The sequence below is a fragment of the Salvia splendens genome, chromosome 1, assembly GCF_004379255.2.
Source record: "Salvia splendens isolate huo1 chromosome 1, SspV2, whole genome shotgun sequence".
Taxonomy (NCBI): Eukaryota; Viridiplantae; Streptophyta; class Magnoliopsida; order Lamiales; family Lamiaceae; genus Salvia; species Salvia splendens.
In genome coordinates this window covers 35,454,309-35,526,397 of record NC_056032.1, presented here as the reverse complement: position 1 = coordinate 35,526,397, position 72,089 = coordinate 35,454,309, and the positions used below count along the sequence as shown (strand labels likewise).

Here is a 72,089-nt window from a genome sequence, read left to right as displayed (position 1 = left end):
TCTGAGTTGATAAAATGATACTTTTGACTGACTGATAAAATGATAAAATGATATATGTTAGGTTTATTGCATAGAATGATAGTTTTTCCGGATAGAATGATACTCTGAGTTGATAAAATGATACTTTTAGCTTATAAATGTTAGGTTTACTGCATAAAATGATAGTTTTGCCGGATAGAATGATACTTTCAGCTGATAGAATGATAGTTTTGTCGGGTAGAATGATACTCAGCCGATAGAATGATAGGTATTTTTGGTGTATAAAATGACATTTTTGTTTAATAAAATGATACTTTTACCTGATAAAATGATAATCTAAGCGGATAAAATGACAGTAACCTTATAAAAATGATACTCTGAGTTGATAAAATGATATATTTACTGCTTTGTAGGTTTGTATATTATGTATTGTGCCGATTATATTAGGTTTATTGCATAGAATGATAGTTTTGCCGGATAGAATGATACTCTGAGTTGATAAAATGATACTTTTGACTGACTGATAAAATGATAAAATGAGCGAATTTCAGAAATTAAATGAGCGAAATTTGGATACGTAAATTTTATCATGAGCGAAATGACATATTTACCCCCACGCTTTTTTTTATGAAGTAAATCTAAGTTTGAATCTAGACCACGTGATTTTAAAAATGTGTGGTCCAGATTTAGTTATAGGGTTATTAAGAAAATTGGGGTTATCATTATAATGCACCCCTATATATAGTTGTGATCATATGATAACCCCCAATTTATGTGATAACCCTATAACCAAATCTGGACCACACATATTTTCTAATCTTGTGACTGAGATTCAAACTTAGATTTACTTCATAAAAAAGGCGCAGAGGGTAAATATGTCATTTTGCCAGATAGAATGATACTCTGAGTTGATAAAATGATAGTTTTGGTCCGAAAATCGTAAACCATCGAGATTTACTTTGCAGCCATGGCGTGTAATGTATCAGTGTAATGTACAATATGTATCAGTACTATTTCTTATTTTCTTGTGAAAAATAGTCAGAACATAAACAATTAGGATTTCTACCTTTAATATGGTATATGATGTATCATGTATATGACATGTAAAAAATAATTAAATCAAATAAGCCATGACAAATACTCCTATAATATTATGTGCGCGTTTTAGATTTTTTATCAGAAAAAAGACTCATATACCCTTGCCCGCCTATTTTTTTGTCAAAAGCGGGTGACATGCTACGATTTTTAAAATGTGTGGTGGAGATTTAGTTATAGGGTTATCACACAAATTGGAGTTATCATTATAATGCACCCCTATATATATATATATATATATATATATATATATATATATATATATACACACACAGAGTGATCATATTTCTCTATGTTTTTGGGTTGGGAACCAACAGACAAAGTTAAAGTGTCGAAGGTATGCCAAGAAAAAGGCGTGGGACATCAATGGTGTTTACCCTATTGTTATTAAATATATTAGGATAATGGGGTTCGAAGGATTGTTGGATTGCAGAAGCCTCATGAATTAGATCATTCTCTTGCTACTGCATTGGTTGAGCGGTTGCGTCCAGAGACACATACCTTTCATCTCCAGTTGGTGAAGCTATTGTGACTCTAGAGGATGCACAAGTAATATGGGGTCTGAGAGCCGATGGTTGGCCTGTCATGGGCTCTATGATGAATATGGGAGGGTAAATATCGGAGGACAATCTGTTACCAATTACTGTGTATTGTCTCGGATGAGAGGAAGTTGAAGAATGACGGTCTACTTTAATCAGCATTGATAATGTTAGGTATAGATCAGCCGAATGCTTGATGTAATCCGGGTCTAGCTATTACAAATTCTGAGGAGATCAACCCTCAGATTACGAATCAGATACAAGAGATCTATATATCTGGCCCTCAAATATCCAGCCAACTCCGATTTGCACCAAGGGATAACACAGATCAACCGCAGTTAATCAAAAACAGTCACACTGGAACCCTAGATCCACCACCACACATCATACACTCAGCCAAACACTCGACAACTGCTACAACAACAACAACACTTAGGTCTCAGAGACCTTTCTCCAAACCAGAAACCAAACCACTAGCCCAAACCAACAAGACTAGAAACCAGAGTTTCCACAGCCTCACAACTTCGCACACCTCAAGCTCACACCAGAGAAGGAGAAAGAAAAGATATCTCTCAAGATTACACAGAGAGAAGGCATTGAAACTCAGGGAAGACCCTGGAATTAGAGAGGAAAAAAGCCGAGAGAGAAGAATATGTTGAGACCGAAAGGCTTCGGTGTGATTGACTCAACTTTATTTTACCCAATTAATATCAGCAAGTGTACGGGGTTATTGTAGCATTTAGCAAGCAAGAGTATATCGTATCCCACAGAGACAATTAAGTGTAAACCTAAGTACCATGAACAAATTTCAACTACTAACCAGACAATCAGGAAATTTTGTGTTTTGAAACTACCAACTACTAAAAGCATATAAATTCAGAGATTAAATTAAAACACTTAAACAAGAAAACAATTAAACAAGTTGTATAAGATGATGGAGAAATGTGCAGAATTCCGGGATCTGATGCGCAACTCATAGTCTAACCCAATTAAAATAGATTTACCATTTAAAGTCTCCAGAATTGTTGAATCAATCACGATTATAGATTAAACCCTCTCCCGAGGTGAGAAATCCGTAGATTAGGTGTAATAATTGAAGTCCCCTTCTAATTCTTAGACCTAACTCCTAACAGTTTGATTAGATTTAGGGCTGTCAAATCGGGTACCCGCGGGTACCCGATCCCGAAAAACCCAAAATTTGCTACCCCGATACCCGATCCGAAAATGATTTCGGGTACCCGGATACCCGATTCGGGTACCCGGTCCCGAAAAATCGAGTACCCGACCCCGATTAAAAAAATCTTTGTTTTTCATATTTTTCCAACTTGTCTAAGTTGTCGAGACGGAACCTATATGTGTAGTGTGTGTCACAGGTCTTACTTCTGTTAATCGTTGTGGTCAGGGACTCGGAGGGTAGAATCATGTATATTGGTGTTCATTATCGTAATCATGTTTAGCCGTGTATTGTAATCCTTCATTGTGGACACAACAGTCTCATAGTGATAGGCATGAATGTGGGGTGAGAGAGATTAATACCGAATCGAGTAAAATGTTGGAGGCCTTGAAGTCTCTGTAGATGACTTTTCTATCAGAAGCATGAAGGAATGCAAGGCCATGAGTTGCACCGATCAATATCTTGAGCCTTGTATCCCGCGGCAGTGGCTAAACAACAGCACCCCCTAAATTATCATCAATTTCCAATTAGTTTAAACTACAAATTACAGCAATTAAACAGAATTAATGAATATTGAAAACGAATCCCTTACTTCCGAAAAGATGGTTTTCTAGGCTGCCTTTCTTCATGAATTCATACACAAGCAGTAGTTCTGTATCATCCCAGCAGTAGCCCAACCGCTTAACCAGATTACGATGAGAGAGTTTCCCCAAAAAAATTTTGGATTTTCGGGTATTACCCGATCGGGTATCGGGTAACCCGATACCCAAAAATCCCAATAACCCAATACCCGATCCCGACCCGAAACCTGATTTTTCGGGTATCGGGTATCCAATTACCCGATTTTTTCAGGTTTGGGTATCGGGTATCCAATACCCGATATCCATTTTGACAGCCCTAATTAGATTAATGATCCCACTCAAAATCTCAACTCTCCCGAGTTCTATTGAATTAAGGCGTGAATTATTCCTCTTTCAAGATTAAATATTTCATCTCCTGATTACTCTAAGAAATCCTAACACTCCCAATTGGTGATCAAGCATTTGATAGGAAAAAACACAAGAATAATTCAAACAATTGCAAGAGCAAGATAAACCAAAGTCAATTGGATTAAAACTATGAATCAATGCATCTTCACCAAGAATTTTACATGAAAGGTGATTAGCTACTCATGTTCATGGTAGAAAACAAACCAAAACTAAGAAAAACAATGGAATTCATGATACGAATTACAGTTGGCGGAGGAATTGAAGCTTGAATCTTCAATCGTCTTCCAAGAGTTCTTCGGAGAGAGGGAGAATGTGTGTTTTGTGGCTAGTGTAGAATCATCTGAACCCTAGGCTTTTTCTCCTTTTAATCCCCATCAAAAATTGCGTTTTTGGCATAAAAATACGCCAAAACAACGTACCCGGCCGGGTGGAATTATAAAGGGTAAAAATCACCCGGCCGAGTGATGATTTTCGACCAATTTCTGATCTTCCAGCGCTCAATTTGCGACACCCAGCCGGGTGGAATTATAGGGTAACAATTCACCCGGCCGCGTGAGATTTTCTGGACAGCGCAGTGCTTGTAAAATGGCCATAACTTCTTCTACAGAGCTCCGATTGAGATGTTTAACACGCGAAGCACTTTCGAAGATGAAGAGAATGATATGCATTGGGGGTTGATTGGAATTCAAAATCTCCATTAAAATGTCTCAAACCAAGGCTGCTACACATCCACCTATTTTGCACTTTTTTCTACACATTCTTAACAAAATGGTCAACATACCAACATAATAGAGAAGTAGAAATAAACACATCTAATAATAGAAGATATATGATCAAATTCATACAAAACCACCCTCTAAAACCATGTAAAATCCAAGTATGTCAGTGATCAATTGGAAGATGCAAGACAAGTTTAGCCTTAATAACTATATTAATATATATATATATATATATATATATATATATATATATATATATATATATTTATGATGTCCTATAATAATATACAGGGGCTCCTTTTATAATGTTCCAGGAGTCACATAGGAAATGACACGACTCTTGACATAGACACCTATTGAAATGAAAAGACACCTATTCATGAAAGGACACCTCTTTTGACCAAGACACTATTAACATGAATAGACATGACTCTTCATTAAGTAAACTTCTGTGGAGGCCTTCTCTCTCTTGTGCTCCTATGGATTACTACACACTCATCATCATCCCCGCCTTCAAGAACCAACTTGCCCTCAAGTTGGAGTTGCGGAAATCGACTCTGAACTTCATCAACGATCTCCCACTTAGCATCATCTACATTCAAATGTTTCCACTTGATCAACACTTGTGCTTGTGGCTTACCTTTGACCAAAATAGAGCGTATAGCTAACACTTCCTCTGGTTCAATCACCAGAAGCCTTGATTCTGTCAATGGCGGCAAAGGAACAGATTCTACTTTATCTCCGATACGCCTTCGTAACAAAGAAACATAGAATACCGGATGTCCACGACTTGTTGGTGGTAGATCCTACTCGTATACGACTGACCCTATCCACCTTAATACCTGGAATAGCCCGTAGAATTTACTTGCAAGATTCTGATGTGTGCATCTAAAAACTGTCTGTTGTCGATAAGGACGTAGTTTTAGGTAGACCCAATCGCTAACAACAAACTCTTTCACCCTCTTCCCCTTATCAGCTTGAGCTTTTTGTTGTTGTCGTGCCAACTCCAAGTTAGCTTTTAATTCTCTTAACATTTCATCACGAGAACGCAGTGCCACATCAACTTCTTGTACGAGGGATGATCCTATCTCATAAGGCACCACTATGGGAAGTGCACGACCCTAGACTGCTTCAAATGATGTCATTTTAATGGCTCGGTGATAAGTAGTATTATACCAGAACTCTGCCCAAGACAAATAATTTTCCTATAATCTAGGTCGATCTGCAACGAAGCATTGAAGATATTGCTCCAAACTCCTATCGGTCATTTCCGTTTGCCCATCAGTTTCTGGGTGATAAGCGCTACTCATGCGTAACTTGGTCCCCATTTGGCAGAATAGTTCTTTCAAAAATAGACTCATGAATACTTTATCTCGATCAGAAACGATAGACTGGGAGACACCATGTAGCCTTACTATATTTCTAACGAATGTGGCAGCCACACTTTTTGCAGTAAAAGGATGTGAGATAGCTATGAAATGATTGTATTTCGACAATCGATCGACAACCACCATCACTACATCTTTTTCGGATGCCTTTGGTAATCCTTCTACAAAATCCATCGACATATCCGACCATATAGTCTTGGGGACATCAAGCGGCTCTAATAGCCCTCCCGGCTTGCGAGTGTCTCCCTTATTGCGTTGACAAACGTCACATTGTTGTACGTACTTTAGTACTGCTGCCTTCAAACCTTTTGAACAAAAATTGAGTGCAATTCGGCTGTAAGTACGCAGGATTCCCGAATGACCCCCAATGGTTGAATCATGGAACTCACTGATGATAGCTCGTCGAAGTTCATTGTTTGCTAGTACCACTACCTTACCATCCTTCAATAGGCATCCTTGGCTGATTGTGTAGCGACAATTAGTGTTACCTCCTCCTTTTTCCACATCATCAATCAATTTACGTACTTCATCATCCAAGGTAGAGTTTTTTCGTATTTCCGTCCATAAATTAGATTGTGGGACGGATATGGCATTCAACTCAACTAAATCTTCGCGCCGCGATAAGCTATCCGCAGCACTATTCTCTCGTCCTGGTCGATAGACTATGTCATAGTCAAAACCGAGGAGCTTGACGAGCCACTTTTGTTGCTCAGGAGTGGAGATCCTTTGTTCCAAGAGATATTTCAAACTTCGTTGATCTGTGACGATCCTGAATCGCCTCCCTAGAAGATATGGACACCAAATTCGAATAGCCTCTAAGATTGCTATCATTTCCTTCTCGTAAGTTGATCGCATCCTCTGCTTTTCACTTAATCCCTTACTCAAATAAGCGATTGGCCTTTTTCCTTGCATTAAGACAGCTCCTACTCCATAACCACAAGCATCAGTTTCAATGATAAAATCTTCTTCAAAGTTGGGTAATGCTAGTACCGGAGCGGTGGTCACGGCCTTTTCAATGCTTCAAATGCTTCACCTGCAGCCTTATCCCAAAAGAATGCCCCATTCTTAAGCAATTGTGTAAAAGGTCGTGCTATGCTCCCATAGTTACGGATGAACTTGCGATAATACCCAGTTAACCCAAGAAATCCACGAAGACTAGTGACTGTTTTAGGCAATGGCCATGATGTCATAGCTTATCTTCCGGCCATCCACTCGAATTCCCTGCTTCGATATATAATGGCCCAAATATTCTAGCTCACGTCGACCGAACTCGCATTTTGATGGTTTTAAATGAAAATTATGCTCACGAAGGATTTGGAATACATTATCCAAGTGTTGTAGATGATCCTCCCAATTTTTACTATAAATGAGTGTATCATCAAAAAACACTAGAACGAACTTTCCAAGGTACTTACGAAATATTTCATTCATGGCTGATTGGAAGGTTGATGGCGCATTACATAACCCAAAAGGAATGACCACAAACTCATAATGACCATTATGTACACGAAATGCCGTTTTCGAAATATCTACGGTATCCATCCTGATTTGGTGATACCCTGCCCTTAAGCCCAATTTACTAAAAAAACTTTGCACCGTTAAGTTCATCAAGCATATCTTCAACAGTGGGTATGGAGAAACGATCTTTCAAGGTGACGTCGTTGAGAGCCCGATAATCCATGCAAAAATGCCATGATCTATCTTTTTTCTTTACTAGCAACACCGGTGATGAGAATGGACTAACGCTTGGTCGAATTAATCCACTTTTCAACATTTCCTTCACTTGCCTTTTGATTTCATCTTTTTGATAATGCGCATGCCTATAGGGCGCTACTTTAACCACAGTATTTTCATCCTTAAAGGTGATTTTGTGATCGTAGGTTCTGGGTGGGGGTAGCCCCTTTGGCTCGATCATCACATCATCAAACTGGTTGAGTATTCTTTGTATGTCTGTGTGTACCTCCTCTAAGGCAGACTCTGTCTCAGAAGATTTCATAAGCACAAACATTGATGTCTCATTACTCGGCTCTTTGGTTAATTCATCCCACTCAATGGACCTAGCCTTCGGCGAAGGAGAAAATCCTCTAAGGATGTGCTCACATCCTCCTTGCTCAAAGTTCATTGTCATGGTTCGATAATCCGTCAACACTAGTCCAAGACTTTCCAACCAAGGCAATCCCAACACTACGTCGAGGTTACATACATTTAACCCATATAGTGTAGTTTGGAAAGTAATACCTTGAATCGTTATGTTCACGGCTTCGAATCGGAGACTACATGGCATCTTGTCTCCATTGGCTACTCGAACATATAATGAAGGAATATGAACCACACTTAGTCGAAGATCTTCTGCACGTTGCGGGTGAATAAAATTCAGGCTTGACCCACTGTCGACTAGCAACTGAATTGTTTCTTTCTTGATGTTGTCAATCATTCTCATTGACTTCCCACTACTTTCACCCATGAGTGCATTCAATGAGATTGTAGGTTCTCCATTCTCGGCCTCCTCATCATATATTGGGCTTGAATCTTCTTCTTTGTTTCCACTTTCAATAAGGAAAGTTTTTGCAAGTCTGCACTTGTGGCCTCCTAAAAAAGGCTCATCACAATTGAAGCACTCATTTTTTCTCGTTTTGCTTGCATCTCTGCCCATGTTAATCGCTTTGTTGGGACTGAATTTGCTACATTTGAGGGTCACCTTGTTGAACTCATATGAGCTGCTGGTGTGGAGTTTGTCATTTTCTGCTGAGTTTTGACAGGCAAGCCTCATGATCGTCGAGTCTTAGCTTGCTCGTCAGCATGCCTAGCTAATTCGATAGCTTCTTCTAACGTTTGGGGTGGAAAGAACCGTATTTCTTTAGCAAGGTCGTCTCGGACTCTAGCCATAAAGGCCCCCAGTAGCGCCTTGTCCTTCCAATGTGGTACACAATTGACCAATCGCTCAAATTCAATGAGATAAGAACGGAAACTACTAGTTTGTTTGAGCCTAACAATGGCTTCATCAGCTTATTCAAGTTCTGTTGTACAGAATCTTTGTAGCAAGCCTTTCTCGAACATGGACCAGGTAATATGAGTATGGCGTGCACTGAACCATTGTCACCACTGATTTGCCTCACCGTCGAGATGATAAGAGCCCACTGAACCCATTTCTTTGTAGGAGTATCTTGGGCACGGTAGTATTGACGCGCTCTGTTTAACCACACATGCGGGTCGTCAGTGCCATTGAAGTCCATGCGAATAGGATTCTTCCAATGTTGATCAGTGTGTTTACTGCTATGTGAACTTTCATCAGATTCAGAATTTTCATCCTCCCATTCGCTTTCTTCTTCTTCTTCTTCTTCATAATCTTCTCCTAAAGATGCAAACGGGTTTCGATTGTTTGCCTTTGTTTCTTTCTTCCTCTCCTTTTTTGTTTTCAAAATTGTCCACATTTCTTCCATTCCCTCGAACATTGTTTGAACCATCTCCCGTAATTCTGTCATGGATGCTTCAAGTGATTCAAATCTAGCACGCGTTGCTGCCATAGTTGAGACAGATAAGTTTAAATTTTGCCCAAGTTACTATCGTAACGAGGCTCTTGATACCAATTGTTGAGACCGAAAGGCTTCAGTGTGATCAATTGAAATATGCAAGACAAGTTTAGCCTTAATAGCTATATTCTTATATATATATATATATATATATATATATATATATATATATATATATATATATTTCTGATATCCTATAATAATATATAGGGGCTCCTTTTATAATGTTCCAGGAGTCACATATGAAATGACACGACTCTTGACATAGACACCTATTGAAATGAAAAGACACATCTTTATGAAAGGACACCTCTCTTGACTAAGACACTATTAACATGAATAGACATGACTCTTCATTAAGTAAACTTCCGTGGAGGCCTTCTCTCTCTTATGCTCCTACGGATTACTACAGACTCATCAGAATAGAGTGAGAGTCAAAAGTGAGGCGGTTGAGAGTAGAGAGAGTGTAGAAAGGTATAAACTTTGATATGTAATTCACAATGATAGAGTAAATCATATATAGGCTAAGTAAACGCTATACACGATAAGATATTCTTCATAATCTTCCTAATTAAATGCCGATAATCTTCTTCCAAATCTTCCCATGATTTTGCGTCATCTCATTGATTGCAGAATATTCTCGGCTTTATTCTTGATCTCTAACACTCCCCCTCAAGTTAGGTGACGGGATTTCCGAAGCTTAACTTGCTCAAAACTTCTTGAAAATTCTTTGCAGAGATGGCTTTGGTTAGGATGTCTGCTATCTGATCTTCAGATTTCACATATGGAATTTCAACTATCATTTCTTCAAGATTCTCTTTTATGAAGTGTCGATCAATCTCAACGTGTTTGGTTCGATCATGCTGTACGAGATTTTCTGAGATGTTAATCGCTGCCTTATTATCGCAAAGCAACTTGCAAGTCTTCTGTGACTCCAAGTTTAGTTCCTTCATCACTCTCCTTAGCCACAGTATTTCAGTCAGGCCACATTTGATGCCTCGGAATTCGGCTTCTGTGCTTGAGAGGGCCACTACTTTTTGTTTCTTACTTCTCCAAGTGATCAAGTTTCCACCCACGAAGGTAAAGTAACCACCTGTAGAACGCCTATCAACCGGGTTCCCTGCACAATCTGCATCAGTGTATCCATGAATGTCCAGATGTCCATTTTTTCGGAACAATACTCCATGCCCGGCGGTCCCTTTCAAGTATCGGACCACTCTAAGTGCTGCCTCCCAATGTTCGTCATGCGGGCTATGCATAAACTGGCTAAGTACTCCGACAGCGTATGCTATGTCGGGTCTGGTGTGGGACAGATAAATGAGTTTTCCAACAAGTCTTTGGTATGTTCCTCGATCAGTTGAAGCTGCCCCTTTAATGATCTGAAGTCCATGGTTCTGAACCATCGGAGTGTCTGCCGGCTAGCAATCTAGCATTCCAATTTCTGTTAGGAGGTCGAGAACATACTTTCGCTGGCTAATAAAGATCCCTTTCCCGGATCTGAGCACCTCGATTCTAAGGAAATACTTGAGATCCCCAAGATTCTTCATCTCAAACTCTTTATCCAGGTGACCCTTGAGGTCCTTTATTTCCTCTATTTCATCTCCTGTAATAATCATGTCATCTACATAAATTATTAAGCAGGTGATCTTTTCTCCCCTTCGTTTGATGAATAAGGTGTGATCTGAATTGCTCTGCCGATAGCCGTATCTTTTCATTACCTCTGTGAACCTACCGAACCAGGCTCTCGGGGATTGCTTCAGCCCATATACTGTTTTCTTCAGCTTACACACTTTGTACTGTCCGAATTCCTCTGTGAAACCCGGTGGAGCTTCCATGTAGATAGGATCTTTTAATTCTCCATGAAGGAATGCATTGGTAATGTCATACTGATGAAGTGGCCAGTCTTTGTTTGCAGCAATTGAGTGTAGAACTCTAACGGTGTTCATCTTTGCAACGGGAGAGAAGGTTTCTGAGTAGTCAACTCCCTGAGTCTGTGTGTATTCTTTTGCCACTAGTCGAGCTTTGTACCGTTCAATGCTTCCATCTGGTCTCCGTTTAATTGTAAAGACCCATCTGCAACCTACTGCTCGTTTCCCATCGGGCAATGGGCTGATCTCCCAAGTCCCGTTCCGTATCAAGGCTTTCATTTCTACTAACATTGCCTCTTTCCAGTGCTTGATTTTAAGGGCTTCTTCAAATGTTCTTGGTATCTCTTCTTCACATATCGCCGTGTGGAATGCCTTAGCCATCTTCGATATATTGGCCTCAACAAAATTAGCCACTGAGTATCTGCTCTTCTTCCCTATTCTTTCGGGAGAGTATCTTTTGGGGGGAACTCCTCTCGTACTTCGTGGGGGAAGCACATATTTCCCTGTGTCCTGATCATTGATAGTTTCTTCTTCTCATTCTGTACTAATAGGGTCAAAAATAATATCTGAACTGTCAGGATTTGGGCTAGGTATTACCTCGGATTCCGTTACGGTTGGATCAGAGGAGCACGGCGGAAGCATCGTTTAGCTCGATTCTGTAGATGGGATCGGCTCATGGATAGTACCAGCTTGCTTTGTTGGTTCCGAATCAAAGTTACTTGGCCCATACCACCAAAGGGAGTCACTTTCTTGGGTCTCCCCCTGTCTCACACTCTCCCCCTGAGCCCCAAGGTGGTAAAAGAATTTTGTTTCAAGGAAGTTGCAGTTCATGGTAGTAATCACCCATTTGGTCTTGGGGTTATAACATCTATAGCCCTTTTGGTTGATCCTATACCCCACAAAAACACACTTAATTGCACACGGGGAAAACTTATTCCTTTCATGTTTTGGGATATGCACATAAACGGAGCAGCCAAAAGTCTTTGGTGGTAAGGAGAGGGCTGAGGGGATGGCAATTAAGGTAGAGAGGTGATCTAAAGGGGTTTTCCGGTTTAGTATCTTAGTAGGAAGTCGGTTTAGGAGATATACAGAGGTGGCTACGGCTTTAGGCCAAAAAAATTGTGGAACTTTTGAGTCGAATAGGAGGGCTCGGGTCATTTCAAGGACAATTCAATTTTTTCTTTCTGCTACCCCGCTCTGTTCTAGTGTGTGGGCACATGAAGTTTGGTGAATTAACCCATTATCGTCAAAAAACTTAGTCATGGAGCTATTCAAAAATTCCCCCCCATTATCAGACCGTAGGATTTTGACGGATGTTTGAAATTGGGTTTGGACCATTTTATAAAACAAAATGAATTTGTCACACAATTCAGATTTATGTTTCATGAAATATACCCAAGTAGTTCTACTGCAATCATCAACAAACAACACGAAGTATTTAAAACCTAGGCTTGTTCCTATAGGCGCCAGGCCCCACACATCAGAATGAATCAAGGAAAAAACAGTGTCAACACGAGTATCATTTGGTTTAAAAGAGTTTCGGTGGCTCTTGGCCAAAACACAAGCTTCACTGGAGAAGTTCTTAGGAACAAAAAGTTTAGGAAATAAAGATTTCAAATAACCCGGAGAGGTATGGCCCATCCGTCGGTGCCAGAGCCAAGTATCTTGATTGGTGGATCCGTGAGCAAGCATCGCCGCACCATCTTATCGAGCAATCTCGTCCACAAAATAGAGCCCACGGCGCTCAGTGCCACGTCCAATAATCTTCCCCGTCCGGATATCCTGTAACATACAGAAGTTGGGATTCATTAACAGCGTACAATTTAAATCCTTAGTCACATGACTGATGGACACTAACTTCTGAGATAGTCTAGGAACATATAGGCAATTAGAAATTTGCACATTAGGGAAGATTTCTATAGTCCCTGCCCCTTCAACTGGCGTTATTCCCCCATTTGCAGTTTTAATATGTGATTTAGGAGTCTTATGGATTTCCAAAAAATCATTTCTAGCGTATGTCATGGTATCGGTGGTCCCACAATCAAAAATCTATCCTGTATCATCAACTATATCACAATCCTGGGCTTCAAATGCATATGACAAATTTTCTAAGGGTGTAAAGGAATTTTTGCATATAATAAGGTTATTTTTGCAATTATTCCTAAGCTAGGGTGCATTTGTATTATATGTAGAGGCTGGGGGTGCATTTGTATGATATGTAGAGGCTGGTGGCTGAATTGAAAACTTTGGGGACTTAATTGAAATAAAGGGATTATTAGGGTTAGGGATTTGGATCCCCAACCTGTTACCTCCGTTCTCTCCGCCTCCGTCCAATTGGAGCGACGCCACCATCGCTTCTACCGTCTTCCTCCCACCACCATTGTCGCCGCGCCTGCCACCGCCGGTTGGGAGACCACCGGTGTCTGGTCCTCTCTCCTGGAACCCCGTCGTTTCCCGGTTTCCTTCAAGCTGGGTCTTTCATCCGCTCTCTGTTCCAATGGCAATTTTCGCCTTCCCAGATTTTTCCTCTTCCCACCATTCTGGATATCCCACCAATTGGAAGTACGTCTCTTTCGTGTGTTTGTGCATTCCACAGTGGGAACACCAGAGTCGGGACTTGTCTGGTTTGCCGTTTCCCCGGCAGTTGGCGGTAGAGCGTGATGTTGGCGGGTGATTCCTGTTATGCGGCTGCGATGGGCGGTATTCTCGAGCTCCAAATCCGAATCCGACCCCCGATGATATTTCATTCCCGACAGCGGTGGAGTTTGAATCGGATGCCGGCGACATGATTTTGAGTCGAGCTGCCTCCCGTTTCACCCATCCATACGCTACGTCGGCTGAGGGGTATGGATCCTCTTTGAGGATCTCGCGTCGGATCCAGTCATACTTCTCGTCTAGTCCGGTGAGAAATTTGAATAATCGTAGTTCCGATTTGATTTCCCGGTATTGTTCTACCCCTTTGTCACAGCAATTTACCGTCTTGTGTGAGCATCGATCGATATCGATCCAAAGTCCGTGTAGCCTACTCCAGTAGGCCTCTAGTATTGAGTCTCCTTGTAAAATTTTGCTTGCCTTGTCTCGCAGGTCGTATATTAGATATGAGTCCGATGAACTCGCAAACGTCACGGCGAGTGTATCCCATAATGACTTCGCCGTTTGGTGATGTGCGAAATCTGCTATGAGATTTGTCTCCATGTTGTCAATAATCCATGAGAAGACTATTAAGTCTATCTCTTCCCAATCTGTGAATCCGATCTCCCCTGGCTTTGGTGGGGACGGAACTCCAGAGATATGGCGGTAGACTCCTCGGCCGCCAATGGACACTTTCATTAATCGTGCCCACAGTGAGTAGTTCGAGCCATTCAATTTGAAGGCTACGGGAACACTCTTACTCGATCTAATTTTCTCGGCAATGGGTTCAATTTCTGGTTTGGTTTCTGACATTTTTGGACAGATTTCTCGCCTGTATTGGTCAAGAAAGGTATCTTAGGGCTATGATGATTTGTTTCTGAGCCTAAAACCTGCTCTTGATGCCATGTAGAAAGGTATAAACTTTGATATGTAATTCACAATGATAGAGTACATCATATACAGGCTAAGTAAACACTACACACGGTAAGATATTCTTCATAATCTTCCTAATTAAATGCTGATAATCTTCTTCCAAATCTTCCCCTGATTTTGCGTCATCTCATTGATTGCAGAATATTCTCGGCTTTATTCTTGATCTCCAACGGATAGTATATAAAAGAGAGAGATAGAACACTCAATCACACTGACACATAGCTAAGGTTAGGAGCTGGGCCAGCAAACAATGGGCAGTGGATATTGGCCCGGGACTAATTACTTGGGCCTCCCGCTTAAGGGCCACTATCTCACAGATAACTAATTTAGAAGAGCGTTAGCATGATGATAATGATGATATAAGTCTCGAGTATCTGATACAACAAGCACGCATTTATTCCCTAATTTTGTTATGTGGTTTGGTCTTACCTGAGACAATGTGGATAAGATTTTCAATTCTAATTCTGGAGGACGTTGAGGCTGCTTCAGAATATAGTTGGGATAGTGCAGCACTAGCTTAACTGTATCACAATTTGCGTGAAATTGCGTGTGGGAAGAAGACAAAAATTTAGACTATTGTAAATCCTAACCCTAATTTTAAATATAGCACTAATTTAATTAGTTTAAATAAAATACGAAAACCTATAATATGTTTCTTAAACACAAAGATAAAAAAGAATTATGATGGAGTACGTACTAAACAAGCCCATCAGCCTAAAGCCCAAGAAAGAGTATCAGTCCGGCATGACTAAAGAGTTCAGTTCGGCACAACCAAAGAGTTCGGCCCCAGCCTACAGCTCGGTAAAAGCCAACCAATCAAACTCTGCTCTCAGGTCGGCATCAAGCTCTACTCTCAGATCGGCAAAAGCTGCTCGGCAATAATTCAGCAGTTCGGTCTCAGTATTCGACCGAACTAGGAGATAGTGGACTCATGCAGGATTTCCACCTCCACTACACCCACGATCTATCTAGTGGTGTCAAGCAGTCATTAACTCATGCAGGATAGTGGACCCATGCAAGATCGCCACGATCTCCACGACATCCACTACCTAGTAAATGGTGCTGCATGCCACGATCTTGGTTCAATGTATAAATAGAACCTAGATCAGATAGATAAGGTTAAGTTCTGTTAAGTTCTCTAGAGATCAAATTATCAAATAGCAAGTCTGTATTGTAAGCTGTAGAAAACAGATCAAGCAATACAACTCTGCCCTCTTTTCTTCCCGTGGACGTAGATTTACCTCAGTAAATTGAACCACGTAAATCTTTGTGTCGTGATCTGCATTTTCCTGCATTCATCAACATCAGAAATTCGCGGATTCATCACTGGCGCCGTCTGTGGGAAACAGAGAACCAAATTTGTGATAAAGCGAATTTTTGACCCTTTTTCCACCCCAAAAAAATGCATACCAGATCACATACAACCCATAATACCGTTCGTGATAACCGTGAGGAAGCTAGTCCAGCTCGCAGGTCTGAAAAACGGCCTCGGGAGACATCTACCTCCGGTTCTCACGAAGAAGGAACAAGCCGCTCCAGGAGAGATCGCACCGAGTCTTCACAGCAGCCCGATTTAAATGAAGCTGTCAAGCTGTTCTTGGCCGAGAAGCAGGAGGAGTTCTTAACCTTCCTGCAGAAGAGCCAACAGCCGGAGAAGACAACGGCGGATTCTCCCTCCTCATCCAGACATGAAAGTCACCACCGCAGTAGTGACGTGTCTTCCAGGAGAAAGAATCCTCAACCCCGACATGTTCCTGTTCCTCCTCGGTACCGGAACCACAGGAGAACTCCATCTCCTCCGTACCGAAGAGATGTCGGGTTCACCATGTACGGAGCATTAAAGACTCCGTTCTCGGACGATATCACCCGAACTCCTTTGCCACGGAACTACCGAACTCCGTCAATGACTTATGACGGGTTAGTGGATCCTCATGACTTCCTGGGACGCTATCAGTATAACATGGCGAACCAGGGTCTCAATGAGGTCCACATGTGCAAGCTGTTTCCCGAGCTGCTTATCGGGAACGCAAGAAGGTGGTTCGATAGCCTCCCCCAAGGCAGCATTAGATCTTACCGAGATCTAATGGATGCTTTCCACAGGAGGTTCTTTCAGAAAGCGGAAGCCCGAAGTATTTCGGCTCAGCTGCTTTCTATACGTCAAGGTTGCGACGAAAAGATCAGCGACTTCATGACGAGATTCCACAAGGAATGCCTACAAGTAGATGATCTCAACGATCTACTTGTCATTTCGGCATTCCAAAATGGAATCCTGCCCGGAGCTCTCTACAGAAAGCTCGTGGAATGCAGTCCGCAAACAGCTCAAGAGATGTGGGACATTGCGGACCAGTTCTCCCGTGCCGATGAGGCAGACCGTCGCAAACGGTCTTTAGACAGCTCATCCCGAGGAGACAGGAGGAAGCCCGATCATAGCGATCAGGGACATCCTCGCCGAACTCCTTTTGGCGATCAGGGACATCCTCGCCGAACTCCTTTCGAAAGGATTCAAAGGACTCCGGTGCAAGACCGATTGGGGCCACGTCTCAATCCTGAGAAGCCGCCCGCTCAGTTCGTACCATTGAACAAGTCAAGAGCGGAAATTTTCGAACTGCATTCCGATATGTTCGAAAAGCCAAGGCGGACGACGAAATCGGCCGCGCGCCGACCTCAGGATCAATATTGCTCCTTCCATCAAGACTACGGTCACGATACCGAGGAGTGCCAACATTTGGCTGCAGGTATTGATGCCCTTGTGAAAGCAGGGACGTTAAAAAAATACCAAAGCAAGCAGCCGAAAAAGAACAAAAAGCAGGGAGGTGCGAACTGCGCTCCTCAGGATCCGAAAAGGCAACAGGATCCCGAAGACGACAACGAGCCGCAATATGATGGAGTAATCCTAACTATTGACGCTCTCCCTGCCGGGAAGACTAAATCGTCTCTGAAGTCATAGAGCAGAAAAAGGCTTTTGACGAGCTCAAAAGTTATTTAGCCGAGCTTCCAATTCTCTCTGCTCCAACAGATGCCGAAGTGATTTTCTTATACTTAGCGGCATCCGATCAAACCATTAGCGCGGTGCTTGTACGAGAAGAAGGCCTAAAGCAGTTTCCCATCTACTTTACAAGCCGAGCATTAAGAGGTCCAGAAACAAGGTATCAACCTCTGGAAAAAATTGCTCTGGCGTTAGCAAATGCAGCAAGGAGACTGCGGCCATACTTCTATGCTCACAAGGTATGCGTCTTAACCGATCTGCCTCTTCGGCAAGTTTTGACCAAGCCAGAAGCATCAGGCAGAATCGCCAAATGGGCCATAGAGCTGGGAGAACACTCAATCGAGTACCTACCTCGGAAAGCCATCAAGGGACAAGCCTTGGCAGATTTTCTTGCAGAGGCCAAGTTCGATCAAGCAATCCCTGTCATTGCCGAACAGAAAAATTCTGCCAATGCCGAACTAGCACAGCCCTTGGAATCCGAAGAAGAGCCGCCGGACTGCTGGAGCGGATTCGTAGATGGAGCTTCGAATAAAACGGGAAGTGGAGCTGGTATTCTGCTTATCGCTCCCGATGGACACGAGGTAACCTATTCACTACGGTTCTCATTCCCAACTACTAATAACGAAGCCGAATACGAAGCTCTCCTTGCCGGACTCCAGCTAGCGCAAAGTCTATTTATCACGTCTCTCAAAATCCATTGTGATTCACAAGTCATAGTGAATCACATGTTGGGTACAAGTGAAGCCCGTGATGAGAGGATGAGGAAATATTTAGACAAAGCGCAAAGCATTAGCCGAAGTTTCTCTTATTTTCGGATAGTCCGCATTCCCAGAGCAGAAAACAGCCGAGCAGATACTTTAAGTAAGTTAGCCGCATGTCCAAGCTCAAAGGTGGAGGAATTGATGCATCGAAGCATTGATGAAGCTGAGATACATTCAGTAACCAGCTCGCCGAACTGGATGACGCCGATCTTACAGTATCTAGATCAAGGACAACTGCCCGAGGATAAGAGAGAAGCTCGGAAAATCACATGCCGAGCACTTCGGTACGAACTTCATGGAGAAGTCTTATACAGAAAGTCCTACCTTCAGCCGTTATTACGATGTATAGGGCCAGAAGAGACGGACTACATCCTCAGAGAAGTTCATGAAGGATCGTGCGGCAGCCACATCGGAGCTAGAGCTTTAGCTAAAAAAGTTCTAAGATGGGGATATTATTGGCCAACCTTGGTACAAGAAGCAGTGCAGCTCGTCAAGACATGCCCGAAGTGCCAAATCCATGCAAATATCCCAAGGATGCCGCAGACCGATCTATCCACTATGCAAAGCCCTTGGCCTTTTATGCAATGGGGTATAGACATAGTAGGACCACTACCACAAGCTCCTCGGCAAATAAAATTCCTAATCGTTGCCGTGGACTACTTTACGAAGTGGGTGGAAGCTGAACCATTAGCTACGATAACGAGCTCGAAGGCATTGGATTTCGTCTGGAAGAACATAGTGTGCCGATTTGGCATACCCCACATCCTCATCTCGGATAACGGGACTCAGTTCACCGACAAGACGTTCAAGAATTGGTGCCAAGAGCTGAATATTCAACAGCGGTTCACTTCGGTCTCTCATCCACAAGCAAACGGACAAACGGAGGTAACAAATCGTATCTTGGTGAAAGGGTTGAAAGCTCGGTTAGAACAAGCCAAAGGACAATGGGTAGAAAATCTCCCTCAAGTCCTATGGTCCTACCGAACTACACCCACAACCTCCAACGGTGAAACTCCGTACAGTCTTGTGTACGGCACTGAAGCCGTGATTCCGGTGGAGATCGGCATACCCAGTCCCCGAACTCTAAATTTCTCAGCAGAAATGAATGACGACGGACTGAGAGCCGAGCTAGATCTTGCCGAAGAAAGAAGAGAATTGGCATGCATAAAAGCAGCCAAGTACAAGGAGCAAGTAGCCCGGTATTATAACCAAAGGGTGAAGAAGCTGCAATTTCAAGTGGGAGATCTCGTCTTGAGAAACAACGAAGTAAGCCGAGCAGAAAAGCTGGGCAAGCTCGAACCCACATGGGAAGGTCCGTATCGGGTGTCAGAAGTCCTCGGCAAAGGGTCTTACAAATTGGCTCACATGTCAGGAGAACAGGTACCCCGAACATGGCACATTTCCAACCTCAAGAAGTTCCATTTGTAAGAGACAGTCCGGTCAGTCAGTCTTGAGTCCTGTTCGGTCAATGTGCTTTATTTGGTTTGCTTGGTCTTTGTTTGTCTCTGTGCGTTTTGTCTGTGTGTTTTGTCTGTCTCTGTGCGTGTCGTCTCTTACAAATGTTACTGAGGTATCTTGTTCTTCGAAGGCTGATCCCCTTCTTAGAACATATACAAGCCAACGATTGTGAGTCAAAGCTTCTAAAGAAGATACAAGACCACAATTCAGCTTAAACAAGCAGTTCGTCTGAAACGAACTGCAATAAGCCAACGATTGTGAAGTCCAAGCTTCTAAAGAGGATACAAGACCACAATTCAGCTTAAGAATCAAGCACTTCGTCTGAAACGAACTGCAACAAAAGTCCGATTCACGCGATAAAACTTGCCTGAATTAGGACAAGGGAAAGTCCGATCCACGCGATAAAACTCGCCGAATTAGGACAAGGGAAAGTCCGATCCCCAAATTAGGACAACGGAAAGTCCGATCCGAGCGATAAAACTCGCCAAATTAGGACACAAACCAAGTCCGGTCAAAGAAGAGTTCACTTCATAAGACCGAGGACAAACATCAACTTACCCCGTACCTTTATTCAGAAATGCCGAAGTGATTCACTTCACTTTTCGGGGGGGGTAGTGATGGAGTACGTACTAAACAAGCCCATCAGCCTAAAGCCCAAGAAAGAGTATCAGTCCGGCATGACTAAAGAGTTCAGTTCGGCACAACCAAAGAGTTCGGCCCCAGCCTACAGCTCGGTAAAAGCCAACCAATCAAACTCTGCTCTCAGGTCGGCATCAAGCTCTACTCTCAGATCGGCAAAAGCTGCTCGGCAATAATTCAGCAGTTCGGTCTCAGTATTCGACCGAACTAGGAGATAGTGGACTCATGCAGGATTTCCACCTCCACTACACCCACGATCTATCTAGTGGTGTCAAGCAGTCATTAACTCATGCAGGATAGTGGACCCATGCAAGATCGCCACGATCTCCACGACATCCACTACCTAGTAAATGGTGCTGCATGCCACGATCTTGGTTCAATGTATAAATAGAACCTAGATCAGATAGATAAGGTTAAGTTCTGTTAAGTTCTCTAGAGATCAAATTATCAAATAGCAAGTCTGTATTGTAAGCTGTAGAAAACAGATCAAGCAATACAACTCTGCCCTCTTTTCTTCCCGTGGACGTAGATTTACCTCAGTAAATCGAACCACGTAAATCTTTGTGTCGTGATCTGCATTTTCCTGCATTCATCAACATCAGAAATTCGCGGATTCATCAAATTACAAATCTATAGCAAACTTACATAAATTCTAGCAGAAATCTTGTACATTTGAAAATCAGAAGGGTGTGTTAGTGTTATGTACAATTGAAATTGCGAAATAGTTACGCGTGTTTGGTTGTGCAGATTTGTTTTGCGTGTTCAGTCCTACAGATCCCTTATATTTGTTTAAAGATGCATATATGTCACACGTGTTTAAACACTCAAATCCGACACGTGTGTTCAGTTAATCACGCAAATCCATGACACATTTTTCCTAAAGCTAGATAATAAAAAAAGTTCCTTATTAGGTAACATATATTACTGATTCACCCCAAATAAGAAAAAACCCATGATTCTTGTCCTGGTTGTACTTTTAAGCTGACTTCAATGACGAAGCTAGAAATTTTATATTGTGAGATCCAAGTCTCAAGAGTATTTTTTATTGTCGATATCACCGAAAATTACTGCAACATGAGCAATGGGGAATGACAAAAGACATAAATGAATAATTAGAGAAAAAAATAGAAAATACGTAATAGAAACTAGAAATATAATTATCGGCTATCGTTAGAAAATAAGGTGGAAGTAAATATGACGAAAAGTTGGATATATGTAATTAAAATAGCATTGGGAGCAAAACTCTTTAACATAAAAGTGTAAGTGAGAATGTTTTTATTTGTAAGCTGGAGGAGTCAAACTTGAGAACATAAACGTGTAAGAAAATAAAATAAACTTATGAGCAAAAACAAAACAAACAAAAAAACTTAATTTGTAAAGTAAAAGAATCGAACTTGTCATTATGGTAGTGACCTAGGCCCTAATCATATGCACTACTTGTTGGAATTTTAGTGTATTAACACTTTAATTCTGGTGAATTAATTCGGTTGATTCGGTTGAACCTTTTCCTAATTTATTCTGATTTTGGTGACAACTGCTTTGGCAGTTAAAAACAGTTATTAACTGTTTTGGATCAGAATTCAGATTTTGGTGGCAACTGCTTTGGCAGTTTAAAACAGTTAATTAACTGTTTTGTTATGGTTAAAATAGATGACAGGAATCAGTAACACAATCTAAGAACTTAGTCTTATCCGATCATTGATTTTGATACACTCAAAATACTTGATCTGAAAGTGTTCTACACGATTCTAAGTTATCCAAGTCATTCTAATAGGATTTCATAATTCTATTTAACTAAAATATTCCCCAACAAAGATCAAGTATTAGAAGATGACTGGACATGATTCTGTTAGAGATATGACTGCAAAATTCACAAAATTGGAGAAGTTTGAAGGAGTGGATTTTCGAAGATGGAGAAAGAAGATGCACTTCTTGCTTACCACCCTGAAGGTTGTTCATGTTCTCACCACCACCATGCCTGAATCTGCAGAGAATGAATCCCTAGAACAGACAAGAAGAAGGCAGAAATGGGAAAATGATGACTATGTGTGCAGAGGGCACATTCTTAATGGTATGACAGATTCTCTTTTCGATATTTATCAAAATGTTGAATCATCCAAAGAACTTTGGGATTCTCTATAGTCTAAATATATGGCAGAGGATGCCTGTAGCAAGAAATTTCTTGTTAGTAATTTCAATAATTATAAGATGTTAGACTCTAGGCCAGTGATGGAACAATACAATGAATTGCTAAGGATTCTTGGACAATTTCAACAACACCAGATGCATATGGATGAATCCATTTCAGTTTCTAGTGTCATTGATAAATTACCCCCCTCTTGGAAAGACTTCAAACACACTCTAAAGCATCAAAAGGAAGAACTTTCCTTGGTGCAACTTGGTTCTCATCTCCGGATAGAAGAGTCTTTAAGAACTCAAGAAATGGAAAAGAACAAGGAAAAGGGTGTTGATATTTCATCTTCTGTCAACATGATAGAAAATGGAAAGAAGTTTAAAGGGAAAAGGAAAATGAACCAAGAAGAATCCTTTGCCAACAAGAAACAAAAGTATGTCTACTGGAAGTGTGGGAGACCAGGCCACTTCAAGAAAGATTGTAGGTCTGGAAAGAAAGGGTTCAAGACTGGGACAAGTACCAGTGGCTCCAATCCTGGAACTGGTGGATCTAAGGATCCCAATGTACCTCAAGGTATGAATATACTTAATTCTAACATTTCTATTCAGAATTATGTTTCTGAAACACCAAGTTCATTCTATGTACAAGATGATGAACTCACTTGGTGGGTGGATTCTAGGGCTACAAACCATGTATGCAAGGATAAAAGATGGTTTACATCTTTGCAGATGATCTCTGATGGATCAGTGCTCAGGACGGGGAATAGCTCTAGTGAATCAGTAGAAGGAATAGGAAATGTTAGACTTGTGTTTACTTCTGGAAAACAATTGTTGCTATTAGATGTATTGTATGTTCCCACTATTAGAAAGAATCTAATGAGTGGTACTGTAATAAATAACCTAGGCTACAAACAAGTAATTGAAGCAAATAAATATATTTATCTAAACATGGTGTGCTTGTTGGTTTTGGTTATTTATGTAATGGAATGTTAAGATTAAACATTGAATCACCATTTGAGGATAAATCTGTTATGTGATCACCACTAATGAACAATCAACTTCAAATCTGTGGCATGAGAGGTTGGGACATGTTCATTATAAAAGACTTATTGAAATGTCTAAAAGTAGCCTAATCCCCGCCTTTAATGTTAGCAAAGATAAATGTAAAACATGTATGTTAACAAAGATAACAAGGCAACCATTTAGTGATGTTGTGAGAGAATCAAAACTGTTGGAGTTGATTCACAGTGACCTCTGTGACTTTCATTCAACCCCATCAATTGGAAATAGAAAGTATGTCATAACTTTTATTGATGACTCAACTAGATTTTGTTATGTATATTTGCTGAATTCTAAGGATGAAGCCTTAGAGAAATTCAAAGTGTACAAAACAGAAGTTGAGGTACAAAAGGGTGAATGTATAAAAGTCTTTAGGTTAGATAGGGGAGGTGAGTATTATGACCCTCATTACTTTGAATCAGTAGGAATAATTCACCAGACTACTGCCCCTTACACACCACAACAGAATGGAATATCAGAGAGAAAGAATAGAGTTTTGAAAGAAATGGTTAACTCTATGCTCTCATATTCAGGACTAAATGAGGGATTTTGGGGGGAAGCTATGTTAACTGCTTGTTATCTTTTGAATAGAGTACCAAATAAGAAAAGTAAAACAACACCCTATGAGTTGTGGTTTGGAAAACCTCCAAACTTGAACTATCTTAAGGTATGGGGCTGCAGAGCAGTGGTAAGACTTAATGATAAAAGAAGGACATTGGGTGAAAAAGGAATTGACTGCATTTTCATTGGATATGCAAGTCATTCCAAGGCTTATAGGTTTTATGTTCTAGAACCTAATAAATCTATTTCTGTGAACTCTGTAATAGAGTCAAGGGATGCAATCTTTGATGAGAATAGATTCACATCTATCTCAAGGCCTAAGGATTTGGTTTCAAATTCTGAAAACCGATTGGTAAGCTCTGAACAACAATCAGAGGAACCCTCAACCCAATATTGGGTTAGAATGAGTGTTAGGCCTAGGACTCATAGTAACCTGGATGAGGGATTTCAAATCCATCTCATTGAAGGATCAAGGGATGAGTTGCAATTCCAATACCCCTATTGTTTTATTATTGAAGAGGATCCTAAGACTTTCAAAGAAGCCATGTCATCGAGGGATGTCTCTTTTTGGAAAGAAGCTATAGATGATGAAATGGATTCTATACTCCAAAATAACACTTGGGAGTTAACTGATTTACCCCCTGGTTGCAAAACATTGGCGTGTAGATGGATATTTAAAAGAAAGATGAAAGTTGATGGATCCATAGACAAGTTCAAAGCTAGGCTTGTCATTCAAGGATTTAGACAAAAAGAGGGCCTAGACTATTTTGATACCTATGCACCTGTGGCTAGAATATCCACTATCAGATTACTAGTGGCTATGGCTTCTATTCATAAACTCATCATTCACCAAATGGATGTCAAGACAGCCTTCTTGAATGGTGATTTGGATGAGGAAATTTATATGAAGCAGCCTGAGGGATACACCTTACCAGGAAATGAACACAAGGTGTGCAAGTTGATCAAGTCATTATATAGTTTGAAACAAGCATCCAAGCAATGGCATCAAAAGTTTGATGATATTATTTTATCAAATGGTTTTCTTCTCAATCAGGCTGATAAGTGTGTTTATTCAAAGTTTGATAAATATGGTAAAGGAGTCATTATTTCTCTTTATGTGGATGATATGCTTATATTTGGTACTAGTCAAGACCAAATAGATGAAACAAATGAGTTCTTATCATCTAAGTGTTCTATGAAAGACTTAGGTGAGGCTGAAGTCATATTGGGGATTAGGATCAAAAGAGAAGCACCTAACATGATTTCTATTATACAATCTCATTACATTGAGAAAGTATTGAAGAAGTTCAATTATGGAAATTGTACTTCTGTAAGTACTCCCATAGATCCTAATGTAAAACTCTTGCCTAATAAAGGCAAGGCAGTTTCCCAATTGGAATACTCTAAAGCAATTGGATGCCTGATGTATGCTATGATCAGCACTAGGCCTGATATAGCATTTGTTGTTGGAAGGTTGAGCAGGTTTACTCATAATCCAAGCATACATCACTGGCAGGCAGTGAGGAGGCTATTCAAGTACCTCAAGGGAACCATGAACTATGGTTTGTGTTATTCTGATTTTCCTTCAATTTTGGAAGGATATTTGGATGCAAGTTGGATAACCAATCTAGAGGATCATTCCTCTACTAGTAGTGGATTTACTTGCTGGGAGGTGGAGCCATCTCATGGGCTTCAAAGAAACAGACTTGTATCACAAATTCTACAATGGAATCAGAATTTGTGGCACTTGCTGCAGCTGGAAAGGAGGCAGGATGGCTTAGGAATTTGATATATGAAATTCCTTTATGGCCTAAGCCTATATCACCTATCTCAATGAGATGTGACAGTGCTGCAACTTTGGCTAAAGTGTATAGCCAAGTTTACAATGGGAAGTCTAGACATTTATGTGTCAGACATAGCATGGTTAGGGAGCTAATCACTCATGGGGTCATTTCAGTTGAATTTGTTGGGACACAACAAAATCTGGCAAACCATCTAACCAAAGGCTTGGCAAAAGATTTAGTTATCAAATCTGCTAAAAGGGTGGGGCTTAAGTCCATCTAATCTTATCTGTTTGGGATACCCAATTCCCTTCTAACTTGATGTTAGATGTGGAATTCAATGTGGAAAGCCTAAACATGTGAGATTGACACATGTTCAAACCATCCGAGATATGTGTATTATTCTGTCAGTTTAAAAGAGGTTGAAGCTTTGCTTCTTAATAGTTTTTTGACAAATTGTTTTGGCAGGACAAGATGAAAAACTACCTATATAAACATGGAATCCAAGTTGTTCCAATAAAGCTCTGGACTTAGCCTTATAAATGTTTATTGAAGGATATGGACACTAGACTTGTTATTTAGGTGTCAGGTTTAGATTGATTAGTTGGAAAGTTATGTGTATCTTAATATTGATATTCAAAGAAATTGTAAGAGTTCAAGTCTTAGACCACTCTTATAATTCGAATATTTGTACATTAATATACTAAAATGGAAATTCAATCCTTGTGATATTTTCATTTATGCATAATTTTGTTTTCTGTTTTGTTTATTTGATCGTGCTTATATATACACTAAAATAGGGGAGGAATGTTGGAATTTTAGTGTATTAACACTTTAATTCTGGTGAATTAGTTCGGTTGATTCGGTTGAACCTTTTCCTATTTTATTCTGATTTTGGTGACAACTGCTTTGGCAGTTTAAAACAGTTATTAACTGATTTGGATCAGAATTCGGATTTTGGTGGCAACTGCTTTGGCAGTTTAAAACAGTTAATTAACTGTTTTGTTATGGTTAAAATAGATGACAGAAATCAGTAACACAATCTAAGAACTTAGTCTTATCCGATCATTGATTTTGATACACTCAAAATACTTGATCTGAAAGTGTTCTACACGATTCTACTCCATAGTGGCTTTGTCATTGGGCCTAAAATGAGAATAATACATGGTGTGGGGGAAGTTGAGTGGGCATTGATTATGGAAAACTAAAATTTCGGAACAAGACAACAAATTCTTGCACTGGGCCGTGCGCGGTTCTCTCGGCCAAGCCATTGGCATTGGTTCCATTCTTGTCTTCACCTCTGCCTCACACGGGCCGTGTGTTTGAGGCTGCAAATTTTTAAGGGAGATTTAATTCTTGGCCTCATTATATTGGGTATGGCCCACATGATCAGAGATTACAAACTTGTGCAGTTTGGTGTTTGGTTTTTGGCCTACATAATAATTTCTCTCCCTTGGTCTATGCGGTCTGCTCGAGCAGTTTTCGGACTTCTATTTTGCATCTCTTCATCTTTTTACCCATTTTCAGTTTCATTATATCTTTTTATTAGGAATTATCTCAAATATGCTTATAAAATGCACAAAATTAATCCAAAGACACGAGAATTATCCCAAATATCACTTAAATATTGAGTTTATCATATATTTCCTTTTCTCTTTAATTATCCTGATTGTATAGTAGTTAGCAGATGTTAAACAATAAAACTCAAGAAAATCACCCGATAAATACGCTTAATCAGTCCAATAAAGAAACTCATAAAGAAATGTAAGCAACGAAACTAGAGAATTAACATGCCAACAGTCGCACACTTGATTGTAATTTTTACTTAACAACCTACTTATTCATATCCTACACAAACTGTAATTATAAACTGTAATTATTTCATTTTTTTAAGCCCAATGCAGATTATAAACCTCAAAACTGCATAATGAAGCCATGAAAGTGATGCAATGCTTGTGTTGGCATTTCTAAACCAGATACCTTGTGGCTTGCAGGCAGCAAATAACCAGAGTTGTTTCACTGTAAAGTACTTATTAATAAATGCCGGTGGCCTGGATTTACTAAGCTGTCTTTGAGAGAGAGATATGCTAGACTGATAAAATGAAGGGAATAAGAAATACTGTTGATTATAGCCTATAAGAGAAACTGCATTACATATATGATATATACCTACGAGGATGAGCATTATCTTCAAATGTTCATATATCACAAGAAGCGCCGCTGTCTAATAAGGTATATAGCGTAACCATCATCACCGTGTCACAACATTGGCTTATTTCATTAACATAACACGAGAGAGATTTAGGGCGTATTTGGTTTTCTGCAAGTAATGATAGCAAATTTGATGAGACCCTTGTTGTATCCTTGGATCATCAATGGCATGACGAGCGCTCCTCTTATAGTCTTCCAGCCTGAGGCAAAAAACAAGATAAGTCAAGAAGAAAGGTGAGGAATAGTTATTGAGAAGGGAGATCCAAATTACCACTGGTTAGCAATGAGGTGATGCCTTTCCATGTCAATGCTGATTTAATAACAGCAGGCCAAAATGGAGCAACGTTGTCGGACCAGTCTGCTGACTTAACATCCTGCACAACCACAACATTAGTTATGATATGATTTTCCATTTGAATGGAATGAGAAGCAAGATGAAGCAGCACCTCCATGGATAGGGAGGTGAGCAAGCTGACATAATCAGCAGTGGAGCACCATTCTGGTAGATAGAAAGCACGGCATATTCTGTCTAGCAAGTTTTTCTCCTCTGGCCGCAGAGACTCCTCTGAAGGAGATAGGTTCCTGTGGCACCATGTCACGATGATTATTGTTCCGCCAGGAGCAGCCACACGCACCAGCTCGTTCACAAACTACAACAATCAGAAAGAATGATATTCATACATGTATGTATGTTGGTATACAATACAAGGAGGATATATGTGGGGAGTGAGGCAATTAATACCTTCTTCTTGTCAGGCATGTGCTCTCCACTCTCCATGGACCAAACTAGATCGAACTGGCCATCGGGGAAGGGTTGGTTTAAGGCGTCAGCAACTTGAAATGAAACTTGGGCGTTGAGTCCTTGAGCATCAGCAAGCTGTTGAGCTCTCTGTGCTTGGACAGGGCTGAGAGTAATGCCTTTGCATTTTGCCCCAAATTTTCTTGCCAGATATCGAGAACTGCCTCCTATGCCACATCCAACATCAACAATACTCTTTGGTTTCTGGTTCGGCTCATCTGCCAATTTTTTTTATCCCACATTATACAATCAGATAATCATTAAATTTCTCAACTCCAAAACAATTTGATCCATGTTTTCGTTGGTGAATATACCAATTCCTCATGAATCTCATCTATTAATCTACTACTAATAAGGGAGTAGTTTCATGTCTATAACTTGATTGGGAAATTACTATCATTAACATACTACAACCACAAACATTCATTTTCAATTGAAAAAAATAAAAAGAAAAGAAAAGAAAAGAAAAAGAGGCCAGTCAGTCAATAGTGAGTCCAGATGGAGAGAGAGAGGTACCAGAGAGAGAGGCGAAGGCGAGGGACTGATCGATCATGCGGATCTGGGCGGCGCGGTGGTCGGAGATGGAGACATCGGAGGCCGGATCGTAGAAGCCGTGGTGCATGTGGTCTCCCCAAATGTCCTCCCAGACACCTGAGGATTCGTCGTAGAACTCAGCGATGCCTTTCCGCAAGGCATCCGGTGCCGTCGATGCCGCTCTGACGCTCATGTTGTTCCGGCGGGGTCTACCACGTGGGCAAAGGGAGTTGGTGGCGTATTCCCCAATGGCCAGGGCTAGGGCAGGCTTTATAGGATGAGTGGGAGAGGACGTGGCGAGGTGGGCCCTGGCGTATACGTGGCTGCCCCAGCCGCCGATGCAGATTCCTTCCATCCACATGGTCGTCGCACGCCAATTATTTTAATTGAAAATTCAAAACAAGAATACTACAGTACTAGCAAAATACTCCACAAGCTGGATTATTCTAGCAGTATAGTGTATGAAGATGAGGATGATGGTGATAACTGCTAGGATGGTATTCGCCCATATGGTGGAACACCTCTATATAATACTAATAAAAAAATCATGGGTTTTACTCCAATTACTTATACATGTTGCCAAGTCCTTTTGTAAGCTGTCAATTTCATGTCTTGGTATGGTATATTTTAAATTTGTTGCTTTCAGATCAGACATTAGTACCAATAAAGGTTATTTTTATGAGTGTCGTATTTCCAGAGGTTTCGGTACCTCATGCACCAATCACTTTCTGACTTTCATAGTTTCACAGGTTCCAGAATGCACCAATCACTTTCTCTCAACACAAGTGGGAAGTTAATTGAGCTTTAATTCGTATTGGGTTTGCCAATAATAGAGTGACAAAATAATTGGGGTTTGTTGACATGTGGTAGTGCCATACTAGCACAATACTTGTTTCCAAAACTATTGGACGCAAATGCTTGGAAAAGTTTTGCAGATGCGGAACACCTTCAATATTGTCTAAAGCCTCACAGTCATATGTGATATGTGCAAAACCTTGCCGACATTATTTATGCGTGTATTGTCATACACAACATGATATTTGAAGATGAAGGGTCGGATGCGGCATACTGATTCGGCGATGATACCCCCGACAGCTCCACTGCAAGCAGTCTCCAATGCCATGCTGCGTTGCACCATGCCGCGAGGTGCTGATGTTTATATTAAATATGATGTTAATTTTAATTAAACTAGTTTTTAAAAAAGATTTAAAAAATGAAGTAATTGTACCATGAATAGTGAATGAACAGTTTGTTAAGGGATAAATGGCAGGTATTGTCTCTTAAATAAAGGACGTGGTAAAATGACATGAGATCCATAAATAGCTAAGAGACGGGATAGATGAGGGACAATGGTTGTGGATACTCTTAGTACTCCCTCCGTTCCATTGAAGATGACTTACTTTTTTTGTTTCAACTAAGATGATTCATCACTAAAAATGGAAACATCTTCTTTCTACTTTATTCCTTCTCTATTATTCTACTCTCTTCACTTCACACACAAAATAAAGTTGCATAAATTTTCGTGCCACCCAAGAAATGGTCTTCTTTCTTGGGACGGAGGGAGTATTATAATATTTTTAAAGAAACATTCACTTGTTTGATGCTCCATTAAGTCCCAAAAAAATAATTTCCTTTTGTCATCATGGATTAATTGGCCAATATGATGGTTTGATAATTTTCTATGCACACTGGATGTAGGAATTCAACATATAAGGCCATCCACAATAGGAATAGCCTAGCAATAGCCCAGCCATAGCCTAGCCACAAACTCCTCCTGCCACATCATCAACACTAAAAATCCTCCTGCCACATCATAAATAGCTCAGCCATAGCCTAGCCACATCATAAATAGCCCAGCCACATCAATAGCCACATCACTCAAAATTATACTCGTATAAAACAAATAATTAACAATCACACAAAATACGCAATTTAATTTACGATACATATACGAGAAAATTCAATAATATTATTAAAATTTAAAAAGTACATTAATTAAAAAAAATTACATAATTAACAAAAACACTACTGCCGTGCAGTCCTCCGCGCCCATAACTCTTCAATAAAATTCTTTTGGAGTCGAACATGAGCCTCCGTTTGGCGCATGTCGGGCAAGTCGCGTATATATAGTGTTTCGGAAACAAAAAAAAAATTAAAAATTCGCGCTAGACGGTGCGCTAGGTGATCCGGACGCTGCAATAGCGCCTAGCGGATCGCCTAGCGCACCGCCTAGCGCCACGGAACCGCCGAGCGCTAGGCGGTTTTTTTTCGCGAAAATCGCTGGGCGGCTGCAATAGATCGCCTAGCGCACCGCTTAGCGCCGGCGCTCGGCTAGGCGGTGCGCTAGGCGCTATTGTGGATGCTCTAATGGAGTATTTTACCTTCTTTGGAGTGGAAGTTGAAGATATAAATCTGGTTGAGATTTCAATACGCGGGTCCCACAGTAATGAATGTTAAACACATGCTTTCAGTTTGAGTATAAGGCTTGACTTGCCGAAAATGCCCTCATAATATCATCCACACACTCTCCCTTTCTTCTTCTTCTTCTTCTTCTTCTTCTTCTTCTTCTTCTTCTTCTTCTTTGTGCTGAGCATAAGGCCACCCGCAACGCGTCTCGCAGATGGCTTGCTCGTATCTCATCCCGCCGAGACGAGACGGCGACGAGACGCGTTGCAGTGCCCAGTCTCGTCCCGGTCTCGCCGAGATGCCCGTCCCACCGAAACACCTCGCGGGCTGTCTCGTCACGCGCTCCGGCGCCATGTGTGACGCCCACTTGTCGGCCCGCGAGTGGGCTTCGTCACGCTGACGCAATAAATTATTTTTTAAAAAAGGTTATTTTTATGAGTGTCGTATTTCCAGAGGTTTCAGTACCTCATGCACCAATCACTTTCTGTCTTTCATAGTTCCACAGGTTGCAGAATGCACCAATCACTTTCTCTCAACACAAGTGGGAAGTTAATTGAGCTTTAATTCGTATTGGGTTTGCCAATAATAGAGTGACAAAATAATTGGGGTTTGTTGACATGTGGTAGTGCCATACTAGCACAATACTTGTTTCCAAAACTATTGGACGCAAATGCTTGGAAAAGTTTTGCAGATGCGGAACACCTTCAATATTGTCTAAGCCTCACAGTCATATGTGATATGTGCAAAACCTTGCCGACATTATTTATGCGTGTATTGTCATACACAACATGATATTTGAAGATGAAGGGTCGGATGCGGCATACTGATTCGGCGATGATACCCCCGACAGCTCCACTGCAAGCAGTCTCCAATGCCATGCTGCGTTGCACCATGCCGCGAGGTGCTGATGTTTATATTAAATATGATGTTAATTTTAATTAAACTAGTTTTTAAAAAAGATTTAAAAAATGAAGTAATTGTACCATGAATAGTGAATGAACAGTTTGTTAAGGGATAAATGGCAGGTATTGTCTCTTAAATAAAGGACGTGGTAAAATGACATGAGATCCATAAATAGCTAAGAGACGGGATAGATGAGGGACAATGGTTGTGGATACTCTTAGTACTCCCTCCGTTCCATTGAAGATGACTTACTTTTTTTGTTTCAACTAAGATGATTCATCACTAAAAATGGAAACATCTTCTTTCTACTTTATTCCTTCTCTATTATTCTACTCTCTTCACTTCACACACAAAATAAAGTTGCATAAATTTTCGTGCCACCCAAGAAATGGTCTTCTTTCTTGGGACGGAGGGAGTATTATAATATTTTTAAAGAAACATTCACTTGTTTGATGCTCCATTAAGTCCCAAAAAAATAATTTCCTTTTGTCATCATGGATTAATTGGCCAATATGATGGTTTGATAATTTTCTATGCACACTGGATGTAGGAATTCAACATATAAGGCCATCCACAATAGGAATAGCCTAGCAATAGCCCAGCCATAGCCTAGCCACAAACTCCTCCTGCCACATCATCAACACTAAAAATCCTCCTGCCACATCATAAATAGCTCAGCCATAGCCTAGCCACATCATAAATAGCCCAGCCACATCAATAGCCACATCACTCAAAATTATACTCGTATAAAACAAATAATTAACAATCACACAAAATACGCAATTTAATTTACGATACATATACGAGAAAATTCAATAATATTATTAAAATTTAAAAAGTACATTAATTAAAAAAAATTACATAATTAACAAAAACACTACTGCCGTGCAGTCCTCCGCGCCCATAACTCTTCAATAAAATTCTTTTGGAGTCGAACATGAGCCTCCGTTTGGCGCATGTCGGGCAAGTCGCGTATATATAGTGTTTCGGAAACAAAAAAAAATTAAAAATTCGCGCTAGGCGGTGCGCTAGGCGGTCCGGACGCTGCAATAGCGCCTAGCGGATCGCCTAGCGCACCGCCTAGCGCCACGGAACCGCCGAGCGCTAGGCGGTTTTTTTTCGCGAAAATCGCTGGGCGGCTGCAATAGATCGCCTAGCGCACCGCTTAGCGCCGGCGCTCGGCTAGGCGATGCGCTAGGCGCTATTGTGGATGCTCTAATGGAGTATTTTACCTTCTTTGGAGTGGAAGTTGAAGATATAAATCTGGTTGAGATTTCAATACGTGGGTCCCACAGTAATGAATGTTAAACACATGCTTTCAGTTTGAGTATAAGGCTTGACTTGCCGAAAATGCCCTCATAATATCATCCACACACTCTCCCTTTCTTCTTCTTCTTCTTCTTCTTCTTCTTCTTCTTCTTCTTCTTCTTTGTGCTGAGCATAAGGCCACCCGCAACGCGTCTCGCAGATGGCTTGCTCGTATCTCATCCCGCCGAGACGAGACGGCGACGAGACGCGTTGCAGTGCCCAGTCTCGTCCCGGTCTCGCCGAGTTGCCCGTCCCACCGAAACACCTCGCGGGCTGTCTCGTCACGCGCTCCGGCGCCATGTGTGACGCCCACTTGTCGGCCCGCGAGTGGGCTTCGTCACGCTGACGCAATAAATTATTTTTTAAAAAAGGTTATTTTTATGAGTGTCGTATTTCCAGAGGTTTCAGTACCTCATGCACCAATCACTTTCTGTCTTTCATAGTTCCACAGGTTGCAGAATGCACCAATCACTTTCTCTCAACACAAGTGGGAAGTTAATTGAGCTTTAATTCGTATTGGGTTTGCCAATAATAGAGTGACAAAATAATTGGGGTTTGTTGACATGTGGTAGTGCCATACTAGCACAATACTTGTTTCCAAAACTATTGGACGCAAATGCTTGGAAAAGTTTTGCAGATGCGGAACACCTTCAATATTGTCTAAGCCTCACAGTCATATGTGATATGATGTGCAAAACCTTGCCGACATTATTTATGCGTGTATTGTCATACACAACATGATATTTGAAGATGAAGGGTCGGATGCGGCATACTGATTCGGCGATGATACCCCCGACAGCTCCACTGCAAGCAGTCTCCAATGCCATGCTGCGCTGCACCATGCCACGAGGTGCTGATGTTTATATTAAATATGATGTTAATTTTAATTAAACTAGTTTTTTTAAAAAATTTAAAAAATGAAGTAATTGTACCATGAATAGTGAATGAACAGTTTGTTATAGGATAAATGGCAGGTATTGTCTCTTAAATAAAGGACGTGGTAAAATGACATGAGATCCATCAATAGTTAAGAGACGGGATAGATGAGGGACAATGGTTGTGGATACTCTTAGTACTCCCTCCGTTCCATTGAAGATGACTTACTTTTTTTGTTTCAACTAAGATGATTCATCACTAAAAATGGAAACATCTTCTTTCTACTTTATTCCTTCTCTATTATTCTACTCTCTCCACTTCACACACAAAATAAAGTTGCATAAATTTCCGTGCCGCCCAAGAAAGGGTCGTCTTTCTTGAGACGGAGGGAGTATTATAATATTTTTAAAGAAACATTCACTTGTTTGATGCTCCATTAAGTCCCAAAAAAATAATTTCCTTTTGTCATCATGGATTAATTGTCCAATATGATGGTTTGATAATTTTCTATGCACACTGGATGTAGGAATTCAACATATAATGGAGTATTTTACCTTCTTTGGAGTGGAAGTTGAATATATAAATCTGGTTGAGATTTCAATACGTGGGTCCCACAGTAATGAATGTTAAACACATGCTTTCAGTTTGAGTATAAGGCTTGACTTGCCGAAAATGCCCTCATAATATCATCCACACACTCTCCCTTTCTTCTTCTTCTTTGTGCTGAGCATAAGGCCACCCACAACGCGTCTGGCGGATGGCTCGCTCGTATCTCATCCCGCCGAGACGAGACGGCGGCGAGACGCGTTGCAGTGCCCAGTCTCGTCCTGGTCTCGCCGAGACGCCCATCCCACCAAAACACCTCACGGGCTGTCTCGTCACGCGCTCCGGCGCCATGCGTGACGCCCACTTGTCAGCCCGCGAGTGGGCTTCGTCACGCTGACGCAATAAATCATTTTTTAAAAAAATTGAATTTAATTAAAAATAAATAAATAATCGAAAACGGTAATATTACCGTTTTTCGACCGTTTTCCTTTTTTTACTCTATAAATACTCATATTTCATCCTCATTTCACACACAAATACACATCAAATCCTGCAAATCATCTTCATTTCCTCTCCAATTTTCATCTAACCTCTCATCACAAAATGTCAGGCGACGGAAACTCTAGCGGTGGCGGCTCCGGCAAGTTTGACATCAACGCGTTTGGCGACTGGGGGCACGTACAACGTGTTGGGTGGTCCCGGTTCCGGTTCGTCTACGCCGGGCACCCAGGGCTCGTCGACGCCGGGGGTACCAACCACCCCATTTTGATGTGGATGCATACGCTCGTCCCTCCGCCTCGAGGTATTCGCATGGATTATCCCAAATTCAGGAGGATTATCCGGATGAACTCCATCCGGAAGGAGGACGAGGCGGTGGAAGCTCCAGGGCATTCGACGCCGTGGAGGAAGAGGCGTCTCGTACGATCCCATCGTCGGGAATCAACAATCCCGGAAGTGTTTCTGGGAAAAGGTCACCGAGGCCTACAACGAGATCAAGCCAAGAGGGTCACGCCGCCGCACATTGAAGATGCTCCGCGCTCACTTTGACCGACAGGGAGGTCAAAAAATTATGCGGCATCTACAAGAACGAAGTGGCTCATTACCAAAGCAGAGCCACGGGAGCCGACATTCTGAGATCGGCTTTGCGAGTCTATTTCGACGATACCGGCAAAGAATTCAGACATGTCGATGTCTGGGAGGCCGTCAAAGACGAGGAAAATTGGGCCGACGGTGTGCGGTCCAGCTCGGGCTCGACCTCGAAGCGCACGAAGCACACAACGGGTGGCCAATACTCGTCTAGTGGGAGCGGTTCGGGCAGCGCTGCACAAGAGGCAGTCTCACAGGAGGTTGAGGGCACGACAGACGATGCCGGGGGGTCCTCTCGTGTGCGCCGTCGGCCGCAAGGGACCAAGGCGGCGAAGGCAGCTAGAAGGAGGAAGGGTCGAGGCGAATCAAGCCAGGCGGACTCGGGCTCGGGCTCAAGCTCGAACACCCTATTGTCCATGTACGATGGCGGACACTTCCCGCATGACACCTCCACAATACCAAGCCCATCTTGCCGGAATTGAGTATATGGCAAGACAAATTGGTATTCCGCCTCCAGGTAGCTTGAGTGCACCGCCACCGCCTTGGGAAGATGATTCGCCGACGGAGTAGTTTTTTTAAATTATGTTTTTTTATTTATTTTGCCATAAATTTAATTATGTATTTTTTTTAGGATTTTAAGTTGTATTTTTATTTTATTTAATAGTGTGTTTTTTATTAATTGAATTTGTTAGAAAAATAAATAAATAATGAAATTGAATGAATAGTAAGTTAAGAGATGGTTAAGAGACGGATAACAGATGGAGGGTTGCAGGTTCTGTCTCTTAGTTAAGAGATGGAGTGAAAAGTACAGTGAGGCCCATGAATAGTTAAAGGATGAAACGGTTAAGAGACACGGTTGCGGATGGCCTAAGACCCCAGTGTATTATTTGAAAACCACTTCAATCCCTAGTTTTGTTTCTAGCTTTATGTGGAAAGAACAGTGCGGGCTTTCACTCATTTAGAGGGCTGAGCAGTAATGGAACTAAGAAACTGAACAGCTGATAGATCCCCTAATAGAACCCATTTCTAGGCATTTCAAGGAAGGTGAACGACTCCTTATGCTATTTATTACTCCATTTGATAGAGGTTCTTGTGTAAATTATTGGCCAGTAGTAAATTCCCCTCGACAAATATGATAAAGCATTTGGTACCTAAGTTCAGTATTCCGCACTGTATATTTAGGATTGAAATAATAGAGCTACAAAAAAAATCATCCATAGTAAACCCCACATAAATAAATTAACAAAACATTACACAGAAGATATAATTGTATACGATAGGAGCTCAGTTACAAATGTGCCACAATCTTCATCAAAAACCAATTAAGACCAGAAATCGGGCCTTGTCAGAGCGACTACAACCAATGGCCTTGTGAATATCAACTTGCTCATAGAGGTGCATCGCACATTTTTCAACCTATGGTCAAGTAAATCTAAGATTTATACTCATACTAAGCTAAATCGAGCATTAAATACGTTTCAGGTATTCGAACGCAAAATAAATGAAATGAAAACTATTAATTTACAAGAGTGCGGAAAATGCCAGAAACCCGTAAGTTCAAAGAGACATGTAGTAACTTACTAGAAAGCAAATGCATTCAATAATCACCTAGGCAATCAACAAGTCTTGTCTGTGGGTGAAACCCTCTTTCCTAAGTAATCACTTTCAAACTAGAATTTTCTGCTTTGTAATTTTGTGGGAGTGTTGCAATTTTTCTCAGGAAGACAAGACGTGTGGTTTTGACTGACAGACACATATGCCATCTCAAATTGGAATCACATTTTAGGACGCTAACTGCTTCTACACCAAAACTTTCTGCAGAGATACAGATAAGGATTAAGACAAAAGAAGTAGCAACATACTTATCTAATTCTTTTAAAGTCCGAAAGCCACTCTCTGCACATAATCAGGGCGCCTTTTGGTGGGCATCCGAAGCAGTCCTGTGATTTGTAGCTCTGTTACTGCTCTGCAAAACTCGGCTCTTCAATCCTCATGTTTAGGACTACTTATATCAAACAATGTATTAATAACTTGGCAGATAATGTAGTAATTAAGATCAGAGGCAAAGGATACTGTATTGATGCATCAGTTTTGGTTCGAGCTTCTTTTGAGTCTTTCCGTTTTTTAGGTGATGGGGACATTCTCAATTTTTTCTTGGCTTTTAAAGGTGGATTTGAAATGACTGCCATGAAGGAGTGAAACCATTCATGAACATTGATGAGATCACCATGTTCTTGAACCAGCGTGTACCTACACCAAGCGGATGAAAAGTTTAACCAGCTGGCAATCGAACTTTTTGTGGAATAGTTATACATATGTCACAGAACTATGGTGGAACAGCAATGAAAAATCAAGCCTTACTGATCCAATGAAGGCATACGGAGTGAAATGAGAATTGTAACACTTAAAATAAAAAGAAATGATCCAATGAAGGCAAACTAGTTGAAAAGATGAAATGTCAGCCAGAAAAGGCATGTGCACTTACATTATAGAGGTATCATGCATCGATGGAACTAGAACACCATCATTCTTGCTGCAGCAAGAACACTTGAGGAGTTTTCTTGACTCCAACAGGTCAGCTTGGATTCTTCTTCTAGGATCTCCAATCAAAGCCTGATACGATAAAAGAAGAATGTCATCAAACTATAGTTGCATGCAATACCAAAACTTCAAACATCATTTTACACACTATTACGCTATTGGCAATCATATAGTATAAATAATGCAAAGCACAGCTTATACTCTGAAGTTTATTCAATTTTATAGAGTCCCGTGTAATTTTATCTTTCCTGTTACAGGCTTTCCATACCCCCACCCCCTCTTCTACAGAATTTCAGGAATCACTTATCTAAATGCTTAAACAAAATATAGCTATCCTTAAAACTGAGATCACTCAAATTATTTAAAAAGTATGCATTGAAGTCCTGACAAACCTTATCCAAAATTTTATGAAGGCATAAGACTTTAGACACTTTTGGGACGACACAAGTTTTAATGCATGATTGGTATAGTAGAAGAGAGATATAAAGAAAAAGGTATTGGAGTATTGTTACTGGAAAATGGGCCCAACTCATTAGAGAGAGAAAAGTTACCAAAAATAAAAGCGGATTATTTTATGGGACGGACCAAAATGGAAAGAGTGTCTATTTTCATTGACGGATGGAGTAATATAAATTAGCTTAATGAACAAATATAAGGAACTCTGCATTCATTGGCAAGACAATGCAGAAAGCTCGATAAAATTACAGAATGGAAGATGAACCAGAATACTTAACTGTATTGAGATTGTCTACATTATCAAAAAAGATTATTTCTTGAAGAGGTATACTCTCAATGCTCTGAATATATTCCCTGTGAAATCAAACAGAAAAAGTTGGAAAATAATGGAAACGGAAATAAAGTATAAAGATCAGATAGAAGCTATCAGTCTGATTTTTCAGTAACTTTCGTACCAACCTATTGAGTGTAATTAGTTTGAAAATATTCATATCTAATGTAAACCATTACATGTGACGTCGCAAAGCATAATGCACGATGCTTATATTTGAGATTACACAAGGTAAAAAGCTACTCTGTTACTACTTTTCATTAAGATCAAGCTATTTGGCTCATCATTGAAATCACACATGTCCACCACTCATGACTACACTGTTCTTGAGTTTTGTATTGCACTTGAAACTCAGTTGCAATGATACAAAAAATAAAAATACCACATGATTCGTGTTCGTTTACAGTTCTATTAGAGGTTTAGGATATACATAGACTTAGAACTGGTACCTGAACATAGATTGTAGGAATGAGGCAACTTTTTCATTGATTGTGGAATTATTTGTCTTGTCATTTTTGTAAGTCCTGGCTGCAGGTCTCCTGATAAAAAACAGCAACGAGGTTGATTAGTTCTATTAAACTATGACCTGTGTCCTATATGCTTCAATATACCAAACTTTTAGGATATCAATGAAGCATTTAGTCACAGACCAACTTGTGTCAAGTAGGTTGGCCATATATTTAGCTATAATACCAATTTCACCCAATGAACAACCTGAAGACGCATTGATGAAGTCTAAATGTCACCATTACGTGGAAGAGCAAATGTTAGGTCACAAATGATCTGATAGCCTCAATAACTTTTACTTTTTTCGTTTTATGCAAGTCCATGTCAAGAGGGTACAAAAGAGTTAACCAGATCATATCATTAAGTTATAAAAAGGCATTGAGAAATACTTAGATTCCTTTCGCAAATCATGTCTTGACTGCTTGACCTCCAATGTTATTTGGGATTGTAGCTCCTTTACTTTTTCATGAATCTGGAAAGATCAATGTTAAAGTGGGGATCAGATACATATTTGCCACTATATGGGTAAATCATCAATCTGGAATCAACTGAAGTAAAATTAATAACATAAAAGGGGGGAAATATGCATTCTGTATGTAAAGCAGCATCAGGGAAGACATGAAGCCAATAGAGCAAACTGTAAGACCAGTTATAACTTATAATCAGTTGAAACAAAAACTTTTTTTAAAAACTAACAATTTACACCATAGGAGCTATTAGAAATGGGCCACTCACCCCTTAAAAGGCCTCATAAGGGGGAGGGTTATCCACACTTATATAGATTAGATGGGATCTTCACCAAGTCGATATGGGACAGAATTTAGAGAATTTAACACGCCCTCACGTGTGGGCCGGAAAGGACATCGGTCTTCCATCACGTGGGTAGGCAATGCAAGAGAAACCATCATCGATGTGGGCCGGAAAGAACATCGGTCTTCCACTCGTGAGGTAGATAAGAGATAAAGAGAAAACCATCATAGACTTGGGCCCGCTCTGATACCATATTAGAAATGGGCCACTCACCCCTTAAAAGGCCTCATAAGGGGGAGGGTTATCCACACTTATATAGATTAGATTGGATCTTCACCAAGTCGATGTGGGACAGAATTTAGAGAATTTAACAGGAGCATTTATGTCCTCTTCTACTGCAGCTCCATACAATCTCTTCAGGATTGAAATCTTAAACACTAAGCATTCATAATATAGTATACCAGCCGGCAACCCTGAGAAAGATAAACCATACCTCTTCAATGCCTCTAGTAAGCATTTCCCACCTGTCCAGTATTTTGCACAGCTCCATAGCTGACAAATCCCTGCACAAACCAAAGCCACACTGTTTGTTTCCTTTTTTGAGGAAATGAGAGGGACGTGACATGTGTTAATATTACTATGATTCCTTATGGATATCCATGGCTTCTAATATTAGAAGTGCAGAAAAGTAAACCATTTCCAATACATTATTGTACAAATAATTCAATCTAATTGTAGGTTATGCACGTGCAAGGAGAATGAGTGGCAATATGAAATCCTTTTCACAAAATAAGTGAAAATATGAAATTGTTACCTCAACATCTGAAATGCCCGAACAACGTAACCTTTATCTTGTAAGCAGCCAGGTGATTGGTTATCATGCACTGAGGTTGTATAATCTTTTTCCACTAAATTAAGATCATTAGCACCAAAATTCTGCAGCTTAAGCTTGAGCATCTCGCAGTATAAATCTAAAAGGGAGATTTTGTGGTATCTTCCAACTTCATACAGGCACTGCAACATATGATTATCAAAAGTACTAAATCATCTCTTTGGTTAGTTTCTGTATGTGACTACATGACGTTTTCAGAAAACTATTCAACACAGAACGCGCTAGTAAGTCTAGATGTTCAGGAATGTAGTAGAACCTACGAAGGAGATAAGTATGAGGGTCCCATATTACTGCAGAAATAATGTGGTCTCCAGGAAAGATAAATCAAATTACCAAGAAAAAACAGAACATAAAAGATCATAGCATTTCCCCATCAAATATACAGTCACTGTATATAACAAAAACTAGAAGGGGGTTTTACTATAAGCTGAAGGCAATAATCAAGATTTCCAGAGAAAACTACATTCCACTTGAAAACTTATAGAATTTTGTGATTTTTCATTTGAATTCTTACCATAACTAAAGAGCTCCAAAGCTGATGTAGTCTTTTCAATTCAGACAAAGCAGAGACCCAATCAATACAGTTGCCTCTTGTCTCGCAAAACCTATCATAGATTTGGTAAAGCATCATCGGAAACCTATGTAACTCAATATTAACATGTTTATTAAAATAAAATACGTTTATTGATTGAGAACCTTTGTAAGGATGGAAGTTCAAGAGCTCGCTTCATAGCAGGTTCTCTGAGTAAATTATTTTCCCCGTCCAATCCCTGAAATATTAAATAATGTGTATCTGGTTGGAGCAGACTTTTCCTTAACTATAAAATCAGATATTTATAAAGGAATTAAGAGAGAAAAAAGAGACATTGAAGTGTTTTAATCACAGTTAAAGAACTTTACAAAACATGGAAGCATTCCCTACTAATTATATTCTAGGGCAAATTCCAAGAGAAAACCCTGATGTAGTGCGGAAAACAGAATCCATGTAATGAAGACATAATCATATATGATGAAAGTTTCATTTCTAAATCACTTTAATTTGCTACCCTGAGATTTGAGAATTAAATCTCAAACTTCAAGAAGAACAAAGAAGTTTAACAGATCACAAACAAATCAGTTAGGTTAATCTTGCCTCAGTGCCTTCTTCATTAACTAGTTTCCTTAGAACGAAGCTTAAAGGTTCAGAGAAGACCTGCTGTGCTGTAGCAATCTGGAAACAGTTGTTACAAACAATAGTTATGCGAAGTGAAGTTGTGAAATAGGATAAGCTGATTAATCGATACAAAGATAGAGCAAAAATAACTAAGCCTGTTACTAACCCTTAGAGCTTTAACAAATAAGGTTAGTGTTCCATCATGTCTTAAGAAGTAGTTTCTTAGGAAAGTTGATACATGTTTCCCAATATTGACGCTCTGAAAACTTCTGAGGAGAACAGCCTCAATGACAGCATCCATCCTTTCTGCTGGGGTTCCCAAATTGAACTCGCAAACGGATAGATACAAGCATGCACTTGAGCACAGAATGTTCCTTAGAGCATCAACACTTGTTGCAACTCCTAGTACCAATATTATTGGGACCTTTATTACCCATTCCCTGTCAATAGCAAGGTTTTTTCATTTGCAGGTAAGAGGATATGGAAGCCTCAAATCAGCACTTACAAGAGCATATGAAATAATGAGTGAAATAACTATAGGCATATTGTGGATGGTAGTTAGCAAAAAGGATAGTCTGTCGTTTGGCTCGTGCCTTCTTCAAGGGTGCTTGATCCATAAAGTTATAGAACATTCATATGCCAACAACTACAATTTTTATTGCTTTAGTCCTAAAAGATGAATGATTAGTCCTCATTTCATAATTTAAGAACTATTACTAGGTACACTGAGAACAGCCATATCATGATCAATGGGGAATGCTTTCTGACGGTCTTACGGAAATATATACTCATAACTGAATCTACGATTACAGAACCATTCATGTAGAGAGTTCATGGATAAGGAATCAAAGCTAATCATGGAATGGCTAGGTTGACTGATGTAACTATTCTATAGTATGCTGTCCAATAACCAACAGAAGATGATATCACAGGGTAGGAAAGAAAATTTGTACTCACAAGTAAATAAACCTAGTGTATGTATGATTAGAAGAAACTAAAAATTCAATCAACACTGTGAGGATGTCACATTTAGAAGCAAAAAACTGTTATACCTCAGCATTAAGATGAAATCGTTCAATACAGAACTGCTGCATCTTTCCACATCATCAATTATAACAATTAGCGGTTTGTCATAGTTCTCTTGTTCATTATACCATGATGCCAGAATGGACATCTCAGGTGCCTAATAAAGAAAAAAGAAAGCATGAACAATTGTGAGCTCTATAAACAATTTCACATGACATAAAAACACCCCCCCCCCTCCCGAGTAAATTAAGGCAAAAAGTTGGCTGACATGCTTACATCAATGCCGGCCAATAGGAACTGTCTTAGCAAAGTTTTAAGACAACCGCCAACTCCATTCTTGGCAGAGAAGTCAATCGATGTAAGATTTGCTACTAAACATCCACTCGATCTCAAATGTGCACCAAGGTCATCAAATGTCGATATGTCATCAACGGACTCCACATTTTCTGCAAATCCCTTTGATTTAGACACCAAGAAGATATTTTGATAAAACGGGGTGGATTAATTCGGTTAAATAAATATCATCAATTTTGCAGGAAGCGGGAATTACTTGTAAAAAGCAATGCGGTGAAGATTTGTGCGCCAATAGGAACGTTATTTGGAATAGGATACATAGAAGTGGCTGTAGTGAAGTCAGGAGTTCGGCAGGCGTGAATTGCATCGAAGGAGGCGTGAACCCACTTATCAATTCCATCAAACACGGTAGTGTTGAGATTTTTCAAGACGTCCTGAAATTAAAAGTGCAAAGTTGAGAATATCTGGGCAATTAATAAGGTAGGGATGCTACAGGTAGAGAGGAAAACCTTAATAATGAATTCAGTGTTGGACCATAGGAGTTTAAAGGTCTCAAATCGCGAGTTGTCGTTGTATTCTTGGGCAGAAGCATCGGAAGCTTTGGGCGAGAGGTCGATTCTCCGTCGGGTTTTAGAGGAGGGTTTCCGCGAAGAGGCTTTGTGGAGAAGGAAGAAAGGCTGCAGAGGAGGCGCGAATTCAATCAATTTGTTTCTACCAATCATCAGCGAAATAGTATAATTAACAGGAAAACATACCTGGAGATCAGTATTGGTGGTGGAAATAGACGGCGATGTCTCTGGATCGGCTGACGGCGCCATTCTGATCGCCGACGGGAAATGGGCAGGGTTTGGAAACCGCTTTCTTTGGCGGGAAATGACAAGGGTGAGAATTAGTAACCACAACCCTACCTCCACTAATTTAAACTTAACTGCTAAATCATCAATATATCAAGAATTTGTAATATTGTGCTACAATATCATAAACAAATTTATAATTTATAATATAAAATACTAGATATTCTTATACTTAATACAATTCGACTCTATTTACTTTTATTATAAAATATTGTAATAAGTGAAAAAAAATCATATCCTTAGATTTTAAAAAAATACTATACACAACCAAATATATGAAAATTTGTGTTTTGACCGTCCCTAAACATTAAATTCTTTTTGCAATATATTCACAAAATAAAATCCTTTTTTATTTATTGACATTGCCCTATAACGTAGTAATGTCTTGGATATTAATTAATTTATTTATTATAAGCACATAGTAGTTTCTCCAATTACAATTCACTTAATCACTTCTAACACAGGTCTTAAGGTGAGACATAGTTTTTATTCATAATAAATTCAACTATTTTTTTTATCAAAACTCATGTGAAATTGGTCTAGGTTTATTGTTTATAATGGATGGAGTCGAATTAACCTTTAATTTATTCATTAGAGCGATCAATTAAATGCGGCAATGTGGTGAGTTGGACCTTGTACTTATTTGAGTAACATAGCATTTTACTAAAGTTATGCGAAAGTATTGTAAAAAGGTTCCAATAATCCCATATGAATTATCAAGGACTTAGAGCATCATCAACCATGCTATTGCCAAAGAGTATGGATGTAGGCCTAGACCTACTTTTATTAAATTTTTACTCTATACTCTTCCCTAAAAGCACAACACCCACATTTATACTTTTCCATAAGAGTATACTCAAGGTCTCACCATTCCATTATTTAATTTAAATACTTCAATTACTAAAAACATTTCTACAATATAAAAATACATTAAAAAAACTCGAACTACTATTACAAATTAAAAAATATAAAAATTACATAATTAAATCCTAAAAATTAAAAATTACAAACATAAAATCCTAAAAAATAAAAATTACAAACTTAAAATCCTAAAAAATAAAAATTACATAATTAAAATCCTACAAATTAAAAATTACATAATTAAAGGCTAAAAAATACTCTCGTGGAAGACTAGTTCTCTGGTCCTATCCCACTGTTTGTCGGAGACCTCGTATCATTGCCCGATGTGCTTCAAGTTGCTCGGGAGACATGTGAGACGTCTCGGCCATATTGAGTTGAGCCAAAAGGGTCCATAACGAGTTGGTGGGGGGGTTGAGGTGGCACAGCGGGTGCGGGAGCGGCACGACGGAGGTTGGCTAACTACCTCATCCTCTTCGTCGTCGGATAGGGATACCGACCTCGACCGTTTGCTGGAGGAGCTGGAGGAGGATGATACGCTTCCCTTATACTTCGGATGCCCACGCACCTCCTGCCAAGTGTTGAGGTACTTGAATGGTTTGTAATGTTGGGATTGGTAGGTCGCCAAGGCGGCACTGATGATGTCGAGTCGCTCCTGCCGCTCCCCGCCAAGCGCTCTTCCTAGAGGTAATACCCCCTGAAACTTTTGGATTTCTTCGTTGGCTCTAAAGATGGCATTGCGCACCATACTCTCATTGCGCTCGATGTTTCCATCAGGTCGGTTTTCATTGTACCGGCGAGAGACGCGGAACCAAAACCTATCCCCGCTTTGGTTCGTGCCAACCTCCGGATCTTCGGAGATTGCCAAATAGGCTTTGAATATCTGATCCATCTCCCCCGTAGTGTACGGGGTGCGAACGTGAGTGTCACCGGCACGACCCTGAACACGAACACTACGAGGAGTAGGAATAGGAGGAGTTTGAGTGCCGCCGCTCCCTCCCGATCCTTGTTTGGGAGCCCACCCTTATCGCCCATCGGGGGCATCTTGGTCGTCCACCGGGTAAGGCCGATAGCCACTCCGAATTTGAGAACTTTGGGTTTGAGGAGGGGCCGAGAATTGCGTTTTCGGACTAGGGAATGGTGTTGAGCAGAACCATTCGTGGTTCCAACCGCGGGAGTCGGAGGGGTGATCGTCGGAGCCGGACATTTTTTTTGTAAGAGTGAAAGATTGAGAATTTAGATGAGATTTGTGTAGCGTGGTGAGAAATTTTTTGTGTGGAAATGAGGGTATTTATAGATGAAAATGTGAATTTTGGGGAAAAAATTGAAAAATAAATTAAAAGTGGTGAGAAAATGGATATAATTTATTGGGAAGTGAGAAAATATATATTTTTTAGTTTAAAAACGATTGTTTAATTAAATTCGAATTTTAAAAAAAATAAAATAAAATGCGAACGGCTATGCCGTTGGCCAATCCCGTCGCGCCACGTCGCCCTACTCAGCGGCATGGACATGCTCGATGCATCGAGCAGCGCCGTGCCGTCTGCAAGAGTACATCGGCGGACAACACAATGTCGCGCCAGCGGCACGGATGCTGTCCTTCAGAGAAAGCATCGATGCGGATGCTCTTAAGGGCGACAGCTTTGATTTGCCATTTTTTGTGATTTGAAATGTGGTCAAATCAACATTGGGCTGTATGAACCTTCATGCTAGTTACCATACCATTCACATCAGGGCTCAGGCCCATAACTAATTATGCAAGATCACATTTTCTAATTTCAACTTAACACGCACCACCAACTCTCTTTATAATTGAAAGCTGTCAACAAAAAAGGAGTGAGTGTATCCCACCAAAAAGAGCTCATGTTTGTTTTTCGTAAGAAAGTAAATCCAAATGGGTGAAATAGAAAACTTTATTACTTTGATGCATAAAGCACTATATTTAGTGCTAAAGTGGGAAAGAGGAGAAACCATAAACAAAAAAAAAGAAAAAGAAAAAAGACGGCACTATTTTTAAAATAAGTGCCAAAGTAGCGCACAAAATATTTGAACACACTAAATAAAAGCCGAGTCCTCAACTGTAGGAAGAGCTTCGGAATGATCCCAAAGCTTTGACCGCTCCTGCCCTCAACACGAACTGGTGGTAGATCGCAGCAATGGCTGCCCCCACAAACGGTCCCACCCAGAATATCCACTGGTCGTCCCATGCCTCGTCTTTGCCGTAAATCACCGCCGCTCCGAAGCTCCGGGCAGGGTTGATGCCCGTGCCAGTGACCGGGATTGTGGCCAAGTGAACCATGAACACCGCGAATCCAATTGGAAGTGGCGCCAAAACCTACAACAATTAGAGTTTAAATTAATTATGATTAGCTTAAATTAGAGTTTATTAAAATAAATTGAATTAGGAAGATAGTGATGTCCATACAGGGACATGGGAGTCTCTGGCATTTCTCTTGGGGTCAGTGGCGGAGAAGACGGTGTAGACGAGAACGAATGTGCCGATGATCTCAGCGGCCACGCCGGTGCCGGTGCTGTAGCCGTCGCTGAGCTGGTTGGCGCCGCCGCCGTACTGGACGTAGTAGGACTTCTGGAAAGCCTTGACGAGGCCACAGCCGCAGATGGCTCCCAAGCACTGCGCCACAATGTAGAGCACGGCCCGAACCAACGACACCTTCCGGGCCAGGAGCAGCCCGAATGTGACGGCCGGGTTGATGTGGCCCCCTGAAATGCCAGCGGTGCAGTAGACGAGGACGAAGATCATGCCGCCGAAGGCCCAGGCGATGCCCAGGATGCCCACGCCGCCGCACTGGTCGGCGGCGCTCTGGCTCTTGTAGCCGATGACGGTGAGGACGGTGACGTAGAGGAAGAGGAGGGTGGCGATGAATTCGGCGATGGCGGCTCTGTACAGTGACCATTTGCCCAGCTCCTCCATGTCGATAAGCGGCGCCGGAGGCGGGTCTTGGTAGTCCTTGGCGCCGTAGTCGTGGCCGCCGACCTCTACATCCTTGGTCATCTTTCTTGATTTCTCTTAATTTGGTAAACAGATGAAATGATTATTTGTTGATGATGAGAGTGATTGGGATTTGGGGCTATTTATACGAGGGCAACTCAACTCATAAGAGCTGGAATGATTGATTGGATTGAATTTCGCCGCCCCATTTTGTCATTTTAATCTCACTCGACCCTACCACTCATCATCAACAACCTAGCCTTTGTTTCTTTTTTTTTATTTATCATTATTAAAAATAAAGTGGTAAACATGCGAAATGCATCATCCAACTAGGGCTGAGGAAAAATACCGAAATACCGAAATACCGAAATACTGGTCTTATCGTACCGAAAAAATACCAAAATACCAAATTTTCGGTATACCGTGATTTTCGGTACGGTATGATACCTTACTGAAATATTTCGGTAAGGTAAAGGTATAAATTTTTTTATACCGCGGTATACCGCGACATACTGAAATTCGGTATATACCGTAATTTGAGGTATATACCGTAAAATATGAATATAATAACATATAAAGTATTTTATATTTTTTTAAATTATAAAATTTATTGTGAAATATAATATAATATGAATAAAATATACTATTATTTAATACCCCGTATATTATTTAAATTACTATAAAATATAAATAGAATTCTAAAAACTCAAATATTCAATTTTCATTGATATTGAAAGTAAGGTATACCACAAAAGTATGGTATACCGAACTTTGGTATGGCATACCGAAAATGAGGTACGATATCAGTATGAAAATTCTCCATACCGAAAATAAGGTATACCGAAGTTCGGTATACCGAAAATTTTGGTAAGATAAAGGTATGATTTTTTCGCATACCGAATTTACGGTAAGGTATACGGTATGGTGGTTTCGGTAAGGTATACCGTACCTACCCACCCCTACATCCAACAGCACTGGAAATTAATAATAATTGTCGTCCAACATAATTTCCACTAATTTTAAACAAATCTCTCGCTCTACATACACTTAAACGTAAAATAATTTATAATCTCGATAAATTAGTTTAATGGGATGTGCCGAATATTACTTTTAAATGTATAGTGAAAGTGTTATGTTTTTCTATTATTTGAGCAGATGGACATTCCGCTTGAAAGGCTTCTGAATTTGTAGCATTAGTCCATTCGTTATTGGTGAAAATTAACAAATGAAATGAATATAATTCCTAAAAGTATAAGGGCACCCGCAATGGGGCGCACGATGGCACACCCTATGGCGTCCATCGTCCTCGGGCGCGGACGATGCCCCCATTGTCGGTGCCCGCCATCGTCCGTGCCCTTCGTCCGCGGCCGATCCATAGGGCGCGCCCTATGTCGCGGACGATGGCCTATCGTCCGCGCCATCGTCCGCGCCATTGTGGGATCGGCGGACGATGACGCGGACGATGACACCCGTTTTCGATTTTTTGTATAAATACCCCTACCCCACCTTCATTTCTAACTTTTCATTTCACGATTTCACTCTCGAAACTCGAATTTTTATTATTACTACGAAATGGATTCAAGTCCCAAGAGTCCGATGTTTGGGGAGGCTCGTTGGCTGGGTACAGAACCGGATGAATATCGACCGTTCGACGACAACACGCAGTACGATCCCGAATTCAGCACGGAATCGTACGGTTTGGATGACATGGAGCCGTCTCCAAACCGACCCGTCGCCCCCTCCCGCCGCACCGCCGCCGCCCCTTCCGCCCCCGCCAAAAAGAAGCGGGCCCGGCACCGCGCGCAGAAGTTGCCACCTCCGGGAAATTGTGAAGAGTACGCCCCCAGCCGTACGAACTACCAGCCGGATGAATCCCTCATATTGGCGAGGTGTTGGGTAGACATATCGGAGGACCCGATATTCGCGAACAATCAGAGGCAGCAGGCGTACTGAGAGCGCATCGCCGAGCGCTACAATGCGGCGAAGCCGCCGAGCGCGTACAAGCGGCAACAGGAGCAGCTACGCAAGCACTGGGACCAGTTGAAGAAGCAAATCAACCTGTTCTCGTCGGAGTACGAGAAGTGCGCGAGGGCCCAGGGGAGCGGCGAGAGCTTGAGCGACGTGCGCTCCAAAGCGCTGCTGTCGTACCAGTCCCTGTACAGCGAGTTCAGGCACGAGGCCATCGGAGCGCTCTTGAGGGACAAGCAGAAGTTCCAAGGCGGGATTCTGCACACCGGGGCGTCAAAGAGAACGAAGAACACCGAAGCTGGTGGTTATACGAGCGGTGAAAGCGGAACTCGTTCGGTGGACCTCAACCGGCCGTACGAGGACATTGAGAGTTCCGGCACACCGATCTCCTCCATGCGTCCCATAGGCGTCAAGGCTGCGAAGGCCAAGGGGAAGGTGGTGGCGACATCATCCTCGACCGCCGCCGACCCATCGCCGATCGAGGTCCCGCTCCCGACCCCGCACTCGTCGACCGCCACGTACGAGAAGTTGGCAACAGCCTTGATGGTGAGGACGTTGTTGCAGACGCACAAAATGCTCAAGAAGTGTACAGACCCCGCCGAAGCTGAATATCTCCGGGGGTTGATCGATGAGCTGCGCCGGAAGTTGGGAATTGCGTAGATTTTAGCCAACTCAAAACGTGTAACTTTTGTTTAATGAATGTAATCTTCGCCGGTTTTTAGTTAATCGTTGTGTTTTTTAATTTAGTTTGCATTACATTTTTAAAACATTTACATTAATTAACAAAACAATAATATAATATTTAAATTAATAACATATAGGGCACGCCTTAGGGCGCCCCATTGCAGGTGGGGGTAGGAGGATAAAACTGATGACGTGGCGCGCCATAGGGCACCCCATTGCTAATGGCCTAAATGGCTGACATTAATCTTGTACAAATAGATTTGCCAACATAATTTCGAATTCGATAAAATATCATCAATCAATCAAGAAAACAAAATCAAGGGAACACGAACAATCAAAACATATGTTACATGTGTATAACAAAAAACCGATTGAAAGTTACAATGAATATTGAGCCTGAGGGCATATCAAAGTAGTACACATGTTCCTAACACAGAACCGACCATGAATTAAGATGGGAAAAATGGAAGAATGGAGAGCGTCGTCGTCAGCACCACCGCCCCTTGGCCCACCACTATCATCCCAACCACTAGATTCCCGCCACCTCACTCCAACAATCATTTAAGCTAAACAACAAATAAAATAGCCAATCAACTCATCCTAAAACAGCCCATGCAAATACCTAATATCCGCTGTTTAACTGCCACGTTTCGATAGGATAGTGGAACTGTACTCTCTCTAATGCGTTTAAACTTTTTCTATTTTTATTTTATACATGTGGTCTACCTTATTTCGTCGGTCCGCGTCGGCGTCGGCGTCGGCGGTAGTAAAATACTCCAATCCTCCGACTTTGGCACCACATAACATAAATGACATTTCCATCTTGTGTATGCCAAACTAAATGAAGCCGTATTCCACTTCGTTTATTTATCATTAAAGTTATTGGTATCGATAAAATGCAACCTCTCAATATTGAATAAACTTTAAATTATGATCTGGATACTTAAAAAATATCAACAGATAATAAAATAGCAGTAACAAGATATGTAAAAACAATATCAACACAGCCGACCATTGACACAGTGTTGACATTTTTTGCTACTATTATTTTGTCATCTGTTGACGTTTTCTAATGGTTCAAATCATAGTTTGGAGTTTGTACAATATTTAAAGCTTGCATTTTTATCTTATAAACATAGATACTTTTTTACTTCAGTTTATTTTATAAAAATTTTCTATTTTTATTTTTAATAGTAGCTTTTGTCCTTATAATGAAGTGAGCTTCATTATTTTTATTAACATTTAAGAATGCTAATTTTTTTTATCGCTCTCTTACTTTATCAATTGTATATTAAAATTTGTGTTAGTCCAAAAGTAAAAGGGTGTAATTATTATATTAGTATAAAGATAAATAATCACTCATTTCCTTCCACCTTAATTGAGGCTTTTTGTTTTTTCATAGAAATTAAGAAATGAGTTGTAAATGATAAGTGAATATTAGAATAAGTAGGAAAGTAAGATAGAGTTAAGAGAAAGAATAAAATTTTCAAACAATGAAACGACTCAACTACCTTGAAACGATACAAAAAGTAATACGACTCAACTACCGCGACACAGAGGGAGTATAAAATAAGATTTGTAGTTGTAGGTCTTGTTTGGGATGATTAGAGCCGAGCTTGGGCTAGTTTTCTAATGGACCTAAGGCCTGGCCTGGGCTTGTATTTGAAAAATGACCTAATTGGGGCTCATTTCAACATAGATTTGGCCCGTTTTGATTATATTTCTTGCAAAATATGTTCTTAAATGTTGCACTCTCTCCGTCTCATAAGAATATGCACTATTTTCTTTTTAGTTCGTCACACAAGAACATGCATTTTCAAAATTTGATAACTATTTTCTCCCTAATGAAGTGGGACCCATTCTCCACTAATAATACTTTAACTACTTTTTCTTTCTACTTATCTCTTACTTTAGCAACGCTGTCCGAGCAACGACAGTGATTAGGTGACTCTGCCTAGTAACCCTGAAGTTATTGTTTGAATATCATAATTGTGTTTTGAATAAGCTAAAGTAGTGAAATTTTATCCATGTAATTCCTTGTTTTCACTATTTTCTCATCAATTTGATCTTCAGTTTTGTTTAATTATTTTTGTTTACTTACTTAATCACTTTAATTAGTTCAATATCCAACCAAACTTTGTTTTTTCAAATAGTGTATGAAGCTGAGTATTTGGTAAACAGTGTGTGAAACTATTCCCTGTGTTGGATACCATGTGTTTACTCTTAGCTATACTGTTTATGTGTTGTATACTTGGAGATTGTTGTAGTGATAATAAATTGTGCATTAAACACTAAATTGTTTCATTTCAAAAGGAGTTCACAACACTATTCTATTCTTTACCCTCTTCTCAATTGGTTGAATGGTTCTCTAAGAATCTTCAATTGTTATTGAAACGACGTTGTTTACCGCTCTGACTCTGCACGCACTTTTGCAAGTTCGCCATGCATCACTAATTCTATGTTACATGCCAATCATAAACTCATCCTAACTTGTTCGCTCATCTCTTGTACTCGTCGCTCAACCTCGTGAGTGCTAATGTCAGTTGAGCCCGCAACTGCAGAGGTGGATGAGCTGGTAGCAAAAGGAAAATATATACTCATTGCTTGTCCAACACCAGGGATCTGCTTTCTCTTTTTCAAAGCGAAGATGACATCATAATCAAGATCTTCAAACCCATAAACTCGTAATGCTCCAGTCTCTGCATAACTTGCTCCTTCAAGCAAACAAACATATAATTCATTCGTCCCAACTAATATGACACATTCCATTTTTAGAAACAATAAATCCTTTTATCTCTCCAACCAATATTATCAACCATTTTTTTTCTCTAATTAAAATATTCAACTCCATTTCTCACTATTTAATACTGCCTCTGTTCCACTCAAGAATGACCACATTCTTGAGTGGCACGAGATTTTAATAAGGAGAGATTTTTTTGCGAATATAGAAAGTGGACATCTTAAATGAGACAAACTAAAAAATAAAGGTGAAAATCTTGAGTGAGACAGAGCGAGTACTTACAACCTTTTTTTCTCTCATTAATTAAACACTTTAACCAACAACTCTAAAAATCTGCCAACTAAGAACTGTGTCATTTTAACCAGAAGAGAGGGAATATATATAAATTAAGTTATCTATATTACCATACCCAGTGTAAGAAACAAACTTTTAAGCAAATTAAAATGAAATTATTTCACTTTCCACAACGTGCTACAACGTGCTGCGAACACATCTCATTAAGTCTTTTCTAATTAGCATGTGAGTCTTATTAAAGAGTTCACAGAATGTAGGGTGCTTACCCTTATTCTCTTTTATCTACAAACATTATTAAAAAGGAGTTAGCATTATTTAATGATGTAAATAAGTTAAACTAGAAAATACAATTTTAACTATTTTTTCCGTTGTCTCTACAAATGAAACACAATTGTTGTTGTATGTTCCAGGGGCCGTCTCCTGGCATTGCTTGCGGTTTTCAGAGTATCTTTTGGAAGCCTCAATATGATCAAGCGTCATTCATGCATTGGAGTAATCATTTCACAAATCATCGGTGAAATAGGCCGATTTCTTTTTCTTCTTCTTGAAATTATAGAAATAATTACCATATCTAATTCTATATTTCTATCAAAAGCAATCTTGTAGAAGTTTTGATCATCAACCTCTATGTTAGCATGTTTATGCAAAATAAAAACAATGATTGCCAGTTTATCCAAAGTGTTTATGCATATAAGCTGTTCAAACCATTTCGACGCTTTCAAGTGTATCTAATATTCTAGAGTTTATAAGGTCATAGCCATAATAGAAATATATCCAGGTATTACATCTTCTTCCTACACCAGTTATTATTATTGAGAAACCTATAATGATAATCAAACAAAGTGGTTTTTCATCCATGCTTCAGGGAGAAAGCTTGTGAGTCTTTCATGCAATACGGACACGCACAACGTCCAGATGTTCAAGTGTAACTAATATTCTAGAGTTTATAAGGTCATAGCCATAATAGAAATATATCCAAGTATTACATCTTCTTCCTACTCCAGTTATTATTATTGAGAAACCTATAATGATAATCAAACCAAGTGGTTTTTCATCCATGCTTCAGGGAGAAAGCTTTTGAGTCTTTCATGCAATACGGACACGCACAACGTCCAGATGTGCTCCATCCCGATAACATTGAATATGCGAGGAAGTCGATAATAGTCCACATTAATGTTGCGCACAATTGAAAGTTTTGTTTTCTTAATATATTATATGCTGGAATTCCTTCAACCCATAAATCAGTGAGCTCGGCAATCATGGGTTCTAGAAATACATCAATATTATATTTTGGATTCTTCGGATCAGGCACAATCACATTGAGTTCCCGATTGTCCCCACTCATCGTACACCATATGTTGGTATTGATTGTTAGGGTTTGTATACTAGAAATCACCTTTCGAGTGATTGAATACTGTAAAACTCTAAAAATTATTTTCCAATGAATGCAACAGATTATTTTTGTCTTAATGTTGTTATGTTTTTCATTTAATGGATGTTTAATGCATATTTAAATGTATAAGTCAACATAACAAAGTCTAAGTCTTTGTTTTAGCAGACCGGGCTGCGCTCAATTTAAGGTACACGGTCAGTTCTGAACAAAGAAAAATAAGAATTTCACAACCTAGATAGGCCTAGACTACCTATTGTGAAAGGTTGCAAAGTCAGTCCGATTATTTCTAAGCCTTATTGAAATATGATGACATTGGTGTGGTATAGCACTGAATGGATTTACAGCAAGATGAGTCTTTATGTTATCTACTGAAAGACAAGGTCTTGATAATTAATTTCTTAATCAATGTATATTAGTATTGAGCATACGATATTGAGTATCTACTACTTTGACTTACCAAAGATGCGGGTTTTTTGTCACCCAACGATCCAGGTATATTGGGTAGTGGTGATCATTATCTGGCGGTGCTAGGATTGCTATTATATTGAATCGCGCGCGATGAGAGTCTCGTTTGATAACATCCACAAGAGGAGCTCGAAACAAGGTTTTATTATTTGGAACCTAGCTAGTTGGAGTTTGATTACTCTATGAATAATAAATAAGAGTTTCTTGCTAAGTCCACTCTTGGAGATTAAAATATGTTAATTAATTAAGTCCGTAGCAGACATTAATTAATTAATGGATGTTTCTATCTTAAGTGCGGGAAATGAATTAAACAAATTAAAGGAAACCCGGAACACTTGTAATTTCGGATTTGGAAAGGCAGTGCAATATTACTTCTGTAGTGGCTGCTTGTAATATTCCAATATAAGCTTGTATTAAATTGTGGGTTCAATTTAATTAGTAAAAAGCTAATTGGGTGAGGCCATGTCCAAATTCTTCCATAGATCCCTGACTGGGCCCAATATGTGACTTAATATAAATAGGAGAATAAATGAGACAGAAAATACAATTATTCTCATTAAAATTTTCGTCCCTTCCCTTTTGAGAGAGAGAGTTCAAAAATTACTCCTTCCGTGAGTAGAGTTCTGTCTTCGTTATTCGAGTCCTAGTATTCTGGTGAGATTTGCCCACACAAATATCAGTACACAGTCCGGGACACCAGTCAGAAGATCCGAGGTTGAGTTCTGAAGATCTTCACGTGGAAAAGACGCAAGCCATCTTCGATTCTTTGGAGAATCAACAAGGTAAATTGGCTGACTCCGTAGTATGCATGTTTTAGGATTTATTTGTTCTAAAGCATGATTTAAATTCAAGTTACGAGCATGATACATGTGATAATTGCGCGAATAGAATTTGTCTAAGTAATCTGCTAAATAGATCAAATTCATGTGATCGTTTTTATTCATGCACGCTTCCGCTGCCAACCCCTTCAATTGGTATCAGAGCCAGTCTTTGGCGTTGATTATTTAGATTTAAATTTTGCGAAATTCATGTATGCATGTATTATTTGATTGCGAAGCATGTTCTTGGTGTTTTGTTTAATTTATTATGCATGATGAACTCAAGAACTATCGAATCAAAGAACTTGAATTACTAGACCGTACGAGACGTGCGATCCATCGGCGCTCGCATCGAGATGGATTGCACCACGCACGATCGTTAAATAGGGTTTTCGATTGAGTGGGAGCCGAGGGATCGCGATTACGGGGCGACGCGCAGTCGAGCGTGGGCTCGAGCGCGACGCCTGCCGAGACCGCAACCCCGAGGCGGCCCCCGCACCAAGACCGATGTGAAGGCTGGCACGGAGTGGTGGTTCGTCCGAGAACCACCGAGACACCAGGCGCCGAGAGCTGGAACCCTAAGCGGAAGGAAGGGCTGGTCGAAGCTTGCCGAGAGCGGGCGCGCCACCGTGCGCGCCGCTGGCCGAGAGCTCGCGCCACCCCGACGGCTCGGATGGCCAAGACGGGCGTCGAGACGCTGGCCGAGAGGCGCGCGCCGCCGCGTGCGCGTCTGGCCGAGAAGCGTCGACACCCGACGGATCAACGCGCTGAGACGGTCAGGGCGCACCTGGCCGAGAGGAGCGGCACCGACGTGCGCGTTCCTGGCCGAGAGAATGCAACACTCGACGAGCCAGGCGGCCGAGACACTAGCACGCCACCTGCGTGCCACGGCCGAGAGGTCGTTCATCGTTCGTGCGAACCTCGTGCGATGAGATAATGATGAAGGATTATTTTAATGATTATTTAATTATTTTATTAAAAGATATCATTAAAATATTATTATTTAATGAAAATAAAATCTTTTTGGAAGATTTACCTAGATTTTATGAATATTTTTATTATTTTCTATATCTATGGAAATAAATAATATTATTTTGATTCCCAAATGATATGGATGAGAATAATTTAATAGTTTCCTAATATTTATATATCTAAGATCCTAATAAGGATAGATATGCATAAATACATTAAATAATAAAATATCTCTTCCTAATCTTGAACAAGGAAATAATTTGAATTTATTTTTCATGTCTTATTAAGGATTAAATAATTTGTTTATTTTAGATATACCTTATAGTAGACATGAATAAGAATTAAATTCTAGAATAATAGTTTCCTAAATGAAGATAACAACACAAGTATAAAAGATTTAATTATCCAGTATATTAAATACCAACAGAATTTAATTAAGCCTTAATCTGCCTCAAGGCTAAGGATAATTGAATAAAAACCATAACCCAAAATATCTAAGCTGTAATTACGAACTCAACGTTTGTATATGGTCTCCACCAATTGGTCTGTAATTTATGAAGCTGTTTTCAATATTATTGTCACCTGCACTGTGGGGACAATAATCCTAAGAAATAGCGAGTTCATAAGGCGGACTTCTCAAATATAAATAGTATGAACTAGAATGTGGTTTCCAATATTATCGCCACCTGCACTGTGGGGACAATAATCCTAAGAAACTACGAGATTCAGAAGTTTACACATATTTTATGGGATAGCTTGATCTTGTTAGCAGCGCATGTGCATTGTTATGGGAGTGTGTTGTAGAAATGAGATTCTGTAATGCTAAATTCGATGGTCTTGCTTAGGCAACATTAGGGGGCCATGCCACACTTGTGGTCTCTGGACTATTCGTCGATGATTGTGACCAGTAAAATTGTAAGATATTAATGCGTATTGACCTCCTCTAGAGGATATAAAATTTTAATTTTACTGTTGTAAGATTTTGAAAAGTTTTATGGTTAATCTAATCAAACTTCTTACATAAATTTATGACAAATGGTAAATATTCTGTTTTGAAGTGCAAATCAAATCGTCAATATGTCGTTCAATCCTCTTTCTGCAATACTTAAAGAAAACAAAGTCGAGGGCCAAAATTACATAGAATGGAAGCAAAATTTGGACATCGTTCTCACAGCAGAAGAGTACAACTTTGTGCTCACAACCCCGCGACTTCCACTGCCGCCAGCCAACGCAGCGGCAGGAGTCAGAGATGCACACAGACGGTGGCATAAGGCGAATGAGATGGCTAAGTGTTATATGTTGGCATCTATGTCATCAGTACTCAAGCATCAGCATTCAGCCATGGAAACAGCCGCCGAGATCATGCAGAATCTCAAGAATCTTTTTGGTACTCAGAATCGAATGGCTAAGTCTCAAGCCTTTCGGAGTATCATGTCGAATTCTATGAAGGAAGGCTCGTCTGTGAGGGACCATGTCCTCGAGATGATGGGCCACCTCAACCAGATTGAGGTCTTGGGAGGGATGATCGATCCCGAGTCCCAAGTGACCATTATCCTTCAGAGTCTTCCCCCTAGCTTCCAGCACTTCAAACTCAACTTCGAGATGAACAAAAGGAACTACACCTTGGCGGAGCTGTTGACTGAACTTCAGTCGGCAGAGGATCTTATGATTCAAGCTAAGGCGGCCATTATGACTTCGGCGCCTCGTTCCTTTGGCTCCAAGCCTAGCGCAGGAAAAAGGCAGGCACCGAACTCAGGACCGGCCAAGATAACTAAGGGAAAGAAGAAGAAGATGGCAAACAAGAAACCCACGGGGAAGTGTTTCAAGTGTGGAGAAAAGGAGCATTGGAAGCCACACTGTCCTAAAAAGGGCAAGGCTATAGGTATGCACCAAGCTTTAGTAGTCGAGTCATGTTTGGCTTCGAAGTCTACTTGCACTTGGGTTATAGACACAGGAGCTACTGATCATATTTGTTTTGATCCTGACTTAATGCACGTGACAAGACGGCTACGTGATCGTGAGATCGAAGTCCAGCTAGGCGACACTACAAAAGTGGCGGCCGTTGCAGTGGGAGACGTTTATTTGCGTTTTAGTAGTGATAGATTTTTGATTTTGAAGAATGTTTTGTTGATACCTTCTTTTAGAAGAAATTTAATTTCAGTTTCTAAATTAGTTTTTGATGGATATTCGATTTCTTTTAATGACAACTGCGTTATTAAGAAAGATGGCTCTTATATCTGTCGTGGTATCATGGAAAACAATCTGTATACAATCACATCTATACAGTTTAATAATCACAAATCAGAACTCAATACAACATCGAAAATTTCAAAGAAACGAAAAGAACCTTCAAGTTCAATGAACGAAACGTACTTATGGCACCTTAGACTTGGTCATGCCAATGAAAGGAGGATCCATTCTCTTGTTCAACAAGATCTTATTAAAGGTCTAGAGGAGGAACCTTTACATAAGTGTGAGTCATGCTTAGAAGACAAGATGACCAAAAGGCCTTTTCAGGCTAAGGGCAATAGGGCCAAGGAAGTACTTGAGCTCGTTCATTCCGATGCGTGTGGACCAATGTCTACTGAAGCAAGAGGTGGTTTTCGATACTTCATCACATTCATTGATGACTTCTCGAAAATTAGATACGTCTATTTGATGACCCACAAGTCAGAGTCCTTTAGCAAATTCAAAGAATTTAAGGCTCAAGTGGAAAGGCATCATGGTAAGAGTATCAAATGCCTGCGATCTGATCATGGAGGCGAATACCTTAGTGCCGAGTTTTTGGACTACTTATCGGAGTCGGAAATCCAATCCCAATTGACTGCGCCGGGCACGCCCCAGCAGAACGGCGTGGCTGAAAGAAGGAACAGGACCTTGTTAAACATGGTCCGATCGATGATGAGTTATGCACGACTACCTATTTCGTTTTGGGGATATGCCTTGCTTTCTGCAAGCCATATATTAGACAATTTACCATCAAAATCTGTACCTACTACTCCTTTTGAGTTGTGGACTGGGCGCAAGCCCAATCTAGCACATCTCAAGATTTGTGGTTGCCCGGCTCATGTATTTGAAAAGGATCCAACTAAGCTGGGATCTAGGACGGAGGTATGTATGTTTATAGGATACCCCAAAGGGATGAAAAGTTATGAATTATTTAGTCTCCGAGATAAGAAAGTTATTGTGAGCACTCACGCCACGTTCTTAGAGGAAAACTATGTAATGAATCATAAACCCAGCAGTGAAGTGGCTCTTGAAGAGCTAACTTCTGTCACAAGTTCCGTTAACCAAGAACAAGTACCAAGTGTACAAACAATTCCCGAAACTTCAACATCTACACCAAGAATTGTAGAGTCGCGCCGCAGTGGGAGGGTCTCACATGAGCCCGACAGATACATTGATTTGGGGGAATCCATGGATCACTCCTCGGACAGCAATGTATTAGATCCCTGGAACTTTGCGGAGGCGCTGGCATATGTCGATCATTGCGAATGAGTAAAAGCAATGGATTCGGAACTACAATCTATTATAGACAAAGACGTCTACGATTTGTCCGTCCTACCCGAAGGCTGTACTGCCATTGGGAGCAAGTGGATATATAAACGTAAACGTGGACCCGATGGACGAGTTAAAGTCTTCAAGGCAAGACTAGTGGCTAAGGGGTATACCCAAAAGGAAGGTGTCGATTACGACGAGACTTTCTCCCCAGTGGCCATGCTCAAATCGATCCGGATACTGTTGTCTATAGCAGCTTACATGGATTGGGATGTATGGCAGATGAACGTTAAGACTGCGTTTCTAAATGGCAGTCTTGAGGAGACCATCTACATGGAACAACCCGAAGGATATGCCATAGAGGGCAAAGAACACATGGTTTGGAAGCTTAAGAAGGCCATTTATGGCCTTAAGCAAGTATCTTGATCGTGGAACCAGTGTTTCGATCAAACTGTTCGCACGTTTGGATTCGAAAAATGCCCAAATGAAAGCTACGTGTATAAGAAGGTTGAAAAGGGGAATGTAGTGTTCATAGTATTATATGTAGATGACATTCTTCTAATTGGAAACAATAAAAAGATGTTGTCATCAGTCCGAACATGGTTATCAAACCAGTTCGAGATGAAGGATATGGGAGACGCGGGACACATCCCCGGGATCAAGGTTCTTCGGAATCGAGAAAAGAAGATGTTTTGCTTATCTCAAGAATCTTACATCGACACAGTACTTAGTCGTTTTAGCATGCAGGAAGCCAAGAAAGGTTTCTTACCTTTTAGACATTGCATCCATCTATCTCAAGAGATGTGCCCTAAAACGCCGTCTGAGATTGTCACGACCGCCCATACAAGGGTACCACAACGCGGCGATCGTGACCGACATGCATGGATAACAATTAAAAAAAAAGAACATCTTGATTAACTTAAAGGAAGAAAAACAACTTAGTTTAAAGAGTTTAAAGTTAAATTTTTTTTTTTAAAAGACATAAGGTAAAATACTTTTAAAAAGGACAACGGGAAAAATTAGACTTAAGAAATACATCAACTAACTAAAGTTGAACAAATACTTAACTTAAATCTCGAAGAATAAAATTTTCAAAAGACAACGTAAACACTAGTTTAAAACTCATCACCACCAAACATGTTCACACACAAAACATAAAGGAAAGATTAAGTCTTGAGTCATAGTTCAAGTTATAGCAGCGGAAAATACGGTTCAAGGAGAGTCAAGGACGACGCCTATGTATGACGACACAACGCATCCTAAGTACCTAAGCCAGCTCAACATCCACCGCAACATCCCGCTCAACCTGCACATGAGAAAATAATATGCAGGGCTGAGTACTTGTTGTACTCAATGGGCTCATGCCGAAAACATTTTAATAAGTTATGTCATCCATACCAGTGATCTCGAGTTTTATGTAGTAAGAAAATATCACGAGAAACACAAAAATATTCAAGTCTGGCCAGACAATTTATCTCCCCACTTTTCACATCAATCCACCAATCACAATCACAGTGCGACGATAGTGTGGCCACACTATTCGCCCACGAGACCGGCCGACTTGCAAGGAAGGCTCGCGATCCCACAAGTGTACACAGCCCGATAGGGTTTACGGCCCTACTCGGACCCGAATTCGTTTCACAACACAGCCATATAGCCTAACGGAGTAAACTCATACGAACTAGGCATCAGGCACACAATCTCATAACAAAAACAACATGGCATGACATAACAGTTAAACCACCCTTATATCTCCACATAATATTTTTCGAAAAAGTAAAGAGGTTTGAAAAGAAAGCCCACCTCGTTCGCTTAGCAATTCACAACCCAACTTAGCAACTCTCGATCCTCGAGTTCACGAATACACAACACCCTTGTCAACGACAACATAAGTCAGCCTCACACTTCAACATATTACTATGCATGTCCTATCGTCTCTCTCTCATCGTCTTTCTCAATCCCCCAACCCCAACATACGTCAAAAAGGTGTAAAGACACACGTATCGCATTACAACTTATCACAAGTGCTTACACCATTTAGACACGTTTCTTGGACATACATGCATCATACAATACTTTTAAACTTGAAAATAAGAGTTATTTTAACAAGGCAGAAAACTGGCAGAACTGCGCGACCGTTTTGTAAAAATTACTATAAATTCACCCGACCTCAAAAGAAGCTAAATTTTGGTCACAATACAGACGAAACATTCAAGTTCATACATGAAAATTTTCACACCGAAATCACGTAATTTAGTCAGTCATATCACATATTAAACTCTCTGGTCGTAACATACAATTTCCGACAGTATTGCGCAGTTCATTTGAAAAATTCACCATAAATTCATCCGATGCCCAAAAAGGCTGAAAATTTAACACAACTCAGAAGACACTTCAAATTTTCATACAGTTCAAGAATCACATCAATCGGAGGTCATTTGGTCAGTCAAAAAGAAAACGAAACATTCATGGCGAGAACTCTCGTTTCTGGTAGATTTGCGCATTCAACTTCAAAAATTTATTAAAAATTCATTTTTGGATAAAACAGGCTGAAATTCACACGAGACACAGAAAACACCTTGAAGTTTACTCAGTAAAAATTTCATAGCAAAATTCGTTCGTTTGTTGGGTCAAATACAGATCATAAGTCACTAGTCGTGCATCACAGATTTCTGGTTCAAGTTCGAAAATATGGTTTTTAAACTTCCACAACACAACCACCGATTTTTCATGCTCGAAAACACATAATCATGCTTACACATTCCTCATACACATATTTGCATAAAACTCATATTTTTCACCAATTAATTCAATCCAACACACATGATTTCAATCAACAACGCAAAACCAAACAAGTTCTTACGAAACACACTTTCCCTCCCGTTAAAACTTGCGATCTATCGAACCTACACCCTCTACATGCATGTAGGACTCAAGACATGGTCAAAACGGATAGGATGATAAGAAGTGAGCAATATACCTTCTTTGACACAAAATGAATCGGTAGAAACGATGGATGAAGCGATTCATCGGAGACTCTCGAAAATAACTTCAGCGGATTGCAAGAACACGAGTTGGATGGAGGATTTTTGGAGATGGGAGAGTGGGGGAGATGAAAAAAAAAACGTGTGGGGGAAGGAGAGAAGAGAGGGGACGATTTTTTTGAGGTGAATGGGGGCTAGGGTTTGATTATTTGCTATTTATTTGTTAGGTTTAAAATCCCACGCATAAGGAATTAATTAAATTGGGGGAGATATATAAAAAAATAAAATTCCCACAATCAAAATAAAAAGTAGGCGTGTGGTTTGAAGGTGGGGAAGTCAAAATTTTGCTGATTTAATTACAAGGAAATATAGCAATATTTACTTGGAGAGAATATTCATAAATTAGGAAATAAAGGTGAATATTCCATAAACAAGGGAACAAAAATAAGTTAAATCTCCAAGTAGGAAATAATAGTGTAGTGGACGAAAATTTGAGGGGGAAAGCACAAGGAAATTATTAAATCCCCAGTTAAATAGAATAGGATTTAAATTAGGTAATTTCTTTATAGGAAAAGGGCTCCCATAAAATTAGGAAACAAATAAAATATTCTCCAAAATTTATTGGAGGGGGCCGAAAAATTAGGCTCAAGTAGCCAAGGCAAAAATCCCAACTCTCTATTTATTTTGGGGTGAAGAAATAAAATATAACATGATTTAATTGGATTAAATTCAAAAGAAGAGAGTCAATAAAGCACCAATTAAATCAAATGAAAAATAATCCAATCTCCTATTGGAGATTTTCAAAATTCCCAAGGATAAAAGGATGGAGTTCGAATTTCATGTAGTGTAATTTAAGGTCCATTGGTTTGGATTTAATTTGGAATAATGTCCCAAAACAATTAATTAAATCCACAAAAAGAAGTACTATTTCAATAATTACAGAGGACCGAATTTTTCAATGAATTGACTTGAGAAAGAATAAATGCATGATCCTATTAATTATTTCCCCTCATTGGAAAAAAATATAAAAACTCAAGCTCATCATTCACATTAACCACGACAATTTATTTCACGCAACTCACTTAATCACATAGAAACAAAAGTTTCATAAATTCCAATAACGTATTAAAAGAGTCACAAAAGTTTAGGATGTTACAGAGATACAAGCAATGAGAAGGATTCCATACGCTTCGGCAGTTGGAAGTCTCATGTATGCTATGCTTTGTACAAGGCCTGATATTTGCTTTGTTGTTGGCATGGTGGCAAGATATCAGTCGAATCCGGGCCAAGGACATTGGACTGCCGTAAATAACATACTCAAGTACCTTAAATGGACTAAGGACTATCCTCTAGTTTACAATGCAGTCGAGCTCTGTCCTTTGGGATATTCTGATTCAGACTTTCAAGCTGATCAGGACTCGAGAAAATCTACTTCAGGATATGTGTTCACCTTAGGAGGTGGAGCCGTAATTTGGAAGATTGTGAAGCAGAAATGCATCGCGGACTCGACCATGGAAGCCGAGTATGTGGCCGCTTCGGATGCTGCAAAAGAGGCAGTATGGCTTAAGAACTTCCTTATGGATTTAGGTGTGGTTACGAATCTGCCCAAGAGCATCACGGTTTATTGTGACAATTCTGGTGCTGTGGCAAATTCGAAGGAACCGAGAGCTCACACAGCGAGCAAACACATAGAGCGGAAGTATCATATCATAAGAGATATAGTGCAGAGAGGAGACATACAAGTGGTCAAGATTGCGCCAGAGAACAACCTGACAGATCCTTTTAAAAAGGCATTGGCGGTGAAACCGTTCGAGAGCCACGTTGAAGGGATGGAAGTTCGACTCATTCAAGACCTCAACTCGCTTTCAGTATAAGTGGGAGAAATTTGACGTGTGCACTACTGTTTTATATACTCGAAAGCTGTTTTGAGTATAAGTGGGAGATTGTTAGGGTTTGTATACTAGAAATCACCTTTCGAGTGATTGAATACTGTAAAACTCTAAAAATTATTTTCCAATGAATGCAACATATTATTTTTGTCGTAATGTTGTTATGTTTTACATTTAATGGATGTTTAATGCATATTTAAATGTATAAGTCAACATAACAAAGTCTAAGTCTTTGTTTTAGTAGACCGGTTGTGGGTTGCGCCTAATTTAAGGTACGCGGTCAGTTCTAAACAAAGAAAAATAAGAATTTCACAACCTAGATAGGCCTAGACTACCTATTGTGAAAGGTTGCAATGTCAGTCCGATTATTTCTAAGCCTTATTGAAATATGATGATATTGGTGTGGTATAACACTGAATGGATCTAACACCAAGATGAGTCTTTATGATATCTACTGAAAGTCGAGGTCTTGATAATTAATTTCTTAATCAATGTACGTTAGTATTGAGCATACGATATTGAGCATCTACTACTTTGACTTACCAAAGGTGCGGGTTTTTTGTCACCCAACGATCCAGGTATATTGGGTAGTGGTGATCATTATCTGGCGGTGCTAGGATTGCTATTATATTGAATCGCGCGCGAGGAGAGTCTCGTTTGATAACATCCACAAGAGGAGCTCGAAACAAGGTTTTATTATTCGGAACCTAGCTAGTTGGAGTTTGATTACTCTATGAATAATAAATAAGAGTTTCTTGCTAAGTCCACTCTTGGAGATTAAAATATGTTAATTAATTAAGTCCGTAGCAGACATTAATTAATTAATGGATGTTTCTATCTTAAGCGCGGGAAATGAATTAAACAAATTAAAGGAAACCCGGAACACTTGTAATTTCGGATTTGTAAAGGCAGTGCAATATTACTTCTGTAGTGGCTGCTTGTAATATTCCAATATAAGCTTGTATTAAATTGTGGGTTCAATTTAATTAGTAAAAAGCTAATTGGGTGAGGCATGTCCAAATTCTTCCTTAGATCCCTGACTGGGCCCAATATGTGACTTAATATAAATAGTAGAATAAAGGAGACAGAAAGTACAATTATTCTCATTAAAATTTTCGTCCCCTCCCTTTTGAGAGAGAGAGAGTTCGAAAATTACTCATTCCGTGAGTAGAGTTCTGTCTTCGTTATTCGAGTCCTAGTATTCTGGTGAGATTTGCCCACACAAATATCAGTACACAGTCCGGGACACCAGTCAGAAGATCCGAGGTTGAGTTCTGAAGATCTTCACGTGGAGAAGACGCAAGCCATCTTCGATTCTTTGGAGAATCGACAAGGTAAGTTGGCTGACTCCGTAGTATGCATGTTTTAGGATTTATTTGTTCTAAAGCATGATTTAAATTCAAGTTAAGAGCATGATACATGTGATAATTGCGCGAATAGAATTTGTCTAAGTAATCTGCTAAATAGATCAAATTCATGTGATCATTTTTATTCATGCACGCTTCCGCTGCCAACTGATGGGGTACGTACTAAACAAGCCCAATAGCAGTGACGGCCCATCAGCCCAAAGCCCAAGGAAGAGTATCAGTTCGGCATTACCAAAGAGTTCGGCCCCAGCCTACAGCTCGGTAAAAGCCGACCAATCAAGCTCTACTCTCAGATCGGCAAAAGCTGCTCGGCAATAGTTCAGCAGTTCGGTCTCAGTTTTCAACCGAACTGGGAGATAGTGGACTCATGCAGAACCTCCACGACCTCCACTACACGATCTATTTAGTGGTGGACCCATGTAGGATCTCATGACCTCCACGACATCCACGATCTAATTAGTGATGATGTAAGCCACGACCTAATTAGTGATGATGTAAGCCACGACCTAGTTAGTGGTGATGCAAGCCACGATCTTAGTTCAATGTATAAATAGAACTTAGATCAGATAGACTAGGAGGAAAAAAAAGAGAAAGAAAGCTCTCTAGACATCAAATATCATATAGCAAGTCTGTATTTGTAAGCTGGTAAACCAGATCAAGCAATACAATCTTGCCCTCCTTTCTTCCCGTGGACGTAGATTTACCTCAGTAAATCGAACCACGTAATTCCTTGTGTCGTGATCTGTATTTATTACCTGCATTTACTACCATCAAAAATTCGCCCAACCATCACTGGCGCCGTCTGTGGGAAACAGAGAACCAAATCTGTGATAAAAGCGAGTTTTTGATCCTCTTCCACCAAAAAAATGCATACCAGATCACATAATACCCGTGCTTCCGTCCGTGATAACCATGAGGAAGCTAGTCCAGCCCGCAGATCTGGAAAACAGCCTCGGGAGAAATCTACTTCCAGTTCTCACGGAGAAGGAACAAGCCGCTCAAAGACTCATCGCACCGAGTCTTCCCAGCAGCCCGATTTGAACGAGGCTGTCAAGTTGTTTTTGGCCGAGAAGCAGGATGAATTCTTAACATTCCTGCAAACAGGCCAAAAGCCTGAGACGAAAACGGTGGATTCTCCCTCCTCATCCAGACATGAAAGTCACTACCGCAGTAGTGCCGTGTCTTCCAGGAAGAAGAATCCTCAACCCCGACATGTTCCTGTTCCTCCTCGGTACCGGAATCACAGGAGAACTCCATCTCCTCCATACCGAAGAGATGTCGGGTTCGCCATGTACGGAGCATTGAAGACTCCGTTCTCAGACGATATCACCCGAACTCCCTTGCCACAGAACTACCGAACTCCGTCAATGACTTATGACGGGTTAGTGAATCCTCATGACTTCCTGGGACGCTATCAGTATAACATGGCGAACCAGGGTCTCAATGAGGTCCATATGTGCAAGCTGTTTCCCGAGCTGCTTATCGGGAACGCAAGAAGGTGGTTCGATAGCCTCCCCAAAGGCAGCATTAGATCTTACCGAGATCTAATGGATGCTTTCCACAGGAGGTTCTTTCAGAAAGCGGAAGCCCGAATCACTTCGGCTCAGCTGCTTTCTATACGTCAAGGTCGTGACGAAAAGATCAGCGACTTTATGACGAGATTCCACAAGGAATGCCTACAAGTAGATGATCTCAATGATCTACTTGTCATTTCGGCATTCCAAAATGGAATCCTGCCCGGAGCTCTCTACAGAAAGCTCGTGGAATGCAGTCCGCAAACAGCTCAAGAAATGTGGGACATTGCGGACCAGTTTTCTCGTGCCGATGAGGCAGACCGTCGAAAACGGTCTTTAGACAGCTCATCTAGAGAAGACAAAAAGAAGCCCGATCATAGCGATCAGAGGCTTCCTCGCCGAACTCCTTCCCCACTAAAGGAGGGATAGCGGTCATCCGAGGTGATCAAAAAAGAGCGAGTGTTTGCAGATTGCGCTTAAAAGTGCCGAGCAATCAGATCGGCACCATCAAGCATAGCAATCACAGCAGCCGGAGTCAGAGGCAGGCGAAATGACCGAAGTCACACCGGAGCCGAACTCGATGGTGTACGGCACTGAAGCCGTGATTCCGGTTGAGATCGGCGTACCCAGTCCCCGAACTCTAAATTTCTCCTCAGAAATGAATGATGACGGACTGAGAGCCGAACTAGATCTGGCCGAAGAAAGAAGAGAATTGGCCTGCATAAAAGCAGCCAAGTACAAGGAGCAAGTAGCCCGGTATTATAACAAAAGGGTGAAAAAGCTGCAATTTCAAGTGGGAGATCTCGTCTTGAGAAACAACGAAGTAAGCCGAGCAGAAAAGCTGGGCAAACTCGAACCCACATGGGAAGGTCCATATCGGGTGTCAGAAGTCCTCGGCAAAGGGTCTTATAAATTGACTCACATGTCAGGAGAACAAGCACCCCGAACATGGTACATTTCCAACCTCAAGAAGTTCCATTTGTAAGAGACAGTCCGGTCAATCAGTCTTGTGTCTAGTTCGGTCCTAGGGGTATGTGCTTTCTTTGTTTTTTACTTGCGTTTTGTTTGTCTATGTGCGTTTTGTCTGTCTATGTGCGTGTCGTCTCTTACAAATGTTACTGAGGTATCTTGTTCTTCGAAGGCTGATCCCCTTTTTAGAACATATATAAGCCAACGATTGTGAGTCCAAGCTTCTAAGGAGGATACAAGACCACAATTCAGCTTAAGAAACAAGCAGTTCGTCTGAAACGAACTGCAACAAAGGGAAAGTCCGATCCACGCGATAAAACTCGCCGAATTAGGACAAGGGAAAGTCCGATCCACGCGATAAAACTCGCCGAATTAGGACAAGGGAAAGTCCGATCCACGCGATAAAACTCGCCAAATTAGGACACAAGCTTAGTCCGGTCAAAGAAATTTACTTCATAAGACCAAAGACGAGTCCGGTCAAAGAAGTTTACTTCATAAGACCAAAGACGAGTCCGGTCAAAGAAGTTTATTTCATAAGACCAAGGACCAAGTCCGGTCAAAGAAGTTTACTTCATAAGACCAAAGACGAGTCCGGTCAAAGAAGCTTACTTCATAAGACCGAGGACGAGTCCGGTCAAAGAAGTTTACTTCATAAGACCGAGGACGAGCACGATGAAATTTTTTCGCTGAGCTGTAAATACGCAGTGATAGAAGCGAAATGAAAATTTCATTTATTAAATCTTGTTCGACATATAATTCTGCTGCCCTACAAGAAGGCGTTACGCCATTACAAAGGACTATTCTACTGTCCCTGGTTGCTAAAGTTGAGCCATCTATTCACAAAATCCTCGTGAAGCCGAGTTCGGTCATTCCGGGCAGCTGAAGAATAAGCAGGTCGACGAGATGCTCTAATCGACCTACCGCCTCTTCCCTGAGCCCGGGAAGCTCTAGCACCTCGGCGGCGAAGAGTCTCTTCACGAAGCATTTGTTGATCTTGCTCACTCATAATCACAGCTCCTCTACGAACTTC

The 72,089-nt window shown here is 40.5% G+C and overlaps 3 protein-coding genes across 3 annotated transcripts; all 3 read right to left on the bottom strand.

Moving 5' to 3' along the window:
* Nucleotides 1-28,324: 28,324 nt before the first annotated feature.
* Nucleotides 28,325-30,295, bottom strand: LOC121799119 (tocopherol O-methyltransferase, chloroplastic-like). The gene is made up of 5 exons (XM_042198463.1): nucleotides 29,750-30,295; nucleotides 29,177-29,451; nucleotides 28,881-29,084; nucleotides 28,706-28,808; nucleotides 28,325-28,634 (listed from the first exon to the last, which is right to left on the bottom strand). The coding sequence occupies exons 1-5, from the start codon at nucleotides 30,126-30,128 to the stop codon at nucleotides 28,525-28,527; spliced, it is 1,071 nt and encodes a 356-aa protein (XP_042054397.1). The 5' UTR covers nucleotides 30,129-30,295; the 3' UTR covers nucleotides 28,325-28,524.
* Nucleotides 30,296-38,109: 7,814 nt separating this feature from the next.
* LOC121748284 (origin of replication complex subunit 3-like) lies at nucleotides 38,110-45,730 on the bottom strand. Its single transcript, XM_042142538.1, has 18 exons — nucleotides 45,598-45,730; nucleotides 45,352-45,519; nucleotides 45,099-45,276; nucleotides 44,825-44,994; nucleotides 44,575-44,705; nucleotides 43,689-43,962; nucleotides 43,502-43,579; nucleotides 43,066-43,139; nucleotides 42,884-42,974; nucleotides 42,292-42,491; nucleotides 41,971-42,040; nucleotides 41,117-41,199; nucleotides 40,670-40,759; nucleotides 40,168-40,243; nucleotides 39,378-39,505; nucleotides 38,966-39,142; nucleotides 38,755-38,873; nucleotides 38,110-38,308 (listed from the first exon to the last, which is right to left on the bottom strand). Exons 1-17 carry the CDS (start codon nucleotides 45,658-45,660, stop codon nucleotides 38,768-38,770), a joined length of 2,157 nt encoding a protein of 718 aa, XP_041998472.1. The 5' UTR covers nucleotides 45,661-45,730; the 3' UTR covers nucleotides 38,110-38,308; nucleotides 38,755-38,767.
* Nucleotides 45,731-48,449: 2,719 nt separating this feature from the next.
* LOC121799111 (probable aquaporin PIP2-5) lies at nucleotides 48,450-49,663 on the bottom strand. Its single transcript, XM_042198453.1, has 2 exons — nucleotides 48,980-49,663; nucleotides 48,450-48,889 (listed from the first exon to the last, which is right to left on the bottom strand). Exons 1-2 carry the CDS (start codon nucleotides 49,565-49,567, stop codon nucleotides 48,629-48,631), a joined length of 849 nt encoding a protein of 282 aa, XP_042054387.1. The 5' UTR covers nucleotides 49,568-49,663; the 3' UTR covers nucleotides 48,450-48,628.
* Nucleotides 49,664-72,089: the final 22,426 nt, after the last annotated feature.

Coding starts and splice junctions, on each gene's coding strand:
- LOC121799119 (XM_042198463.1), bottom strand. CDS start 30,128: ATGTGGATGGAAGGAATCTGCATCGGCGGCTGGGGCAGCCACGTATAC. Junction 29,085..29,176: donor ACATGCCTGACAAGAAGAAG/GTATTAATTGCC, acceptor TGATTGTTGTAG/TTTGTGAACGAGCTGGTGCG. Junction 28,809..28,880: donor TCACCTCCCTATCCATGGAG/GTGCTGCTTCAT, acceptor GTGGTTGTGCAG/GATGTTAAGTCAGCAGACTG.
- LOC121748284 (XM_042142538.1), bottom strand. CDS start 45,660: ATGGCGCCGTCAGCCGATCCAGAGACATCGCCGTCTATTTCCACCACC. Junction 42,975..43,065: donor GAACTTCCATCCTTACAAAG/GTTCTCAATCAA, acceptor AATCTATGATAG/GTTTTGCGAGACAAGAGGCA. Junction 40,244..40,669: donor TTCCTACAATCTATGTTCAG/GTACCAGTTCTA, acceptor TTGATTTCACAG/GGAATATATTCAGAGCATTG.
- LOC121799111 (XM_042198453.1), bottom strand. CDS start 49,567: ATGACCAAGGATGTAGAGGTCGGCGGCCACGACTACGGCGCCAAGGAC. Junction 48,890..48,979: donor CCAGAGACTCCCATGTCCCT/GTATGGACATCA, acceptor TAATTGTTGTAG/GTTTTGGCGCCACTTCCAAT.